The sequence below is a fragment of the Scyliorhinus torazame genome, unplaced genomic scaffold (assembly GCF_047496885.1).
Source record: "Scyliorhinus torazame isolate Kashiwa2021f unplaced genomic scaffold, sScyTor2.1 scaffold_1018, whole genome shotgun sequence".
Lineage (NCBI taxonomy): Eukaryota > Metazoa > Chordata > Chondrichthyes > Carcharhiniformes > Scyliorhinidae > Scyliorhinus > Scyliorhinus torazame.
The window spans coordinates 3,577-73,053 of NW_027308745.1; the positions used below are offsets into that span (position 1 = coordinate 3,577).

Consider the following 69,477-nt stretch of genomic DNA (forward strand, 5'->3'; position numbering starts at 1 on the left):
GGGCGCGGGCAAAGAGAGGGGGGCGCGGGCAAAGAGAGGGGGGGCGCGGGCAAAGAGAGGGGGGCGCGGGCAAAGAGAGGGGGGCGCGGGCAAAGAGAGGGGGGCGCGGGCAAAGAGAGGGGGGGCGCGGGCAAAGAGAGGGGGGCGCGGGCAAAGAGAGGGGGCGCGGGCAAAGAGAGGGGGGGCGCGGGCAAGAGAGGGGGGCGCGGGCAAAGAGAGGGGGGCGCGGGCAAAGAGAGGGGGCGCGGGCAAAGAGAGGGGGCGCGGGCAAAGAGAGGGGGGCGCGGGCAAAGAGAGGGGGGGCGCGGGCAAAGAGAGGGGGGCGCGGGCAAAGAGAGGGGGGCGCGGGCAAAGAGAGGGGGGCGCGGGCAAAGAGAGGGGGCGCGGGCAAAGAGAGGGGGGCGCGGGCAAAGAGAGGGGGGCGCGGGCAAAGAGAGGGGGGCGCGGGCAAGAGAGGGGGGCGCGGGCAAGAGAGGGGGGCGCGGGCAAAGAGAGGGGGGCGCGGGCAAAGAGAGGGGGGCGCGGGCAAAGAGAGGGGGGCGCGGGCAAAGAGAGGGGGGCGCGGGCAAAGAGAGGGGGGCGCGGGCAAAGAGAGGGGGGCGCGGGCAAAGAGAGGGGGGCGCGGGCAAAGAGAGGGGGGCGCGGGCAAAGAGAGGGGGGCGCGGGCAAAGAGAGGGGGGCGCGGGCAAAGAGAGGGGGGCGCGGGCAAAGAGAGGGGGGCGCGGGCAAAGAGAGGGGGGCGCGGGCAAAGAGAGGGGGGCGCGGGCAAAGAGAGGGGGGCGCGGGCAAAGAGAGGGGGGCGCGGGCAAAGAGAGGGGGGCGCGGGCAAAGAGAGGGGGGCGCGGGCAAAGAGAGGGGGGCGCGGGCAAAGAGAGGGGGGCGCGGGCAAAGAGAGGGGGGCGCGGGCAAAGAGAGGGGGGCGCGGGCAAAGAGAGGGGGGGCGCGGGCAAAGAGAGGGGGGCGCGGGCAAAGAGAGGGGGGCGCGGGCAAAGAGAGGGGGGCGCGGGGCAAAGAGAGGGGGGCGCGGGCAAAGAGAGGGGGGCGCGGGCAAAGAGAGGGGGGCGCGGGCAAAGAGAGGGGGGCGCGGGCAAAGAGAGGGGGGCGCGGGCAAAGAGAGGGGGGCGCGGGCAAAGAGAGGGGGGCGCGGGCAAAGAGAGGGGGGCGCGGGCAAAGAGAGGGGGGCGCGGGCAAAGAGAGGGGGGCGCGGGCAAAGAGAGGGGGGCGCGGGCAAAGAGAGGGGGGCGCGGGCAAAGAGAGGGGGGCGCGGGCAAAGAGAGGGGGGCGCGGGCAAAGAGAGGGGGGCGCGGGCAAAGAGAGGGGGGCGCGGGCAAAGAGAGGGGGGCGCGGGCAAAGAGAGGGGGGCGCGGGCAAAGAGAGGGGGGCGCGGGCAAAGAGAGGGGGGCGCGGGCAAAGAGAGGGGGGCGCGGGCAAAGAGAGGGGGGCGCGGGCAAAGAGAGGGGGGCGCGGGCAAAGAGAGGGGGGCGCGGGCAAAGAGAGGGGGGCGCGGGCAAAGAGAGGGGGGCGCGGGCAAAGAGAGGGGGGCGCGGGCAAAGAGAGGGGGGCGCGGGCAAAGAGAGGGGGGCGCGGGCAAAGAGAGGGGGGCGCGGGCAAAGAGAGGGGGGCGCGGGCAAAGAGAGGGGGGCGCGGGCAAAGAGAGGGGGGCGCGGGCAAAGAGAGGGGGGCGCGGGCAAAGAGAGGGGGGCGCGGGCAAAGAGAGGGGGGCGCGGGCAAAGAGAGGGGGGCGCGGGCAAAGAGAGGGGGGCGCGGGCAAAGAGAGGGGGGCGCGGGCAAAGAGAGGGGGGCGCGGGCAAAGAGAGGGGGGCGCGGGCAAAGAGAGGGGGGCGCGGGCAAAGAGAGGGGGGCGCGGGCAAAGAGAGGGGGGCGCGGGCAAAGAGAGGGGGGCGCGGGCAAAGAGAGGGGGGCGCGGGCAAAGAGAGGGGGGCGCGGGCAAAGAGAGGGGGGCGCGGGCAAAGAGAGGGGGGCGCGGGCAAAGAGAGGGGGGCGCGGGCAAAGAGAGGGGGGCGCGGGCAAAGAGAGGGGGGCGCGGGCAAAGAGAGGGGGGCGCGGGCAAAGAGAGGGGGGCGCGGGCAAAGAGAGGGGGGCGCGGGCAAAGAGAGGGGGGCGCGGGCAAAGAGAGGGGGGCGCGGGCAAAGAGAGGGGGGCGCGGGCAAAGAGAGGGGGGCGCGGGCAAAGAGAGGGGGGCGCGGGCAAAGAGAGGGGGGCGCGGGCAAAGAGAGGGGGGCGCGGGCAAAGAGAGGGGGGGCGCGGGCAAAGAGAGGGGGGCGCGGGCAAAGAGAGGGGGGCGCGGGCAAAGAGAGGGGGGCGCGGGCAAAGAGAGGGGGGCGCGGGCAAAGAGAGGGGGGCGCGGGCAAAGAGAGGGGGGCGCGGGCAAAGAGAGGGGGGCGCGGGCAAAGAGAGGGGGGCGCGGGCAAAGAGAGGGGGGCGCGGGCAAAGAGAGGGGGGCGCGGGCAAAGAGAGGGGGGCGCGGGCAAAGAGAGGGGGGCGCGGGCAAAGAGAGGGGGGCGCGGGCAAAGAGAGGGGGGCGCGGGCAAAGAGAGGGGGGCGCGGGCAAAGAGAGGGGGGCGCGGGCAAAGAGAGGGGGGCGCGGGCAAAGAGAGGGGGGCGCGGGCAAAGAGAGGGGGGCGCGGGCAAAGAGAGGGGGGCGCGGGCAAAGAGAGGGGGGCGCGGGCAAAGAGAGGGGGGCGCGGGCAAAGAGAGGGGGGCGCGGGCAAAGAGAGGGGGGTGCGGGCAAAGAGAGGGGGGTGCGGGCAAAGAGAGGGGGGTGCGGGCAAAGAGAGGGGGGCGGGCAAAGAGAGGGGGGGCGGGCAAAGAGAGGGGGGCGCGGGCAAAGAGAGGGGGGCGCGGGCAAAGAGAGGGGGGCGCGGGCAAAGAGAGGGGGGCGCGGGCAAAGAGAGGGGGGCGCGGGCAAAGAGAGGGGGGCGCGGGCAAAGAGAGGGGGGCGCGGGCAAAGAGAGGGGGGCGCGGGCAAAAAGAGGGGGGGCGGGGAAAGAGGGGGGGCGGGGAAAGAGGGGGGGCGGGGAAAGAGGGGGGGCGGGGAAAGAGGGGGGGCGGGGAAAGAGGGGGGGCGGGGAAAGAGGGGGGGCGGGGAAAGAGGGGGGCGGGGAAAGAGGGGGGCGGGGAAAGAGGGGGGCGGGGAAAGAGGGGGGCGGGGAAAGGGGGGGCGGGGAAAGAGGGGGGCGGGGAAAGAGGGGGGCGGGGAAAGAGGGGGCGGGGAAAGAGGGGGGCGGGGAAAGAGGGGGGCGGGGAAAGAGGGGGGCGGGGAAAGAGGGGGGCGGGGAAAGAGGGGGCGGGGAAAGAGGGGGCGGGGAAAGAGGGGGCGGGGAAAGAGGGGGGCAGGGAAAGAGGGGGGCGGGGAAAGAGGGTGGCGGGGAAAGAGGGGGGGCGGGGAAAGAGGGGGGCGGGGAAAGAGGGGGCGGGGAAAGAGGGGGCGGGGAAAGAGGGGGGGCGGGGAAAGAGGGGGGGGCGGGGAAAGAGGGGGGGGGGCGGGGAAAGAGGGGGGGGCGGGGAAAGAGGGGGGGGGCGGGGAAAGAGGGGGGGGGGGCGGGGAAAGAGAGCTGCGGGTGCTGTGTAGACTGTGTGAAGAATGGGGCGGGGGGGGGGGGGGTCGCTGTCCAGCTGCGGACACAACGCAGGACACGGGACAACTACCTCAGCCCGCGGGACGGTCCCGTGAAATCTGGGGCTTTTGGTCGCCTGGACGGAAGAAGCCACGGTTTAATGGCTCACCTGTAAAATGGCACCTCTGACATTGCAGCACTCCCTCAGCCTGCACTGGACAACAAGCTTGGAAAGTGTGCTCACGTCCCTGAGGTGCATCTTGAACCCACGACCGGCCGATTTGGAGGAGTGTGTGTCACCCGCTGACACCCAATAGAGAGAATATTGCACACATGAAATATGTTCTTTGCAGCTGTGTCACCTTACCCCAAATTACTTTTAAATAAAATATTTTGCGATATTACTAACAAAATTACATGTCATTAGGAGTCTGTCATTCAATCACGAGATTGAGTTTTGGCTTCTGTTGATATTTTTGGTCAAGCCACTCCACCCTTAGCCTTGCCCAAGCCGCCCTTATTATAGAGCTTTAGTTTAAAAAAAATTAAGATTGGTCATTGAGGAGATTTCTGAAGTAGTGTACAGCATTCCGTATTTTTCAGTTCATAGCCATTTCAACATTGCAGATGAGTTTTTACATGTTTTGCGCGGGACATAAAGGTACAGAAACAGGGCATTCGGCCCAACCAGTCTCTGCTGGTGTTCATGCTCCACTCAAGCCTCCTCCCATCTCTCTTCATCTAACGCTATCGTCATAACTGTTACAAGAGTAGCCGATGTTGCCACTGGACAGCTCAGGTCTCAGGGTAGAAGCTGGCTTGGTAGATCGTATCATTTGTTTTTTGCTCAGAAAAAGAAGGGTAGCTACTGAACAGAGTCACAAGAGCCAGCTGATGAACTTTTAACAAAACAATAAACATCTACTAAACAAGAAAAGAGGAACTATATTATACTACTCTTTCACCCAACCGTGTGCGCCTTGGCAAGGCGGCACAGTAGCACAGTGGTTAGCACTGTTGCTTCACAGCACCAGGGACCCAGGTTCGATTCCTGGCTTGGGTCACTGTCTGTGCGGAGTCTGCATGTTCTCCCAGTGTCTGCGTGGGTTTCCTCCGGGTGCTCCGGTTTCCTGCCACAAGTCCCGAAAGACGTGCTGTTAGGTGAATTAGGCAGTCTGAATTCTCCCTCCGTGTACCCGAACAGGCGCCGAAGTGTGGCGACTAGGGGCTTTTCACAGTAACTTCATTGCAGTGTTAATGTAAGTCTACTTGTGACAATCATAAAGATTGTTATCTAAGCCTGTCATAATCTTATACATCTCCTTCAAGTAACCCATCAATCTTCTTTGCTCCAAGGAGAACAATCTATATTGCCTCTCCCTACCTCTCCTGCCAAAATGTATCACTTCCTTGCATTATATTTCATCAGCCATTGCCTGCCTATTCTGCTGCTAGCTTATCGATGCCATGTCTGTAGTGATATCATGGTTGTGTTGTAACCGACTGACCAGTATACCAGTGAATGTTAGAGTCAGGTGATCCCAGACTGATTCGGGAGCTGGGAGAGAGGTTGCTTGTGCATGTTCATACTGCTATTCACCTGTTGTTTTGTATATATTTGACCCACAGTTAATGTTAATAAATCGTTTAAAGCTTTAGCTACAACTGTTCTTGTAATATAAATCAAGCCATCCGGCAAGAACATTACAATGGCCCGGGCAATTCATATCATCCTCACTGTTTTCCATTTCTCCGAATTTGTTATCATCGGCAAATTTTGAGATTTTGCTCAATATTCAATGATCCAAATCATTTAGAAATAAAAATAAAAGCAGTAGGCCCAACACTAATCCTTGGGAAGCACCACTGACTACCAAACTCCAGTCGGAAAATTTACTATTTACCACGACTAACTGTTGTCTATCCTTCAGCCAGTTTTTAACTATCCAATTTAGCACCGGCCCTCGAATTGCATAAACCTGATTTTGTTAATTGGCCTTTTCTGTGGTAATTTGCCACGGACATCATTAGAATCCAGACAAACAACATCCACCGCATTCCGCTCAGGGTACGAGGACTAGGCGGGCCGTGCAGGAATCTCCTATGATCATTCCCCTGCAAAACTGATACACCCCCTTTGGATATTCGAGGGAAATAGCTTCTCAGGTGATAGCAGCCACAGCCAAATTCATTGCAACCATGGGTGGCTCTGCTGCATAGGGGAGGAGTAAAAAGTGTGGGAATGCAATAGTTATGGGGGATTCAATTGCAAGGGGAATAGAGAGGCATTTCTGTGGCTGCAATCAAAACTCCATGTTGCCTCCCTGGCGCTCGGGTCAAGGACGTCTTGGAACAGTTACAGAACATTCCGGAGGGGGAGTGTGAACAGCCAGTGGTAAAAACAACATAGGTTAAAAAAAGGGATGAGGTCCCAAAAGCAGAATATAGGAAGTTAAGAAGTAAGTTGGAAAGTAGGCCTCAAAAGCAGTGACCTCAGGGTTACTACCAGCGCCAGGTGCCAGTCAGAGTAGAAACAACAGGATACGTCGGATCATAAGACCATAAGACTATAAGAGATAGGAGCAGAATTAGGCCACTCGGCCCATCGAGTCTGCTCCGCCATTCAATCATGGCTGATATTTTCTCATCCCCATTCTCCTGCCTTCTCCCCATAACCCCTGATCCCCTTATTAATCAAGAACCTATCTATCTCTGTCTTAGAGACACTCAGTGAATTGGCCTCCACAGCCTTCTGCGGCAAAGAGTTCCACAGATTCACCACCCTCTGGCTGAAGAAATTCCTCCTCATCTCAGTTTTAAAGGATCGTCCCTTTAATCTGAGATGGCGTCCTCTGGTTCTAGGTTTTCCTACAAGTGGAAACATCACGTCCACTCTATCCAGGCCTCGCAGTGTCTTGTACATTTCAATAAGATCCCCTCTCATCCTTCTAAACTCCAACGAGTACAGACGCAGAGTCCTCAAACGTTCCTCATACGGCAAGTTCTTCATTCCAGGGATCATTCTTGTGAACCTCCTCTGGACCCTTTCCAAGGCCAGCACATCCTTCCTTAGATACGGGGCCCAAAACTGCTCACAATACTCCAAATGGGGTCTGACCAGAGCCTTATACAGCCTCAGAAGTCCATCCCTGGGCTTGTACTCTAGCCCTCTTGACATGAATGCTAACATTGCATTTGCCGTCTTAACTGCCGACCGAACCTGCACATTAACCTTAAGAGAATCGTGAACAAGGACTCCCAAGTCCCTTTGTGCTTCTGATTTCCGAAGCATTTCCTCATTTAGAAAATAGTCTATGCCTAGATTCCCCCTTCCAAAGTGCATAACCTCACACCTTTCCACATTGTATTTCATTTGCCACTTCATTGCCCACTCTCCTAGCTTGTCCAAATCCTTCTGCAGCCCCCTTTGCTTCCTCAATAATACCAGTCCCTCTACAGATCTTTGTATCATCTGCAAACTTAGCAACAGTGCCTTCAGTACCTTCTTCCAGATCATTAATGTATATTGTAAAAAGTTGTGGTCCCAGCACAGACCCCTGAGGCACACCACTAGACACCGGCTGCCGTCCTGAAAAAGACCCCTTTATCCCCACTCTTTGCCTTCTGCCAGTCAGCCAATCCTCTATCCATGCCAGGATCTTACCCCTTAACACCATGGGCTTTTAACTTATTTAACAATCTCCTCTGCGGCACCTTGTCAAAGGCCTTCTGGAAATCTAAATAAATCACGTCCACTGATTCTCCTTTGTCTAACTTGCTTGTTACCTCCTCAAAGAACTCCAACAGATTTGTCAGACACGACCTCCCTTTGACAAAGCCGTGCTGACTCAGTCCTATTTTACCATGCACTTCCAAGTGCTTTGCAATCTCATCTTTAATAACAGACACTAAAATCTTACCAATGACCGAAGTCAGGCTAACCGGCCTATAATTTCCCGTCTTCTGTCTCCCTCCCTTGTTAAACAGTGGTGTTACATTAGCCACCTTCCAGTCCTCTGGGACCCTTCCTGCCTCCAGTGATTCCTGAAAGGTCATCACTAATTCCTCCACAATTTCCTCATCTATCTCGTTTAGGACCCTGGGGTGTAGTCCATCCGGTCCAGGTGACTTATCCACCTTCAGACCTTTCAGTTTCCCCAGAACCTTCTCCTTAGTAATGGTCACTGCACTCACCTCTGCCCCCTGGTTCTCCTGGAGCTCTGGCATCCCACTGGTGTCTTCCACCGTGAAGACTGATGCAAAGTAACTATTCAGTTCGCCTGCCATTTCTTTGTTTCCTATTATTACTTCTCCAGCCACATTTTCTAGTGGTCCAATGTCTATTTTTGCCTCTCTCTTACCTTTTAGATATTGAAAAAAATCTCTTCCTATCTTCTTTTATATTATGAGCTAGCTTGCACTCATACTTCATCTTCTCCCCCCTTATTGCTTTTTTAGTTATCCTCTGCTCGCTTTTAAAGGCTACCCAATCCTCTGGTTTCCCACTAATCCCTGCCACTTTGTATGCTTTTTCTTTAGCCTTTATGCTGTCCTTGACATCCCTCGTCAGCCATGGATGCCTTGTCCTCCCTCCCCTTAGCATGGTTCCTCCTCCTTGGGATGAATTTCTGTTGTGCCTCCCTAATAACCCCCAAAATCTCCTGCCATTGCTGTTCCACTGTCTTCCCTGCTTGGCTCCTTCTCCAATCAACTCTGGCCAGCTCCTCCCTCATGTCTTTGTAGTTACCCTTATTTAGTTGTAATAACGTTACACCTGATTGCAGCTTCTCCCTCTCAAACTGCAGGGTAAATTCTATCATATTATGGTCACTGCTCCCTCAGGGTTCCTTCACCTTAAGTTCCCTCATCAAGTCTGCCTCATTACACATCACCAAATCCAGAATTGCCTGTTCCCCAGTAGGCTCTGTCACAAGCTGTTCCAAAAAACCATCTCTTAGACATTCCACAAATTCCATTTCTTGGGATCCACTACCAATCTGATTTTCCCAGTTCACCTGCATATTGAAATCCCCCATGATTATTGTAATATTGCCTTTCTTTACGTGCCTTTTCTATCTCCTGATTTATTTTCTGCCCCACATCCCGACTACTGCTAGGGGGCCTGTACATCACTCTCATCAGGGTATTTTTACCGTTGCAATTTCTCAACTCTACCCACTGAGATTCGATGCCTTCTGATCCTATATCGCTCCTTGCCATCGATAAATAGATGGCTGAAGAGATGGTGCGAGGAGGAGGGTTTCAGATTCCGGGGATATCGGGACCGGCCCTGAGGGAGGTGGGACCAGTACAAACTGGACGGGTTACACCTGGGTAGGAGCGGAACTGAAGTCCGAGGGCAAGTATTTGCTAGTGTGGTTGGGGACGGCTTCAGTTCGAATGGCAGGGGGATGGGAGCCTAAGCAGGGTGACAAAGGAAAGAGAAACAAGGACAGCAATAAAAGAACAGCAAAATACATAAATGGTCGATGAGGTCATCGAGGGTGAGGGGCAAATAGGGCCACAGTACAAAGAAAATTTAGGATGATCAAAAATGGCAAAAAGACAATCCTAAATGCTTTGTATCTTAATGCATGAAGCATTCGGAAGAAGGTACTCGAACGGACGGCGAATTGAAGTAAATGGATATAATCTCATGGACATGATTGAAAGGAGACAAAACATAGAACATAGAACTTAGAACATACAGTGCAGAAGGAGGCTATTCGGCCCATCGAGTCTGCACCGACCCATTTAAATCCTCACTTCCACCCTATCCCCATAACCCAATAACCCCATCTAACCTTTTTTGGTCACTAAGGGCAATTTATCTTGGCCAATCCACCTAACCTGCACGTCTTTGGACTGTGGGAGGAAACCGGAGCACCCGGAGGAAACCCACGCAGACACAGGGAGAACGTGCAAACTCCGCACCGACAGTGACCCAGCGGGGAATCGAACCTGGGACCCGGACGCTGTGAAGCCACAGTGTTATCCACTTGTGCTACCGTGCTGTCTCTTTAAAGAAAGATATTATTTTAGTGAAGGTGGTTCAGAGAGGGTTCACTAGGATGATCCCCAGTGAGGAGGGATTGTCTTATGAGCAAAGGTTAAACAGGTTGAGATTCTAATCATTGAAATTTAGAAGCATTGAATCATACAGGATTCTTAAGGAGCTTAACCAGAGGGCAGAGTCTCAGAATAAAGGGGAGCTAATTTAAGATGAAATGAGGAGGAATTTCTTCTCTCAGAGGGTTGTGAGTCTTTGCAACCTCTTGCCACAGAGAGCTGTGGGAGCAAGGGAGGAAATTGCTGGGGCCTTGACTGACATCTTTGTATCCTCATTGGCTACAGGTGAGATCCCAGAGAACTGGAGAATAGCTAAGGCTGTTTAAGAAAGGTAGCAGGAATAATCCTGGAAATAATAGGCCGGTGAGCCTCACGTCAGTAGTTTGTAAATTATTGGAGAGAATTCTCAGGGACAGGATTTATACCCATTTGGAAACAAATGGGCTTATTAGCGATAGACAGCATGGTTTTGTGAAGGGGAGGTCGTGCCTCACTAACCTGATCGAGTTTTTTGAAGAGGTGACAAAGATGATTGATGAGGGGAGGGCAGTGGATGTTGTTTACATGGACTTCAGTAAAGCCTTTGACAAGGTGCCTCATGGCAGACTAATGCAAAAAATGATGTCACACGGGATCAGAGGTGAGGTGGTAAGATGGATACAGAACTGGCTCGGTCACCAAAGGCAAAGGGTAGCAGTAGAAGGGTGTTTTTCTGATTGGAAGGTTGTGATTAGTGGTGTTCCACAGGGATCTGTGCTGGGGCCTCTGCTGTTTGTAGTATACATAAACGATTTGGAGGGAAATGTAGCTGGTCTGATTAGTAACTTCACGGATGACACCAGGGTTGGTGGAGTGGCAGATCGTGTTGAGGATTGTTAGAGGATACAGCAGAACATAGATGAGTTGGAGACTTGGGCAGAAAAATGGTGAATGGAGTTTAATCCGGACAAATGTGAGGTCATGCATTTCGGTAGGTCAAACATGGAGGGGAAATATACCGTAAATGGCAAAACTCTTCGGAATATAGAAAGTCAGAGAGATCTCGGTGTGCAGGCCCACAGATCCTTGAAGGTGGCAACACAAGTGGACAAGTTAGTCAAGAAAGCATACGGAATGCTTGCCTTTATTGGACAGGGCAACGAGTATAAAAACTGGCAAGTCGTGCTACAGTTGTATTGAACCTTGGGAAGGCCGCACAATTCTGGTCGCAACACTACCAGAAGAATGTGGAGGCTTTGGAAAGGGTGCAGAGGAGGTTTACCAGGATGTTGCCTGGTCTGGAGGGTGTTAGCTATGCGGAGAGGCTGAATAGACTCGGACTGTTTTCATTAGAAAGATGGAGGTTGTGGGGTGACCTAATAGAGGTCTACAAGATAATGAGGGGCATGGATAGAGTGGATGGGCAGGCACTCTTTCCCAGGGTGGAGGGGTCAGTCATCAGGGGGCATAGGTTTAAGGTCCGTGGGGCAAAGCTTAGAGGAGATGTGCGAGGCAGGTTTTTTACGCAGAGGGTGGGGAGTGCCTGGAACGGGTTGCCAGGGGAGGTTGTGGAAGCAGATACATTAACGACGTTAAAAAGCATCTTGACAAACACATGGATAGGATTTCAGGTCATGGGCAGGCATGGGGGAGGGGAGGGGGAGAGACATAACCTGAAATTTGGATAGGTATGGAGGGATACGGCACAAGGAAGCGCTGAGGGTTTGGGCAAAAGTTGGTATCATGACTGGGACAGGCTTGGAGGGCCAAAGGGCCTGTTGCTGTACTGTAATGTTCTTTGGTAAAGACCGATGCAAAATAACTCATTTAGCCTTTGTCGTGCCTCGAAGCATACATCACGCTCTTTGACCCGAATAGGACTCGCTCCACCCAATCCCCCCAACAAAGAGTTAAATATAAATTACCCACGGTTTTTTTTTCAAACAGTAGAAAGTGTGTCTTCAATTCAAAAATCACAAACTCTCTTCAATGGAAGAATCAAACTTTTCCACGCACTTAAAAGAAAAACCCTTTTGTCAGTGAGTGAACTGAAAAGCTCAGAGGTTGCCTGCCCCTGAAAGATGTGACGTTTGGGCAAATGTCATTCAGCAGAAACAACATTAATTAATCAGTAGCCTGAGCTTCAAAACAAAGCATGCGGAAGAGAACAATGCATGCCTGAAATGCATTTCCCTTAGCTTTTGGTTAGTCATGGTCAAAAAACTCTTTTGTACTTCCCCAGTGACTCAATATTGCGCCACAGCAACTAGGTAAGCCCCAGGTTCAATAGCTGACTCAGGCTTTTATCCGATCCCATGGCTGCTGGCAGTGGGATTGGCTTCGCATATGGAAGAAAGGCAGTGGGTGAAATGGAAACTTGGATTAAGATTGGGTTGCCTGGCCCTGCAGTCGCTGGAATTTAGCAGAAAGGGAGGTGGATCTAATTGAAACGTATGCCGTTCTGACAAGGTCGGGCTGACTGGATGCAGGGATGTTGTTTCCCCTGGCTGGGGGGGGGGTCTAGAACAAGGGGTCACAGTCTTGGGATCTGGGTTAGGCCATGTAGGACTGAGATAAGGAGAAATCTCTTCACCCAAAAGGGTGGTGAAGTTCTGGAATTATCTACCGGAGCAGCCAACTTGCACATGGTCAAAATCTCACAGACAGCAATGAGGTTGTGGCCAGATAATCTGTTTCAAAGGCGATGATTGAGGGATGAATGGTGGCCAAGACACAAGGGGAGAACTCGTGACTGTAGCAAAGCCCTGGAATCTTTTACAAATAAAAGCGAGTAAAATCTTATTGCAACAGCAACAAGTCTGGTAGTATTTCACGCTCTCTGTACTACCCTGAAATGCCAGCCTGGATTATGTGCTCAAGTCGCTCCTTCAGTTTGAATGCCAGGACCGTCTTGACTTTCAGGTGATGGTGCTACCCATTGACCCAAGACTGAGAGCCACTGATCCAAGGCCGACACCCAAAGAGATCATAGGAACAGGAGTAGGCAATTGGCCCCCTCACCATGTTTCCTCACTCAAACAGATTAAGGTTGATTGGTCGCTTAACTCCATCTCAGTTTCTAAATTCCGGCACCTTATCTAATCATCATAAAACATCTCAGTTAGATCACCCATTAATCTTTGATACTCAATGGAAGACAAGCCTGGCCGGGCTCCCGGTCCAATCCCTGCTCCATGCAGGTCAAGGGCAGAGAAGGATGTATGTATGTGGGCATGCACTGTGCGCGCGGATGGTGTGTGAGGAGGTGGGCGTCTGCGGGCGCATGCCATTTGCGTTGGTGCATCTGCTGTGGGCGCGCGCACGTGACCGGTCCGTACGTGTTCACGCGTGTCACTGGACCGCTCCTCCAGAAGCCCGGGCTATCGACCTGGCAGCACAGGTTCACAATGCACCAGGGAGAATAAGAATTGAAATTCAATGAATAAATGTGGAATATAAAGCTAGCCTCAGTAATGGTGATCATGACAAATACCATCGATTGTTGCGAAAACACATCTGGTTCACTAATGCATTCAGAAAAGGAAATCTGCATATTTCGAAGGTGACTCCAGATCCGCAGCAATGTGGTTGACTCTGGGCTGCTCGCTGAAATGGCCCAGCAAGCCGCCCAGTTCAAGGGTAATTAAGGATGGGCTTTGCCAGTGACACCCAAACCCCATGAAAGAATATTTTTTAAAGGCTGACTATCCAGGCCAGTGTATGTAGGAGGTACTGGGCAGGTGAGAGATAGCACCTGTGGAGATGTACAGCAAAAAACATCAACAGCAACAGTGCAAGGAAGGGAACAAGCCAAGAATCATTTGGCATCCGTTAAAATGACAGTATTCGTAAGGAATGGGCAATTAATTGGCGCACTCTGTCATACTGACATATTATCTGCTTCTACTGGGATCAGCTTGAACTGGCTGGGCCTGTGGGTTAGTGTAAAACTCCATAATTATAGAATGGTTATAGCTCAAAACAAGGCCATTCAGTCCATCATGATATACCGGCCCTCCACAAGATGCACTTCAGTAACTCGCCAAGGTGACTTAGACAGCACCTTCCAAACCCATGCCTACTACCATCTAAAAGGACAAGAGCAGCAGATACATGGGAACCCCACCACCTAGAAGTTCCCCTCCAAGGCACTCACCACCCTGACTTAGAAATATATTGCTCTTCCTTCACTGTTGCTGGGTCAACATCCTGGAACTCCCTCCCGAATAACGCAGTAGATATACCTACACCTCAGGGACTACAGCGGTTCAAGAAGGCAGCTCACTACCAACCTCTGAAGGGCAACTAGGGATGGGCAATAAATGCTGGCCTAACCAGCGACACCTTCACCCCTTAAATGAATTACAGAAGAAACCACAGGAAAACTGGGAGCTCGTAAGAAGGGCAAGACAATATTCGTGGGGGATTTTAAAATGTATATAGTCGTGGGAAGCACGCGGCGCAGTGGGTTAGCACTGTTGCTTCACGGCACTGAGGACCCGGGTTCGATCCCAACCCCGGGTCACTGAATGTGTGGAGTTTGCACTTTCTCCCCGTGTCTGTGCGGGTCTCACCCCCACAACCCAAAGATGTGCCGGGTCGGTGGATTGGCCCGGAATAGGAAAAGAAAAAATTGGGTACTTCTTTATTTTTAAAAATATGCATACTGTCTGGTTTAATGAAATTGGCAACAGTAGCCTCAGGGGCGAGTTCTTGGAATGTATTAGAGACGGTTTCTTGCAACAATAGGTTACCAAACCAACCAGGGAACAGGCTGATTTGGATTTAGTATTTTGCAATGTGATGGAATCAATTAATGATCTTGTAGTAAAGGATCCTCTGGAGAAGAATAATCATAGAACAGAGAACATACAGTGCAGGAGGCCATTCAGCTCATCAAGTCTGCACTGACCCTCACTTCCACCCTATCCCACTAACCCAATAACCCCTCCTAACTTTTTTTGGTCACTAAGGGCAATTTAGCACGGCCAATCCACCTAATCCGCACATCTTTGGACTGTGGGAGGAAACCGGAGCACCCGGAGGAAACCCACGCAGACACGGGGAGAATGTGCAGATTCCGCACAGTGACCCAGCGGGGAATCGAACCTGGGGCCCTGGCGCTGTGAAGCCACAGTGCTATCCACTTGTGCTACCGTGCTGCCCAAATTGTCAGTGAATATTTGAATTTCAAATTCAGTTTGAGGGCAATAAATGTGAGTCCCACATTGATGTTCTGCCGTAAAACAAAGTTAATTACTTAGGCACGAGGACAGATTTGGCCCCAGTGGGCTGGGCAGGAAGACTAAAAGGTAGGACAGTTGACGAAGAGTGGCAGACCTTTAAGGAGATATCCAGTTCCTCCCAACTAAACTATATTCCAGAGAGGAAGAAAGATTTTGAGAGGGGGAAAATGCATCTGTGGCTAAGCAAGGAGGCAAAAAATGAAGGCATACCGTATTGAAAAGACCAGTGGCAGGCTGGAGGATTGTAAAAATTCAAAAGACCAACAAAGGGATACTAATAAAGTAATAAAAAGAGCAAAGGTAAATTATGAAAGAAATCTAGCGCAAAATATAAAAACGGATAGCAAAAGAACCTATTAATATATAAAAAGGCAGAGAGTAGCTAAAGTGAACACTACTTCTCACTGTTCCTTCGTTTTCCACCTGCATAACACCCCGCAAAACGGGGGAAAAGCACCAAAACAATCCAACCGTGGGCAGGAGCCACCTAATGTGCGACCGCTCACTCCATGGCCGCCAGCGAAATTAACGTCTGGCTTTGTTAATTGTGCCAATGCAAATCAGATGCAAAGCCCATGTGTGTTATATGTAGGGAAGTACTGGCAAATGAGAGTTTAAAACCCTCAAAAACTTCAAAGGCATTTGAACGCGATGCCGAGACATCGAAACAGTGAAAAAAAATCAAATAACCTGTACATCTTTGGACTGTGGGCGGAAACTGGAGCACCCGGAGGAAATCCACGCAGACATGGGGAAAATGTGCAAACTCCACACAGACAGTCACCCGAGGCTAGAATTGAACCTGGGACCCTAGAGCTGTGATGCAGCAGTGCTAACCACTGTGCCACCATGCCACATTTGAGGTAATACACAGGGTAAGATCCCACAGCTTTGGAGGCAATAGATTAGTTGAATCAAGGATTGACTAACCAACGGAAAGTAGAGAGTCGGGATAAATGGGTCTTTTTCTGGTTGGCAAGCTGAAACTAGTGTGTGCACAGGGTTCGGTCCTCAGGCCCCAACTATTTACAATCTATATTAGTGACTTGGATGCAGGGATAGAATGTACTATCGTCAATTCTGCAGATCACACTAAAATAGGTTGGAAAGCAAGTTGCAATGAGGAAATAAGAAATTTACAATAGGTTAGGTGAGTGGGCCAAAATTTGACAGACGGAATTTCATGTGGATAAGTATGAGGTTATCTATTTCAGTCAGAGGAATAAAAAGGAAAATGATCTAAATGGAGAGAATCTTCAGCGCAGAGGGATCTGCATGAATTGCAGAAAGTTAGTATGCAGGTGCAGCAGGTAATAAGGAAGGCAAATGGAATTTTGGCATTCATTGCTAATGGAATAGAGTATAAAAATAGGGAAGTGCTGTTGCAACTGTAGCAGGCATTGGTGAGACCACATCTGGAGCACTGCGCACAGTTTGGTCCTCTTACTTGAGGAAGGACATGAATGCATTAAAGGCAGTTCAGAGAAGGCTCACTAGATTGATGCTAGGGATGAAGGACTTGTCTTCTGAAGAGAGAATGATCAGTTTAGGCCGAGACTCGTTGGTGTTTCGACAAATAAGGGGAGATCTAATTGAGGTATATGATGCTAAAGGGTAGACGTAGAGTGCATACGTCCCCTTGTTGGAAAGTCTAAAATGGGAGACCACAGTTTCAGGCCAAAGGATGGCAGATTTAAAACAGAAATGAGGAGGAATTATTTCACTCAAAGGGTTGCAAATCTGTGGAATTCTCGACCCCGGAGTGCAGTGGACGCCAGAACCCTAAACAAATGTGTGGAGAAGATAGCTAGGTTTTTAATTAGGAGCGGGGTGAAGAATTGTGGGGAGTGGGGAGGAAGGTGGATTTGAGGCTGAGAAGAGACCATATTGAATGGTGGAGCAGGCGGGGGAGGGGCTGAATTGCCTAATCCTGCTCCTATTCCTTGGGCTGGATTCTCCGGTCACTGACGTCGAAATCGCGTTCGGCGTCGGGCCGGAGAATGCAAATTCCTGACAGATTCAGGGGCGGCGTCACTTCTGCGATGCTCCGCCCCCTTCAAAGCGGCGTACCCGGAGAGTACGCTGCGCCACGTATTCACGGCCTCAGGCCTGACGCCCCCCCCCCCCCCCCCCCCCCAAATGCTCCGCTGCCGACCGGCTCAGTTCCCGATGGCGTAGGTCTCTCATGGTCTCACTCGTCGGGAACTCGGCGTGGCGGCTACGGACTGAGTCCAGCGCCTGCACAGAGGGAGGAGGGCCGATCCGCAGGCAGGGGCGGACATATTCGGGGCTGGGGGGTGGGGCGGTATGGGGCCGAAGGGGCGGGGGGGGGGGGGGAGACTATTTTGCGGGCCGGGTCCGTGAGTGGCATCCGCCATGAAGCATGGCATGGCCGCTACAGGCCGCGCAGCCACGGACCCGACAATTCACCAGGCCGCATCTGCAGCTACAACCAGGTACTCCACGCTGCCGTCCAGTTAGCTCCCAGCGAAACGGGGAATCGGTGGCCGTTTTGCGCCAGCTTTCCTGCCACCGTTCTCACGCCGGCGTAGGGGCATAGTCCCCAAATCAGAGAATCCAGCCCCTTATGTCTGTATTGATGCAAAAATGGACAAAACAATTAAGAATTGTACAAGCCTCTCAGTGTACCATCTCCTCTAAAAGTGTCATCGGTCTAATCAGTATCATCGGTCCCCAAGAGCACATTCTTTGCCTTTTCCAGATGCAAACTGGTCAAACCTGTCGTAAAAACCTGTTTTGTATCTCCACCCCAGACCTCCGCAGCCCGCGGCCCAGTGGTATTGTCACTGGACTAGTAATCCAGAGACCCCAGCTCTGGGGACCCAGGTTCGAATCCTGCAGATGGTGAAATTTGAATTCAACAAAAATCTGGAATTAAAATGATGACCATGGAACCATTGCCGATTGTTGTAAAAACCCATCAGGTTCACTAATGTCCCTTTAGGGAAGGAAATCTGCCATCCTTACCTGGCCTACATGTGAATCTGCACAGCCAATCGTTGTCACCCCCAAAGCAGACCCCAGCAAAAATCCAAATAAATGAATATCAGACGAACAGCGTGACATTGCAACTCAATGAAACACTCGCATTTTCAGTGGACAGCTGCAACATGAGCCAGTTCAATGGCAACAGATGATTCATTGTATTACTGCAAAGGGTCAGGTGACTTTAGAGTGACAACATCCACAAGTGAATATGTGGCAAACGAGTATACAGGAGACAATGCTGGCAGTGTGCGAGAGCATGGCTGCCGAAAGGCATATTTCTCTGGCAAATATGACATAAATGGGAAGAAACAGTGCCCTCATTACAGACCAATGGGGTGTGATAAGAGCATGTGACGCAGCTCAAGGGATTACCATTCAGCCGTTTTCAATATTTAAGCAGATACTTAATTAGTGAGGAATGATACGCTGGAACCTATTCAATCAAGCACACAATGAACTGCTGGTCTTACTATTTGTTCAAAATAAAAACCCATTGATATCTTCACACTCCCTCGGTGAAATGACGTCAATTACTCAGAAAGGCCCAACAATTCATTGCAAATAAAACTGGCCCAATTAAGGAGAAGTTACCCAGATACCACGTCACAACTACCTGGAGTGGAATAGCCACTTGAACTCAGGCTCACAGAGGACGAGGGAAGCTAATGACAGACCAGTGACCCGGCCCAGCTGCAAGTTACTTTTGGATTTGGCGCAGCATTCAGTCCCAGGTTAGTGATCAGCCCTAACTCTTGTAAATTGATATACTTGCCGATTTTCTACTTGTCTAAACACAGTCAAAATGCATGTCAGGCTACAGCCGAAATGATGGGATGGCTGGCCTGCTGGGCGATTGGGTCCTCACCTTCCTTTTCATTGTAGATGATATTCTTGCACAGGAGGTCATTATGGCAAAGGACTGTGGGGGAGTTCAGCTCCGACAGGTAATCCTTCATCCAGGCTGTTTCCTTCTCCAGTGTCGCCAACGGTGGCACTTTCTGCTGAATCCTGAAGCAAAGCAAAAAGATCAGTTTAAAATAAAAGCAAATTACTGAGGGGAGGGGGGGGAAAATCAGTTTAAAATAAAAGCAAATTACTGCCGATGCTGGGGTGGGGGGGGGGGGGGGGGGGGGGGGAGATTGAGGTGCTGGGGGTGGTGGAGGAGTGGACATAGTTGGAATAGATGCGATGGAGTTGAAGGAACTGGGAGAATGGGATGGAGTCCTCACAGGATGGTGGGTGTGAAGAGCTGTCGTTGAGGTAGCTGCGGGAGTTGGTGGGCTTGGAATTGATACTAGCGGACAGTCTATCCCCAGAAATGGAGAAAGGGAAGGGAAGGGAAGTGTCGGAGATGGACCATGGGAAGGTGAGAGAGGGGTCAAAATTGGAAGTGAAATTGATACATTTTTCGAGGCCCAGGCGAGAACATGAAGCGGCACTGAGACAGTCATCAATGTGCCAACAGAAGAGTTGTGGACGGGGTCCAGAGTAGATTAACATAGAATTTACAGTGCAGGAGGAGGCCATTCGGCCCATCGAGACTGCACCGGCTCTTGGAAAGAGCACCCTACCCAAGGTCAACACCTCCACCCCATCCCCATAACCCAGTATCCCCACCCAACACTAAGGGCAATTATGGACACTAAGGGCAATTTATCATGGCCAATCCACCTAACCTGCACATCTTTGGACTGTGGGAGGAAACCGGAGCACCCGGAGGAAACCCACGCACACACGGGGAGAACGTGCAGACTCCGCACAGACAGTGACCCAAGCCGGAATCGAACCTGGGACCCTGGAGCTGTGAAGCAATTGTGCTATCCACAATGCTACCGTGCTGGAACAAAGAATGTTCCACATATGCCATAAAGATTGGGACCTATACAGATGCCCATAGCCAATCTAGATGTGCACTCCTCAAAAAACAGAGACTTCTTCAGGATCTTGTAAGACTGCAGCTTCCACTGCCCAGACCCAATCTCCTCTCTTCCATCCTTCCCTTGCTGTGGGTTCTTGGGCAATAGCCACTACTAGTGTGCCCCTCATACAGGATTTTGGCAGCTAAGTCCTATTATGTTGTGAAACCCTTGAGAAACCCTTTTTTTGTAGAAAATGTTGATTTTTAACGAGTACAATGTGGTGTTTTATTCAAGACAAACCTGTTCTCACTTCCCAGGTCAATGATTATCCTGAGCTAGCACTTTACATGTCAGGGATTCCATTGCACGCATTTCCACATTAACAGTGGCTTAGTGGGTAAGTGCAGCACGTGATCTGAGTCATATTGACACGAGAGATCCCAAGTTCAATGCCAGCAGTGAATTAATCCATGGGGACAAGTAATCACCTCAGTTGGCCTCACTTGTTCTTGGGCTACAGATTAGGGAGGGAGAAATGAGAGATATGCCCCTCACGGTAGTATTGGGAATAAGGTAAATGAGTTGATGGCGCAAATCATCGTGAATGACTATGATTTAGAGGCCATTACTGAAACATGGTTAAAGGATGGTCACGACTGGGAGTTATATCTCCGAGGGTATCAAACTTTTCGGAAGGACAGAGTGGATGGTAAGGGAGGTGGTGTAGCTCTGTTATTTAAGGATGACATCCAGGCAACAGTAAGGGATAACATCGGTGCTATGGAGGATAAGGTTGAATCCATTTGGGTGGAAATCAGGAATAGTAAGGTGAAAAAGTCACTGATAGGAGTAATCTATAGGCCACCAAATAGTAACATTATGGTGGGGCAGGCAATAAACAAAGAAATAACAGATGTATGTAGAAGTGGTACAGCAGTTATCATGGGGGATTTTAATCTACATGTTGATTGGTTTAACCAGGTCGGTCAAGGCAGCCTTGAGGAGGAGTTTATAGAATGTATCCGCGATAGTTTCCTAGAACAGTATGTAATGGAACCTACGAGGGAACAAGCAGTCCTAGATCTGGTCCTGTGTAATGAGACAGGATTGATTCAGGATCTCATAGTTAGGGATCCTATCGGAAGGAGCGATCACAATATGGTGGAATTTAAAATACAGATGGAGGGTGAGAAGGTAAAATCAAGCACTAGTGTTTTGTGCTTAAACAAAGGAGATTACAATGGGATGAGAGAAGAACTAGCTAAGGTAGTCTGGGAGCAAAGACTTTATAGTGAAACAGTTGAGGAACAGTGGAGAACCTTCCAAGTGATTTTTCACAGTGCCCAGCAAAGGTTTATACCAACAAAAAGGAAGGACGGTAAAAAGAGGGAAAATTGACCGTGGATAAACGTACCTATAGCAAAGATCAGTGGGAGACTAGAGGACTGGGAAATCTTTAGGGGGCAACAGAAAGCTACTAAAAAAGCTATAAAGAAGAGTAAGATAGATTATGAGAGTAAACTTGCTCAGAATATAAAAACAGATAGTAAAAGTTTCTACAAATACATAATACAAAAAAGAGTGGCTAAGGTAAATATTGGTCCTTTAGAGGATGAGAAGGGAGATTTAATAATGGGAGATGAGGAAATGGCTGAGGAACTGAACAGGTTTTTTGGGTCGGTCTTCAGAGTGGAAGACACAAATAACATGCCAGTGACTGATGGAAATGAGGCTATGACAGGTGAGGACCTTGAGAGGATTGTTATCACCAAGGAGGTAGTGATGGGCAAGCTAATGGGGCTAAAGGTAGACAAGTCTCCTGGACCTGATGGAATGCATCCCAGAGTGCTAAAAGAGATGGCTAGGGAAATTGCAAATGCACTAGTGATAATTTACCAAAATTCACTAGACTCTGGGGTGGTCCCGGCGGATTGGAAATTAGCAAACGTGACACCACGGTTTAAAAAAGGAGGTAGGCAGAAAGCGGGTAATTATAGGCCAGTGAGCTTAACTTCGGTAGTAGGGAAGATGCTGGAATCTATCATCAAGGAAGAAATAGCGAGGCATCTGGATGGAAATTGTCCCATTGGGCAGACGCAGCATGGGTTCATAAAGGGCAGGTCATGCCTAACTAATTTGGTGGAATATTTTGAGGACATTAACAGTGCGGTAGATAACGGGGAGCCAATGGATGTGGTATATCTAGATTTCCAGAAAGCCTTTGACAAGGTGCCACACAAAAGGTTGCTGCATAAGATAAAGATGCATGGCATTAAGGGGAAAGTAGTAGCATGGATAGAGGATTGGTTAATTAATAGAAAGCAAAGAGTGGGGATTAATGGGTGTTTCTTTGGTTGGCAATCAGTAGCTAGTGGTGTCCCTCAGGGATCAGTGTTGGGCCCATAACTGTTCACAATTTACGTGGATGATTTGGAGTTGGGGACCAAGGGCAATGTGTCCAAGTTTGCAGACGACACTAAGATAAGTGGTAAAGCAAAAAGTGCAGAGGATACTGGAAGTCTGCAGAGGGATTTGGATAGGCTAAGTGAATGGGCTAGGGTCTGGCAGATGGAATACAATGTTGACAAATGTGAGGTTATCCATTTTGGTAGGAATAACAGCAAAAGGGATTATTATTTAAAAAATAAAATATTAAAACATGCTGCTGTGCAGAGAGACCTGGGTGTGCTAGTGCATGAGTCACAAAAAGTTGGTTTTCAGGTGCAACAGGTGATTAAGAAGGCAAATGGAATTTTGTCCTTCATTGCTAGAGGGATGGAGTTTAAGACTAGGGAGGTTATGCTGCAATTGTATAAGGTGTTAGTGAGGCCACACCTGGAGTATTGTGTTCAGTTTTGGTCTCCTTACTTGAGAAAGGACGTACTGGCACTGGAGGGTGTGCAGAGGAGATTCACTAGGTTAATCCCAGAGCTGAAGGGGTTGGAGTATGAGGAGAGGTTGAGTAGACTGGCACTGTACTCGTTGGAATTTAGACGGATGAGGGGGGATCTTATAGAAACATATAAGATTATGAAGGGAATAGATAGGATAGATGCGGGCAGGTTGTTTCCACTGGCGGGTGAAAGCAGAACTAGGGGGCATAGCCTCAAAATAAGGGGAAGTAGATTTAGGACTGAGTTTAGGAGGAACTTCTTCACCCAAAGGGTTGTGAATCTATGGAATTCCTTGCCCAGTGAAGCAGTAGAGGCGCCTTCATTAAATGTTTTTAAGATAAAGATAGATAGTTTTTTGAAGAATAAAGGGATTAAGAGTTATGGTGTTCGGGCTGGAAAGTGGAGCTGAGTCCACAAAAGATCAGCCATGATCTCATTGAATGGTGGAGCAGGCTCGAGGGGCCAGATGGCCTACTCCTGGTTCTTATGTTCTTATGGCTATCCCTCAACACTTTCGACTGCACCCAGCTGAATGAACATGATTCAATGGTCTTAATTGTCAAGGAAGTAACATTTCTCAAAAATCGCGAAAGACTGCAGGAGACTAGCTGGTATAAAAGGTGAAGTCACACGGGATCAGAGGTGAGGTGGCAAGATCTTTGCAGCAAGATGGATACAGAACTGGCTTGGTCACAGAAGGCAAAGGGTAGCAGTAGAAGGGTGTTTATTTGAATGGAAAGTTGTGACTAGTGGTGTTCCACAAGGATCGGTGCTGGGCCTCTATTTTGAAAATGTAGCTGGTCTAATTAGTAAGTTCCCGGATGACACCAAGGTTGGTGGAGTGGCAGGTAGTGTTGAGGATTGTCAGAGGATACAGCAGGACATAGATAGGTTGGAAGACTTGGGCAGAGAAATGGCAAATGGAGCTTAATCCAGCCAAATGTGAGGTAATGCATTTTGGGCGGTCTAATGGAGGGGAAATATACCGTAAATGGCAAAACTCTTCGGAAGAAAGAAAGTCAGAGAGACCTGGGCATGCAGGTCCACAGATCTTAAAAAATGGCAACACAAGTGGACAATGTAGTCAGGAAAGCATACGGAATGCTTGCCTTCATTAGACGGGGCATCGAGTATAAAAACTGGCAAGTCGTGCTACAGTTGTACAGAATCTTGGCACGGCTGCACTTGGAATATTGCGCACAATTCTGGTCACCACACTACCAGAAGGATGTGGAGGCTTTTGAGTGGGTATAGAGGAGGTTTACCAGGATGTTGCCTGGTCTGGAGGATGGTAGCTATGCGGAGAGGCTGAATAGACTCGGACTGTTTTCATTAGAAAGACGGAGGTTGAGGGGTGGCCTGATGGAGGTCTACAAGATTATGAGGGGCATGGATAGAGTGGATGGGCAGGCACTCTTTCCCAGGGTGGAGGGGTCAGTCACCAGGGGGCATAGGTTAAAGGTCCATGGCGCAAGGTTTAGAGGAGATGGGCGAGGCGGGTTTTTTTTTTTTACATAGAGGGTGGTGAGTGTAGATACATTATCGGAGGTCAAAAGTCATCTTGACAAACACATGAATAGGGTGGGTATAGAGGGATATGGCACAAGGAAGTGAAGGTTCGACTTCCGCTTATGACCATGGAGTTTGGTCACATAAAGGGCTGTTCCTGTTCAAAGTCACAGAAAAGGGCTTTTTACCCAGATCCGGGTGGGATTTTGATGAAAAGGCGTAGGTGAATGTTAGAGGGGTAGTTTACCCCTGGAATGGTATGTCTTCTGATCACCGGACCCGGCAGAAAACAGGGAGCGGTTTGGCTGGAAAGTTGAAACAGTCTTGTGCTTCACAGACAGTCTCTTCCAGCATGCAGGCGGGGGAGGGCAAGCTGTAAGGCCCCAGATACAGGAACTGATGACTTTTATCAAGGAGGAATTCCATAAACAGAGGAAAGAAATGTATGAGGATCATGCAAAGGTCATTGCAGAAGCCGTGGCACCCCTGAAGAGTACTTTGGAGCGGATGGAGAGGTGTTTGGAGGTGCAGGGGTCACAGATTGGGGAGATTGAAGGAGTGATCTCGGACCACAGCGATCGTGTGGTGGCTCTGGAGGCGGAGGTGGGGCTCCTAGGAGACCTTTGTAAATCGCCGAGGGCAAAGGTGGAGGAGCAGGAGAATGCCTCGAGAAGGCAGAACCTGCGAATAGTGGGCCTGCCTGAAGGAGTAGAAGGTGTGAGTGCCACGAGGTACGTCTCGAGGATGCTGGCGAGACTGGTGGCAGAAGGGGTGCTAGATAAGGCACCTGAAGTGGACCGAGCGCATAGGTCTCCGAGGCAAAAGCCTAGAGCTGGGGAGCCGCCGCGGGCGGTGATCGTGAGACTCCATAAATTTGTGGAGAAAGAGAAAATTCTACGGTGGGCCAGGGAGAAGCGTAGCTGCGACTGGGAGGGAAATAACGTCTGGATTTATCAGGACATCGGAGCAGAGTTGGCGAAGCAACGTGCAGGTTTCAACAAGGCCAAGGCGGTGCTGTACCGGCGGCAGATCAGGTTTGGAGTGCTCTGCCCGGCGAAATTATGGGTGACGTTCGGAGGCCGGAGTATTATTTTGCGACCCCAGAAGCGGCCGAAGACTTCATTAAGCAGCATAAACTGGGGGAGAACGGAGTGGACAATGCTTGGGAACCGTGGGTGCTGGCACTATGTAATGGGTGGGAGCATGTTTGAAGTGGGTGTAGGGGTTGGGGGATTTTCACCATTTTTTGGTGGGGGGGGGGGGTTCTGTTCAATGTTGAGATTGTAAGGAGTTGTAGGGGTGAAAAGTTTATGTGGGGATGGATGTTCCCATCCCCCCCGCCTGTTTTATGGGACTGTTTGTGTTTAACATCTGTTTGTTTGCTTTTGGAGAAGGCTACCTGGAGTTCAGGAGAAGTCTTTGTTTGGGTGGGGGAGGGTAAGGCCAGCAGGATGCCTTCCTCTTGGAGCTGAGGAGTGGGGGGAGAGGGAGGGGGAGGTCATTAGGATGTGCCTTTGGGCAGGGGCTGCCGCGCTGGCAGGTTATGCTGGTGAACGGAAGTGAGGTGGTGGGGGAGAAGGCCAAGAGGGATGGCTGGGGCGGAGGGGGGAAAAGGGGAAGTGGGGGAGGGGGGGTTCTGCGATGTGGCAGGGGGTGAGAGATGACATGGTCAAGGGCGAAGAAAGGGGCCATCTGGGATGGGCTAGGTACAGAGTGGAATTAAAGGGGCAGGAGTTAAGTGGGGAAGATGACGGACGGTAGAGGGGATTGGAGGCGCAAGCCTCCGGTAAGGTTGGTAACGTGGAATGTCCGGGGACTGAATGGGCCGGTTAAACGGTCGCGGGTGTTCGCGCACATCAGGAGCTTGAAAGCGGGGGTTGTCTTCTTGTAGGAGATACACCTCCGTGTGAAGGACCAGGTTAGGTTAAGGAAGGGGTGGGTCGGGCAGGTTTTTCACTCGGGATTGGATTTGAAATCGAGGGGTGTGGCGATTTTAATGAGCACAAAAATAGGATTCGTGAGTGTGAAGGAGGTAAGGGATCCAGGTGGGAGATATGTGATTGTGAGTGGGGTATTGGAAGGGGCACCGGTAGTATTGGTAAATGTGTATGCCCCAAATTGGGATGATGTGGGTTTTATGAGGGGGTTGCTGGCAGCAATCCCGGATTTGGCCACGTACCAGTTGATCATGGGAGGAGATTTTAACTGTGTCCTGGAGCCGAGGGTGGATAGATCGAGCCCCAGGTCGATGGGTAGGGTACGAATGGCAAGGGAGCTGGGGGGGTTTATGGAGAGGATGGGTATGGTGGATCCATGGTGCTTTCAGAACCCAGGGGGAAGGGAGTATTCCTTCTTTTCACACGTCTATAAGGTGTATTCGAGGATTGATTACTTTGTAGTGAGTCGGGAGATTTTGGTTGGGGTGGAGGGGGCAGAGTATGCGGGGATAGTTATCTCGGACCATGCACCCCACCGGCTGGATATTTCGTTCAGTACGGGACGAGAGCAGAGGCCGGGGTGAAGGGTTGACTCGGGGTTGTTGGTGGATGGAGGTTTTTGTGATAAGGTGCGGTTGGCGATTAGGGATTATGTGGAGTTCAATCAGAATGGGGAGGTGTCGGCGGGCATTTTTTGGGAAGCACGAAGGCAGTGGTCCAGGGAAAAATTATCTAATTTACGGTTCGTGCGAATAAGGAAAGGAGGGCGGAACATGACCGTCTAGTGAGCGAGATAGTGGAGGTGGACAGGGAATATTCGAGGGTGCCGACCGTGGAGGGGGGCGAGGAGGAAAATGTTGCAGGGGCAATTTGACAGGCTGACAACGGGGAGGGCGGTAGGGCAACTGCGTCGGGCAAGAGGGGTGCAATACGAGTATGGGGAGAAGGTGAGACGCATGCTGGCGCACCAGCTGCGGAGGCAGGTTGCGTCCAGGGAAATATTGAAGATCCGGACTGGGGCTGGGGATGTGGTGTCAGAGCCAGGGAAGATAAATGAGGCATTTAGAGAGTATTACCAGGGACTTTATGAGGTAGACCCAGGAGGAGAGGAGGGGGACATGGGGTCGTTTCTGGATGAGCTGGAATTTCCCCAGGTGGAGGAAGCAAAGAGGCAGGTGTTGGAGGAGCCCCTGGGGCTGGGGGAGGTGCTGGATAGTATCAGGGGTATGAAGTCGGGGAAGGCCCCTGGGCCGGATGGGTACCCGGCAGAATTTTATGAGGAATTTGCGTCGGACCAGGCACCACATCTGTTGGGGGCGTTTAATGAAGTGCTGGAGAAGGGGGAGTTGCCGGAGACGATGAAGCAGGCAGTAATCACACTAATCCCCAAAAAGGGAAGGATCCGGTGGAATGTGGGTCGTATAGACCCAAATCACTACTGAACACGGATGTGAAAGTATTGGTTAAGTTGTTGGCGGGGAGGAAGGAGGATTGTGTCCCGGGGGTGGTTGCAGAAGATCAAACAGGCTTCGTGAAGGGCAGGCAGCTCGCGAGTAATATAAGACGGCTGTTGAATGTGGTGATGAATCCGTCGAGAGCTCTGGTACCGGAGGTGGTGGTGTCCATGGACGTGGAGAAAGCATTTGATCGGGTGGAGTGGCGGTACTTGTTCGATTTGTTTGGAAGGTTTGGGTTTGGGCTGAGATTTGTGGCATGGGTGCAGTTGCTGTATGTGGCGCCAAGAGCGAGGGTGAGGACGAATTATATGAGCTTACAAAGCTTTGACTTACACAGGGGTACGAGGCAGGGGTGCCCGCTGTCACCGCTGCTTTTTGCGCTGGCCATAGAGCCATTGGCGATGGCTCTCAGGGGGTCGGCAGAGTGGCAGGGGATAATGAGAGGACAGAGGGAGCATCGGGTGTCGCTCTATGCCGATGACCTCTTGCTGTATGTTTCGGATCCGTTGGAGAGTATGGGAAGGATTATGGGCCTGTTGAGGTGGTTTGGAGGGTTCTCGGGATACAAGCTGAATGTAGGGAAAAATGAGGTATTCCCGGTGAATGAGCTGGCACAGCAGGTTAATTTAGGGGGAATGCCATTTACGGTAGCGAGGGATAGGTTTAGGTACTTGGGGATTCAGGTAGCGAGGGAATGGACGGGACTCCATAAGAACTTAACGAAGCTGGTGGAGGAGACCAGGGAGGATCTTAAGAGGAGGAATACTCTGCACTTAACGTTTGCGGGGAGGGTCCAAGTGGTGAAAATGAATATTCTGCCGAGGTTCTTGTTTATCTTTCAGGCTCTCCCAATCTTTATACCAAAGGCCTTTTTTCGGAAAGTGGACACAATCATCTCTGACTTTCTATGGGCGGGGAAGGTGCCGAGGGTGGGGAGGACCCTGCTACAAGAGGCAGAGGCAGCAGGGGGGGGTTGGCGTTGCCAAACTTGCTTCATTATCATTGGGCGGCGAATGTGGACAGGTGGTGGTGGGAAGGAGAAGGGGTAGAGTGGGTTAGGATGGAGGAGGAATCTTGTAAGGGGTCTAGTTTGAGGGCTATGGGGACGGCAGCATTGCCAATGGCTCCGAGTAGGTATTCAGGGAGCCCAGTGGTGCAGTCCATGGTGAAGATATGGAATCAGCTGAGGAGGCATTTTAGGGTGGAAGGGATGTCGGTGCTAACGCCGCTGTGCGAGAATCATGGGTTTGAGCCGGGGGGGATGGATAATGTATACAGGAGGTGGAGGGAAGTGGGGCTGGTGAGGGATTTGTATTTGGAGGAAGGGTTTGCCAGTCTGGAGGAGCTAAGGGAGAGGGTAGAGCTGCCGAGGGGTAGTGAGTTCAGGTATCTGCAGGTTTGGGACTTTGCACAAAAGGTCTGGAAGGGGTTCCCTAGATTGCCGGGATACACCCTGCTGGAGCGACTGCTGCTTCCGGATGTGGAAGGGGAGGGAAGAATTGGGGATTTATATAAGTGGCTGGGGGAGCAGGAAGGCGAGCGGGTGGTGAAGATCAAGGAGAAATGGGAAGCGGAGTTGGGAATGGAGATCAATTGGGGAGTATGGAGTGAGGCACTGCGAACGGTAAACAGGACCTCCTCTTGTGCAAGGATGAGCCTGATACAGTTTAAGGTGGTGCACAGGGTGCATATGACTCGGGCGAGAATGAGTGGGTTCTTTCAGGGGGTAGCAGATGAGCATGAGAGGTGTGGGCGGGGGGCAGCGAATCATGCGCACATGTTTTGGGGTTGTGAAAAATTGAGAAGATTCTTGCCGGGAGCCTTCACGGTCTTAGCCAGGACAGTGGAGGAGGGAGTGGACCCGGACCCTTTGGTGGCGATATTTGGGGTTTCAGAGAAGCCGGAGCTCATGGAGAGGAGGAAGGCCGATGTCTTGGCCTTCGCCTCTCTGATTGCACAAATTTTGCTGGAGTGGCGGTCGGCATCGCCACCGGGGGTAGCAGCATGGTTGGGTGACCTGTGTGATTGCCTGAAGTTAGAGAAGATAAAGTATGAGTTAAGGGGCTCAGCAGGGGAGTTTGAGGAAAGGTGGGGGATGTTTGTGACTGTGTTTGAGGAGCTATTCGTCGTGGGGGGGGGGGGGGGGGGGGGGGGGAGATAGGGAGTGGGGGGGGGGGGGGTGAAAAAGGACAAAAATCTGTACAAACTGTATAGTTGATTGTTTGGAAGAATGTTTCCCGGGGTGTTTATTTGCTGTAACCTACTTTGATACAAGTTTGAATAAAATGCGCTTTAAAAAAAAGGAAGTGCTAAAGGTTTTGGCCAATGTTGGGATCATGACCGATACAAGCTTGGAGGGCCGAAGGGCCTGTTCCTGTGCTGTATCGTTCTTTGTTCTTTGATACTGGCCAGCAGATTGGACAGTGAGGTGGCAGCTGACATTCGACATAGCTAATAGTGGATATAAAAGCAAGTTAGTAACAAATTAATTTGACAAAGAGCCTAATACAGCCACGTTTGGCAGTTTTGTGTACAATCTGGCCACCCCAATAAATGAAGAATATAACTACCATAGTGAAGTTGGAGTCGAGATTGATTAGGATGTTACGTGGGAAGAGGGTTTATAGATATGATGAGAGACTTCGAGAAATATATAAAAGCAAATAACTGCGGATGCTGGAATTTGAAACCAAAGAGGAAATGTTGGAAAATCTCAGCAGGTCTGGCACCCTTTGACAAAGGGTCACCTGGACTCAAAACATGAACTCTTTTCTCTCCCTAGAGAAATATACATATTGATTCTCAGGATATGGGCATCATTGGAAAGGCCAGCATTGATTGTCCATCCCTAACTGCCCGTGAAAAAGTGGTGACGTTTTTTTGATTCCCACAGTTCTGTTACGTAGGGAATTCCTGGATTTTGACGCAGCAACAATGAAGGAATTTCCAAGTCAGGATGGTGTGGGACTTGGAGGAGAGACTTGGGAGTTGGTGGCAATCCCATGCACCATCCACCCTCATCTTTGTAGGCCTGGTGGAAGTTGTGTATTTGGGACATGCGGTCAGAGCAGCCTTGAGGTGTCATTCCTTCATTTATGTTAGTGACTTGGTTGAGGGAGGTGAATGTACTATTACCAAGTTTGCGAATTACACTAGAATAGGTGGGAAAACAAGTGGTGAGGGTGACACAAAGAGGGATATAGACAGGTTAAGCGAGTGGGCAAAAACTTGGCAGATAGAAAATAATGTCGGTAAATGTGAAGTTAAGCAAATTGGTAGGAACTATAAAAGGAGCGGAATATTGTTTAAATGGAGAAAGACTGTAGAAAGCTGCGGCACAAAGGGATGGGGGGTTCCTCATGTATACATTACACAAAGTTAGCATTGCAAGTTCAGCAGGTAATTGGAAAGGGAAATGGAATGTTGGCCTTTATTTTTTTTAAAAAAAAATCTTTCCAATGAAGGGACAAAATTAGCGCGGCCAATCCACCCATCCTGCACATCTTTGGGTTGTGGGGGTGAGACCCACGCAGACACGGGGAGAATGTGCAAACTCCACACGGACAGTGACCCAGGGCCGGGATCAAACCCAGATCCTCAGCACCGTGAGGCAGCAGTGCTAACCACTGCGCCACCCTTACGTTCCGCATTTCTAAAGAGTTCAGCTTGGAAGATGCAGCCAGAAAGGCGGAGACACATTAGAGCATTAAAAGATTTGAGCACGGTGGCAATTCAATGATATAAAAAAATAAATTTAGAGTACCCAATTATTTTTTTTTCCAATTAAGGAGCAATTTAGCGTGGCCAATCCACCTACCCTGCACATCTTGTGGGGGCGAAACCCACACAGACACGGGAGTGTGTGCAAACTCCACACGGACAGTGATCCAGAGTCGGGATCGAAAATGGGTCCTCGATGCAATGAGGCAGCAGTGCTAACCACTGCACCACCGTGCCGCCCCCAATGATGATTGTTGCTTTGTGGAAGATCCAGGTCATGTATACATAGCACTGTATACACAATATACAATTTATTGGAAAGAGTACTGTCTAATATACAAATACAGCAAATGATCTACATCAAATATGGCTGTACTTCATTACATGAGTAGGGTTCTTCACTCAATTCATATTTCCTGAATGGATTTAAAATCACAATTGTCTAATCCCGTTTAAGGTCATCAGAACCTAAAAACACTATTAATCCATTAAATCGCTTCACCCAGCTGTTGGAAATGTTCACCTTAGTTTGTAGCCTAAACAGACTCGAGTCAGAGAATGGTACGGCACCAACTCTGAAGCGACGACTCGCACAAATCCACAGATTGATGCAAAACTAAGAGCAGGAGATGGTACGGGCGGCACGGTAGCACATGTGCTTAGCACTGTTGCTTCACTGCCCCAGGGTCCTGGGTTCGATTCCCAGCTTGGGTCGCTATCAGTGCGAAGTCTGCACGTTCTCCCTGTGTTTGCGTGTTTCGGTTTGCGTGTGGCGACTAGGGGATTTTCACAGTAACTTCTCTGCAGTGTTAATGTAAGTCTACTTGTGACAACAATAAAGGTTATTATTATTATAGTGCTATTACTGAAGGCATGCGCTCAAATAGACCTGCTGGTTAAGACATTTTTGAGGCCGTATCAATCAGCAGTCTTTCATGTTTGAAAATGATCCAAATTCTTTTCACATTGGTAAATGCATACATAGGATTTGAAAACATTGAAAGATTTTCATTCACATTTTTAAAGCGTTCAAACAGATTTCATGACTGATCGATCGTTCTTATCCTCATCCTCCACTCTTGCATTTCTTATTCATTTCATTCCACTAATGACTGTGGAGTCACTGTTAAATCATCAGTGCAAGGGTTTCTCTCTATTTAACCAGAGATGCGACTTATAAACATACAAACAAGGAGTAGGAATCGGCCATTTTGCCCCTCGAAACTGTTCTGCCATTTAATAAGATCTGACACTAACCACAAATCTGCATACCGCCCACTCCCGATAACCTTTCACCCCCTTGCTTACCAAGAATATATCCACCTCTGCCTTATGTCATGATATTCAGATAAACATCATGGTGCAAACACACATACACACTGATGGACAGATCAACGGACCAATCAATACACACACAACATCACAGCCAATTACAGGCAAGAGCATACACACTATAAAACGGGGAACACAACACTTCCCGCTCATTCCAGCAGGAGACAGCTCAGGGCACAGAGCTCACAGCAAGCCACTTAGACATTCACCATGTGCTGAGTGCCACTCCAAGATAGTGTTAGGGCTAGGTCCACAGGTTAGAGGGTAATGAACGAACCACAGTAACCGGTTTACAGATGTTGTTATTGTTAGTAATAAAACTGAGTTGAACCATCCGCAACCGTATATGTTCGTCTGTGTAGCAGAGCACTCAACATGACACCTTAAAAATATTCAAAGACTCTGCTTCCACTGCCTTTTCAGGAAGAGAGTTCCAGAGAGTCACGACCCTGAGAGAAAACACTTTTCTTCATCTCCATTTTAAATAGGCAACCCCGTATTTTTATACAGTGACTCCTAGTTCTAGATTCGAGAAGCATCTTCTCCACACTCACTCTGTCCAGAACCATCTGGATCTTATACATTTCAATCAAGTTGCACCTCACTCTTCGAAACTTCAGTGGGTACAAACATAGCCTGTCAAACCGGTTCTCAATTGTTTCACCAGCGTAAGGATTTTGCACTCTGTGACGTATGAAGCTATTTAATATTAGGCGGGATAAAGATTTTTTTATTGTTGTCTTATTTTTACACCAAATATTTTAATTATTTAAAAAATAACATCCTCCAAAAAAATCCAAGTATGCTATTACTTTACTTTATTCGTAGTTACACAGGTGAGACTGCATCTGGAGTACTGGGCACAGCTTTGATCCCCCTGCATCAAAGATGTAAATGCATTAGAGGCGGTTCGGAGAAGGTTCACCAGACTGATTCCAGGGATGAAGAATTGTCTTATGAAGGGAGATTGAGCTGGAGAGGCCGATATTCGCTGGAGTTTAGAAGAATGAGAGATCATCTAATTGAGATGTGTAAGGTGCTAAAGGGTGTGGACAGGGCAGACATGGAATGGATGTTTCCACTTGTTGGACATTCTAGAAGGAGAAACCACGGGCTGGATTCTCCGCCGGCGGGAGTCTCCGTTTTACCGGCAGCCCGGGGGTTTCCCGACGGCGTGGGGCTGCCCCACAATGGGAAACCCCATTGACCAGCCGGCGGAACGGAGCATCCCGCCAGCGTGCTGACACAGAAATGTGACGCGGCGGGACGGACAATCCAGTCCCAGAGTTTTAGGCTAAGGGGTGGCAGATTTAAAACGGAAATGAGGAGTAATTATTTCACTCAAAGGGTGGTGAATCTGTGGAATTCTCTAACCCGAGAGTGCAGTGGATGCCGGAACACTAAACAAATTTGAGAAGATAGATATTTTTAAAATTAATTAATTTATTTTTAAAACGCATTTTATTCAAACTTGTATCAAAGTAGGTTACAGCAAATAAACACCCCAGGAAACATTCATCCCAACAATCAACTATACAGTTTGTACAGATTTTTCTCCTTTTTCACCGCCCCCCCACCCCCCCCCTCCACCCTCCCGGCGACGAACAGCTCCTCAAACACGGTCACAAACATCCCCCACCTTTTCTCAAACTCTCCCGCTGAGCCCCTTAACTCATACTTTATCTTCTGTAACCGCAGGAAGTCATACAGGTCACCCAACCATGCTGCTACCCCCGGTGGCGATGCCGACCGCCACTCCAGCAAAATTCGTCGCCGTGCAATCAGAGAGGTGAAGATCAAAACATCAGCCTTCCTCCTGTCCATGAGCTCCGGCTTCTCTGAAACCCCAAATATCCACTCCCTCCTCCACTCTCCTGGCTAAGACCGCGAACACTCCCGCCCAGAACCTTCCCAATTTTTCACAACCCCAAAACATGTGCGCATGATTCGCTGGCCCCCGCCCACACCTCTCACACTCATCTGCTACCCCCTGAAAGAAACCACTCATTCTCGCCCGAGTCATATGCACCCTGTGCACCACCTTTAACTGTATCAGGCTCATCCTTGTGTCATGTTATTCACCCAGGGGTAACACGGACTGCAACAGGATGCAGATGAACGGTAAAGCATACACCAAACGTAGGCATTGGTTCAATATGATTTATTGAACTTCTGTAACAATGCACACAGCTGGCTGTGGGTTGACACTCGACTTCTCCAAGTGTACTAACTCTACTTACTAGACCAGACTAGCTCTGATTCACGATATAGACCCCTTTTTCGACCTTCCCGTTAGGTTGCGGGTAATGCGGGCTCGAGGTAATGTGCTTGAACTCGTATAGTTTCGCGAAGTTGGATCCCTCTTGGCTGTAGAAGCAGGGACCGTTGTCGCTCATGACCGTGAGCGGAATACCATGCCTGGCAAATGTCTCCTTGTAGGCCTTGATGACAGTCCTTGATGTGAGGTCGGACAGTTTCACCACTTCAGGGTAACTCAGGAAGTAGTCAATTATGAGCACGTAGTCACGTCCATTGGAGTGAAAAAGGTTGATTCCCACCTTAGACCACGGAGAGGTCATGATCTTGTGTTGCTGGAGTGTTTCTTTGGGCTGAGCAGGCTGGAAACACTGGCAAGTCGCACAATTGAGAACCATGTTGGCTATGTCCTCGTTGATGCCAGGCCAATAGACAGCCTGCTGGGCCCTGCGCCTGCATTTCTCGATACCGAGGTGTCCCTCGTGGATCTGTTTGAGCACTAAGCTCTGGAGGCTGCGAGGAATAACTAAACGATCCAGCTTGAGGAGGATCCCCTCGACAACTGTTAGGTCATCGTTGACATTAAAGAACTGGGGCACTGCCCTTTCTGCCAACCGTTTGCAAGGTGATGTATGACCCGCTGCCAAAGAGGGTACTTGGCGACAAGACCCTAACGCAGTGATGGCATTGCCATTATAATCAAGCAGCTGGCAGGCCGGCGGAAGAATTTGTGGCTGCCTTTGGGGATGCGAGCAAGATCTGCTTGAGGTATGAGATTGGCTGAAGCACCAGTGTCCAGCTTGAACCAGACGCTGCATTGGTTGACTTGTACAACAGCACGCCATTCGTCCGCAGAATCCACGTTGAGGATGGGTAGGCGTGTTGCTGAATTTGAGGAGGCCTTGTCATACGTGGTAATGATGCCCACACGATATGGGGACTCCAGGCAGTCGTCCTCTGGATCCGTGGTGTTACTAGGTTCCAAATCCAGCAGCTCTTGCTGCACACTTCAAACTCGTTTGCGTTGCAACTGGGATCGGTGGCCCACGATCGGAGGTGCAGACCTGCACAAGGCTGCATAATGGCCAGGCTTCCCACAATTTAAACATCGCCCGCCTCTTGCAGGGCATTGCCACTTTAAGTGAGTGGTGCCGCAGTTCAGGCACGTCATGGCATTGACGTCGTAACGCTCAGTGCGTCATCGCACATGCTCAGTGCAGTCAGCCGCCGCTCGCACCTGCGCAGTGTGGTCTTCAGCCGCTTTGTTCTCCCGTCCATGGTGCGCATGTGTGGGACCCTGGGAAAAGCACGCGAAATGGCCGCCTTCATCGATGCTAAGGCGCTGCATTCGGGCGATGGGCTGTACACTCTCTGCCTCGTGGGAGGCAAGTTGGTCCTGTTCAGCCGATTTAAGGCGGGAGTAGCGACTTTTCGCCTGTTCACTTTACACGTCTCGATGGCTACTGGCAGGATCATGTTTTTTATTTTTAGGAGCTGCTCCCGCAGGGCGTCGAAGTGGACCCCAAACACGATCTGATCCCTGGGAATCAGCGGTGTCCCCGTAGTTGCAGGATTGCGCTAATATGCGGAGATGAGTTAGAAAGGATTGGAAAGGCTCATCCTTACCCTGAAGGCGTTGCTGGAAGACGGAGCGCTCAAAGCTCTTGTTCGTTTCGACTTCACAGTGACTGTCGAATTTGGCTAACACGGTCTGGAACTTGGTCTTGTCCTCGCCGTCGGCAAAAGTGAGCGAATTGAAGATTTGGATGGCCGGGTCCCCCGCAGTCGATAGGAGCAGTGTGATTTTTCTGGCATCGGACGCATCCTCCAGGCCCGAGGCCTCGATGTGTAGACTGAATTTCTGCTTGAAGACCCGCCAGTTGGCGCCGAGATTTCCGGAGATCCGGAGCGGTCGAGGGGCCTGGATCTTCTCCATGCCGCTGGAAGGCACTTGCTGGTCGTCACTGAATTATTCACGGTAAATTACTTAGATGAAGTAGATTCCTGGTATCATGTCGTGTTTTTCACCCTGGGTAACACGGACTGCAACAGGATGCAGATGAACGATAAAGCATACACCAAACGTAGGCGTTGGTTCAATACGATTTATTGAACTTCTGTAACAGTGCACACAGCTGGCTGTGGGTTGACACTCGACTACTCTAAGTGTACTAACTCAAACTTACTAGACCAGACGAGCTCTGATCCACGTGTAGAAGGTGCTGACTGATGTATACACCCTGACTGTCACTACAGTTGTCACCAGTGGAAAGAGGCGGAGTGCTGATGCCTCGTGTGTTTTATAGTTGGAAGCCCCCCTCTGGTATTCTCTCTGGTGGTTGGTTGTGTTCTGTCCTGTATGTTGATTGGCTAACCTTGGTGTCTGTCACTGCCTGTTTTTACCTCATTATGTGCATGGGTGCATATTATGACAACTTGCACAAGAGCAGGTCCCGTTTACCCTTCGCAGTGCCTCACTCCATACTCCCCAATTGATCTCCATTCCCAACTCCGCTTCCCATTTCTCCTTGATCTTCACCACCCGCTCGCCTCCCTGCTCCCCCAGCCACTTATATATATCCCCAATTCTTCCCTCCCCTTCCACATCCGGAAGCAGCAGTCGCTCCAGCAGGGTGTATCCCGGCAATCTAGGGAACCCCTTCCAGACCTTTCGTGCAAAGTCCCTAACCTGTAGATACCTGAACTCACTGCCCCTCAGCAGCTCTACCCTCTCCCTTAGCTCCTCCAGACTGGCAAACCCTTCCTCCAAATACAAATCCCTCACCTTGACCAGCCCCACTTCCCTCCACCTCCTGTATACACTAACTGTCCCCCCCGGATCAAACCCATGATTCTCGCACAGCGCCGTTAGCACCGACATCCCTTCCACCCTAAAATGCCTCCTCAGCTGATTCCATATCTTCACCATGGACTGTACCACTGGGCTCCCTGAATACCTACTCGGAGCCATTGGCAATGCTGCCGTCACCATAGCCCTCTAACTAGACCGCTTACAAGATTCCTCCTCCATTCTAACCCACTCTACCCCTTCTCCTTCCCACCACCGCCGCACCTTGTCCACAATCGCCGCCCAATAATAATGAAGCAAGTTTGGCAATGCCAACCCCCCCTGCTGCCTCTGCCTCCTCCCCACCCTCGGCACCTTCCCCGCCCATACAAAGTCAGAGATGATTGTGTCCCACTTTCCAAAAAAAGGCCTTTGGTATAAAGATCGGGAGAGCCTGAAAGATAAACAAGAAACTCGGCAGAATATTCATTTTCACCACTTGGACCCTCCCCGCCAACGTTAAGTGCAGTGTATCCCTCCTCTTTAGATCCTCCCTAGCCTCTTCCACCAGCTTTGTTAAGTTCCACTTACGGAGTCCCGTCCATTCCCTCGCTACCTTCTATCAAGTACCGCCACTCCATCCGATCAAATGCTTTCTCCGCGTCCATGGACCCCACCACCTCTGGTACCAGAGCTCTCGACGGATTCATCACCACATTCAACAACCGTCTTATATTACTCGCGAGCTGCCTGCCCTTCACGAAGCCAGTTTGATCTTCTGTAACCACCCCCGGGACACAATCCTCCATCCCCACTGCCAACAACTTAGCCAATACTTTCACATCCGTGTTCAATAGTGATTTGGGTCTATACGACCCACATTCCACCGGATCCTTCCCTTTTTTGGGGGATTAGTGTGATTACTGCCTGCTTCATCGTCTCCGGCAACTCCCCCTTCTCCAGCGCTTCATTAAACGCCCCCAACAGATGTGGTGCCTGGTCCGACGCAAATTCCTAATAAAATTCTGCCGGGTACCCATCCGGCCCAGAGGCCTTCCCCGACTTCATACCCCTGATACTATCCAGCACATCACTCAGCCCCAGGGGCTCCTCCAATGCCTGCCTCTTTGCTTCCTCCACCTGGGGAAATTCCAGCTCGTCCAGAAACCATCCCATGTCCCCCTCCTCTCCTCCTGGGTCTGTCTCATAAAGTCCCTGGTAATACTCTCTAAATGCCTCATTTATCTTCCCTGGCTCTGACACCACATCCCCTGCCCCAGTCCGGATCTTCAATATTTCCCTGGACGCAGCATGCCTCCGCAGCTGGTGCGCCAGCATGCAGCTCGCCTTCTCCCCATACTCGTACTGCACCCCTCTTGCCCTACGCAGTTGCCCTACCGCCCTCCCCGTTGTCAGCCTGTCAAATTGCCCCTGCAACTTTTTCCTCCTCGCCCCCCTCCACGGTGGGCACCCTCGACTATTCCCTGTCCACCTCCACTATCTCGCTCACTAGACGGTCATGTTCCGCCCTCCTTTCCTTATTCGCACGAACCGTAAATGAGATAATTTCTCCCTAGACCACTGCCTTCAGTACTTCCCAAAAAATGCCCGCCGACACCTCCCCATTCTGATTGAACTCCACATAATCCCTAATCGCCAACCCCTCCTTATCAGAAAAACCTCCATCCGCCAACAACCCCGAGTCAAACCTCCACCCCAGCCTCTGCTCTCGTCCCGTACTGAACCAAATATCCAGCCAGTGGGGTGCATGGTCTGAGATAACTATCCCCGCATACTCTGCCCCCTCCACCCCAACCAAAATCTCCCGACTCACTACAAAGTAATCAATCCTCGAATACACCTTATAGACGTGTGAAAAGAAGGAATACTCCCTTCCCCCTTGGTTCTGAAAGTGCCATGGATCCACCATACCCATCCTCTCCATAAACCCCCCCCAGCTCCCTTGCCATTCGTACCCTGCCCATCGACCTGGGGCTCGATCTATCCACCCTCGGCTCCAGGACAGTTAAAATCTCCTCCCATGATCAACTGGTACGTGGCCAAATCCGGGATTGCTGCCAGCAACCCCCTCATAAAACCCACATCTTCCCAATTTGGGGCATACACATTTACCAACACTACCGGTGCCCCTTCCAATACCCCACTCACAATCACATATAGATCGTTTTTTAATTAGTCGCGGGATGAAGGGTTATGGAGAACAGGCTGGAAGGCGGAGATGAGGCCTAGGTGAGATCAGCCATGATTGTGTTGTTTGGCGGAGTGTGCTCGAGTGGCTGAATTGTTTACTCCTGCTCCTCTTTTACTTAAAAAGCTCACAGCCTTCTCAAGGTGAACAGATATTAATACACAAAGTCACATCGAAACAGCGAATAGCTGTCTTTTTCAATTTTGGAAAAGAACTCGGTATCCAAAAAAGCCACTCCTGCAAACATGCAAGGTAACACGGATGTTGTACAAGTTTGAGGCCTGAAGCTGCTGAAAACTAATTCACGGCCAGCTTTTCACGGAGCCAGTTTTGTATTCAGCAGAGTAACGGTCTCTCACTGCATAACTAGTCCAGCTGATCTCGATAAAGAGCAATTGTTGAGTACATACCGAGTATTTTTAGCTTCTGGTGTGAACTCCGAGGAGATGAGAGCCATGTACTTCCGCATTTTCATCCAGAGGTTGGGTTTAGGAATGCATCCGTTGTGGGCGTGTATGGAATGAATTCTTGCCAGCTCTGTCGCTATGAGCCTGCGGAGAGGTGGAAAAGGACGCACGTTATTCAAACAACCTGACCCCTGAAAGAGATGACACAGTCACTTCCCGAGTTATCACAGTACGGGTGAATTCAGGGCATACCAATCTGAGGAATGGCCGTCTTGTCAATTCCATACTTAGTGCTGCCACAGGAAAGGTCTTGCATTGATATAGCACCTTTCACAACCGCTCAAAGCACTGCACAGATAATCAGTTCTAATGAAAGGTCATTGACCTGAAACATTGGACTGGCATTTCTCGGCGGACATCATTCGCTGACGCCCGAATTCTCTCTTCCCGCTGCTTGTCAATGGATTTCCCGTTTAAGCCACCCATGCCGCCTGGAAAAAAACACAGTGGGGGGGGGGCTGGCACTGTGGCGGAAATAGAGAATCCCAACAGCCAGAGAATTCCGGCCAATATCTCAGTTCCTCTCCCTCGGTGCTCCCCACCATGCTGCAGTTATTATTTCCCATTTCCAGCATCTGCTGGGTTTGTTTTTTTTTGCGAGGGTTTTGAAGTGTCCCGCCTGTTGAAATGAAGGAGGCATGGCAGCCACTCTTCACACAGCAAGGCCACACATCGCCAAGGTAATAAGCAGGTAATCCACTGTCGACTCAACAAATGGGTTGAGCTCCAGATACAGCAAAAGGAGATGAGAGAGATGCAAGACAGACAATGGACACCACGCAGAAGCAGGAGATTGGGAAAGCGTTGTCAGAGGTGGATTTTAAGATGGGTCTGGATAGGAAGGCAAAGAGTAGTGGGGTGGGGGGGGGGGGGGGGGAGGAATTCCAGAGCATGCGGTCCCTATGACTACTGGCATGACCACCATCAGTGAAGCAAAGGGTTGTACGAGTGGTAGGGTGGCCACCCCCCAGAATGGGCCAGGAGTGTGCAGGGATTGAAGCTCAATCTCCTGGCATGGCTGTGTGAAACCTAGAGAAGAATCAGCGGAAGGTTTTGTCTCATTTATCATTTTCTTTGCACTTTTTTTTTTAAACCATATATAGCAATATTGAAAATGGGGGAAAATAATAATAATCTCTATTGTCACAAGTAGGCTTACACTGCAATGAAGTTACTGTGAAAAGCCCCTAGTTGCCACATTCTGGCACCTGTTTGGGTACTCTGAGGGAGAATTCAGAATGTCCAATTCACCAAACAGCGATAAGAAGGCTGTGAGACTGATAGTCAACTATCGGCCAATTGGGTAATGAGTCCTTTTGCTTTCCAATTGGAATAGAGGGAAAGGCACTATGTCACAACAATGGACGTTTTGGCCAACTAATGGCTGGAGTGTGGGGTTAGGTCATGTGATGAAACCTCCAGGAATATATTTAATAATAATAATCACTTATTGTCACAAGTAGGCTTCAATGAAGTTACTGCGAAAAGCCTCTAGTCGCCACCTGTTCGGGGAGGCTGGTACAGGAATTGAACCCCCGCTGCTGGCCTTGTTCTGCATTACAAGCCAGCTATTTAGCCCACTGTGCTAAACCACAGTTGGCAACCCCAACAAGCGGCCGTAGAAACAGGGATTGGGTGAGATAGACCACAGAGGGCTCTTGACCACAGAAACCATCATGGAGTCGATTGCGGTACAGGTTTCCGTCCCTTGAGCAGATCCGGCAGGGAGTTTAGATCCACACTACTCATCGATCCGCGACTGGAGGTGCCAAGTGGCAGATCCCGACGCACGTCCGGGTCCCGTTGCTCCTCAGCCCCAGATCTGAGCCACATAATAGCAAGGAAGTGCTGAATGGAGGGTGTGGCTTCTGCCCATCAGGACAAACACAAAAGAGAGATAAATTCTGTGGAAATAATGACAGCTAGATGGGGGATGCGTGAAACACTGGACCAAGAAGTGACTGATTTAAGATTAACAGACTAAAAAAAGGGTGAACCGTCACCAAAATGGAGTGCCAAAGACACCTGGGCCTAAACAATTCATGCAAAAAATATATTGTACAGTTTGAAGGAAAAACGAGGAGTTTTATGGAAAGTCCTGAAGGAGGAACAACGAGGAAAATAAATGGAGGACTAACAAGAGGGATTAAAACATGGTTCACAATGAACAAAACAGTGGAAGAACATTGCGCGCTATTAAAGGTAAGAGAGATGAGAGAACATGACTGCAGTATTCTTAAACCATAGAGAAAAAAAGTGGTGGTCGGTGAGGTGGAAGAAAATGGAACCAGTTCTTCTGGGAGATTACGGTTGAATATTTTCACAGCTCGTGAAATAACAGAAGGCTGGAAAATAGCTCATCCTAGTTCAGTTAATTTTCCATTGTGCCCGAGGGAATCATGGGTTTGGTCAGCTGATCACTAGAGAGGAGAGGGGAAAAAAACTTTATAAAACAAGCAGATGTGAGAGTTTTGTAACAGAAGAGATGATAAGTCTAAGATGGCAGTGGTTTACAAATGGCGATCGGTCCCTGTCTGGTATGTACTGAAACTCTTGTGCAAAAGTGGTGGAGAGTTCTTTTTTAAAAATCATTCTTGGAGATATGGGTGTTGCACCAATTTATCTCACATCCTCGATCCCCTCATGAAGGTGATGATGAACCTGCTGAAGGTGCCCCCATGGTCTTGTCGAGTTTAGACCCGGCAATGATGAAGGAACAGTGACAACAGAGTGTTTCGTTGTTATTCTGTATCTTTTTTAAAATCACGCAGCTCGACTTTAGCGAGTCATTTGAAAAGGTCCTAGTCAAAATGACAAATAAATAAAAAGACAATTTAAAAAAAAAAAAAATCAACAGCACGGTAGCACAGTGGTTAGCACTGTTGCTTCACAGCGCCAGGGTCCCAGGTTCGATTCCTGGCTTGGGTCACTGTCTGTGCGGAGTCTGCATGTTCTCCCCGGGTCTGCGTGGGTTTCCTCCGGGCGATCCGGTTTCCTCCCACAGTCCCGAAAGACGTGCTTGCTAGGTGATTTGGGCATTCTGAATTCTCCCTCAATGTACCCAAACAGGTGCTGTAGTGTAGCGACTAGGGGATTTTCACAGTAACTTCATTGCAGTGTTAATGTCAGCCTACTTGTGACAATAAAGATTATTAAAAATGAATTTGGCAGCTGTTTTTGGTTATGCAGCACGAGGTTGGTTCAGGAAGGCACAGACATTCATGAAGCAATCCCAAAGGGGCACCTAGCTTTTCAAAGTGGTTGAGAAGCAGGATATTAGGAGCAACGGGATGATGTTTTGAGATGTCTACAGAGCTTTGGAAACTAGGTAGATCACAGGTTTATTCGGTGAAATGCTTTTTTTAGTATCTTCCGCATCCTCAAGATATCACACTGGTCCTCACACCCAATAAGATACTTTTGAAATGTTATTTTGTCAACAAACACCATACCCAGTTTGCAAACATCTGGCCCCACACGCTCCAACAAGGTAAATAAGCAATTGATCTGTTTTAGCAATATCGGTAGCAGGGTAAATGTTGGTCAGGATACTAGCAAAACTCCCCTGCTCTTTATTCAAAGAGCAGGGATGGATTGCGTGCATTCTCTGGAGCGGGTCAACAGGGTTCTGTTTGTGATGTCTCATCTGAAGGATGAGCGATAGATCCAGTCTTTCCACAATCCTTCGGGTGCTGCATTCGAATAGCAGCCTATATTATGGGCTCCAGCGCCTGGAGTGGAGCTCGAACCCACCGCCTTCCGCATCAGAGGTGAATGCACTACCCCATTGTACAGAGACTACGTAGCCAGAAGAGCAAAGTTCAACAGTTGAAATGAAATGAAATGAAATGAAAATCGCTTATTGTCACAAGTAGGCTTCAAATGAAGTTACTGTGAAAAGCCCCTAGTCGCCACATTCCGGCGCCTGTTCGGGGAGGCTGTTACGGGAAATATGGTTGATCAAATATGGACCATCGCTAAATAAACAAAAGGTAAAATTAATGGTTACCTAATAAAAACAATAAACAAGAAATAAAAATTCTGACAGGGAACGTTTTTATAACGTGCAGCAGGCTGCGAGTGTTCGGAGTTCTGTTACCTGCCTATCTGGTAGAAGAGGATTCAATACTAACTTTCAAAAGGGAGGCAAAAGTAAACATTTAAAAATCGCAAGGCTATGGGGAAGGAGCAGAGGAGTGGAACTATCCAAAGAGCGGGAACACACAAAACTGACCCCAATGGCCGCCTACCGAGTGGCATTATTCCACAAAATTGTGTCACGGTTTTAAGGTGTCACCTTTTATTCCCTGTGATCATTTATATGTTTGCGAGTGTGCGTATTACTAACTCTTGGAGTGAGTGAGTTTGTTTTAAATAACAGGGCAGCACGGTAGCACAAGTGATTAACACTGTGGCTTCACAGCGCCAGGGTCCCAGGTTCGATTCCCCGCTGGGTCACTGTCTGTGCGGAGTCTGCACGTTCTCCCCGTGTGGGCGTGGGTTTCCTCCGGGTGCTCCGGTTTCCTCCCACACTCCAAAGACGTGCAGGTTAGGTGGATTGGCCATGCTAAATTGCCCTTAGTGACTAATAAAGGATAGGAGGGGTTATTGGGTTATGGGGATAGGGTGGAAGTGAGGGCTTAAGTGGGTCGGTGCAGACTCGATGGGCCGAATGGCCTCCTTCTGCACTGTATGTTCTAACACAGCAGATTCTTTAACCCTTTCCCAGGAGGTTACTGAAGAAAACAATGTCACTTTCACTCTCTCACACACAAAACTAGGTACAGTGGAACCTAAAGTGGAACGTATCTTGGTCTCCATTTTGTTGCAGGTTTGTTCCTTCATAGTTGGCTGAAATGAAGGCTTAGGAAGCTGCAGAAACGCCTCTGCAGTTGCGACGGCTCCTGCAGTCGATCTGCAGGAGGTTGGTTTTCTCAAGTGAGCATGAAGATAGAACCAGGTACAGGAAAGGAGAGGGGGTTTCTTAATCTCTCTGTGGTGTGGCCCTTTTTTCAGCCTGGTCGATTACGGCAGTTTGATGGCTGTGCTTGTTGGTCTGTCTCTCCCTGTGTGATAAAGTTCTGCCCTCAGGCTCTGTCTCCGAAAGCAGCTTGGATTTGCTTTGCTGTAACTTTAGCAGAGTACCGAGCTGGCTGCTATAATCAGGTGACCCCTGTAACAAATGCCAAGTCATCCTCCAAATAAGGCGTAATGATAGCTTTGATTACAGTCAGAATACTAATCCCACCTGCTGTCGTGGCTTTTATGGCTTCTACTTGTACCTGTGAGACGTCTTTTGAATTCTGAAGTGCCTGTCACGTCCATTTGTCTCCCTGGGTTTAGTGGTCACATCCAAAAGAGACAGTGAGCTCGTCAAAGTCCATTTTGAATCAGTCCACTTTTCCCCAAAAGCTTTTAAAGTACATTTTCACAATTTATTACAGTGTCGTGATACGCTTGTCGTGTGACCCAGGCTATAAAATGCACAAGATGGGCTTGGGGGCTTTGGCTAGTTTACTGAAAGCAACAGCACAGTACGAGGTGGCAGTGAGGGAATCCAACAGGGCCTAAAGATGCACAGTCAGTGCACGAGGGTGCATCGCCCAGGAATATGCCCAGTTGCAGAGGACAGTGTGCAATCTTGGCCCCTGTACCACAGCAAGGACGTCCAGAATTGGATGCTGCGCAAGAGGGGTAATTAAACTAATAGGTATCTGAATTAAGGAGTTGAGGAACCTAGAATTGCCTGTTCTTAAGATAAGGCACAACGCCAATTCCCTAAATTGAGGGAATTGTTAGAATTCATAGAATTTACAATGCAGTAGGAGGGCATTCGGCCCATCGAGTCTGCACCGGCCCTTGGAAAGAGCGCCCTACTTAAGCCCGCACCTCCATCCTATCCCCGTAACCCTACCCAACCACTTTGGAGACTAAGGGCAATTTAGCACGGCCAATCCACCTAACTTGCACATCTTTGGACTGTGGGTGGAAACCGGAGCACCCGGAGGAAACCCACGCACACACAGGGAGAACGTGCAGACTCCGCACAGACAGTGACCCAAGCTGGGATTCGAACCTGGGACCCTGGAGCTGTGAAGCAACAGTGACAACTACTGTGCCACCGTACCGGTGAACCCTAGTTAGACAAGACTGCCACAATCTCCACATCGGGGCACAGCCTCCAGATTAAGAGGGCACTGTTAATTGCTTTATGCACGGGAACAAAACGCAGATAGCACAAGAAAGTTTAAGAAGGAGAATTGGCTAGATAAATGAAGGCACAGTTGTGGGAACACAAGATTATGCACAAGGTGTGTTAAAAATAATTTCCCCTGCTTACCCATCAATACAAGACCAAAGAAATAATACTGATACAGGCCTTCTAGCTAAGGCTCCAGTGGCTAAAAGGCAGACCATGATATAATATTAGGCCATACAGGCAGAATCCCCCACAGTTCATTGTCTGATCTCAGCCCTCATCTATTCTCCTCTCTCAAAGCTTTCCACAGATACCCGCTGAATATTGTGCACAGGCCGTGAAGGAAAAAGAAGTCTGGAACTGGCCATGCCTCAGGCATGAAGAACAATGGCCACCGGGACAAGTTGGGCGGAATTCTCTGATCCTGAGGCTAAGTGTTGAGGCCGTCGGAAATGCCGTCGTGTTTCTCGACGGCGTCAACATGGCCTCAGGATCAGTAATTCTGGCCCCTACAGGGGGCCAGCACGGGACTGTAGCGGCGGGGTCTGCGCATGCGCAGTGGCTCCCTTCTCCACACCGGACCCGACACAACATGGCGTAGGGCAAAAGGGGCCGGCACGGATGAAAGGAGGCACCCAGCCCGAGAGGCCGGCCCGCCCCCCGATCGCGGGCCAGGCCACAACGGAGCCCCCTCCCGGGGTTGGAGCCCCCCTCCCACAGGCCGCCCCTGGACCCTTCCACGCTGAGGTCCCGCCAGCTGACAGCAGGTTAGAACGGCGCCAGCCGGACTAGGGTTTTTTGCGACGGCCGCTCGGCCCACCCGTCCACGGCGTCGGGGCGTGATTCGCGCCGGTCGCAGGGATTCTCCGGCCCGGCCCCGGGCTGAGAGAATCCCGCCAGGTGTTTCAGTCGCTGTTGGCCATATGTCCGAGCGATAGTTAATGCCTTAAGGAGAAGCAAAATAAAGAGAGGGGGGGTGATGCATGAATATGTTAATGAGACTGCAGCTGGAGTGTTCTCACTCAACGTTCTTTGGGAAATTAAGACGCCTGTCACTTTGGCCAACGCCAGGTAACGAATCGAAACTTTGTGGAGACGGAGTTTGGAGGCAATGCATATGTAGAATCTGTATTTGTGGCAATCAAACTGTAAAACTGAACGGAAACTGTTGACGCAGCAATACAAAAAATAGTAAAGTAATGACAGAAAAGCTCGAGCAATGATCATCACAATAGAAAGGTTCACACCCTGTACTGGGTGTATTACACATCACTCATTGGACTTTCTGTAGCAACATAAACTTTGTGACGGATGCAGGATTGTGGATATATTGAATTATAAACATTTGGCAATTTAAGGGTTAAAAGCCGGGGTTAGTGTGTTAGACTGCAGTAGCCATGTTTTTAAGATAATCTTGTTTTGCGAGAGCAGAAAGCTTTTAGGAGCCAGAGGTGAAATTGACCATCGTAAAAGCCTGGGCTTTTGACAAGGGGGACTCCTTGGGGAGTTCATTTGTTTTCAGCTTGGGGGAGATGATGTCATTGCTGGGTGGAGCTAAGGTATTTGGGTATTTTGAGAAAGCAGATATGTGACCATCAGCTGTGCATCATTCACATCTATACCCAGTACCCGGGCAGTATGCATGACCCTTTCATTCTGGCACAGGACGATTCCTGACATGTTCAAGATGCCCCCACCCCTGGCTGAGGGGTTGGCTCCTGGGAGATAGGGGTTACCTGCTGCGGTCGTGGCTGCTGACGCCTATCCAGAGGCCAGAGACCGACGCAGCGACCCGCTACAACAAAGCCCATGCAGTGACCATGGACGCGATCGAGCGGTGCTTCGGCCTCCTGAAGATGCGGTTCAGGTACCTGGACCACTCTGGTGGGGCCCTCCAGTATGGCGCTGAGAGGGTCGCCTGCATCATGGTGGCCTGCCGCGTCCTCCACAACATCACGCAGCAGAGATGCGACGTGCTGGAGAAGGAGGAGGATGGAGGGCAAGCCTCATCTGACGAGGAGGATGCGGGGGGTGGGGGAGGAAGGGGAGGACATGGGGCCCAGGCAGGCACAGGAGGCCGCACAATGCGTGCGCCAGGGCTAATGCTCATGGGACACTCTGATCACCTCCAGGTTCACCGACTAGGGGGTACTGACCAGGGGCATCCCAATCCCACACACCCTCACTTATACCCTCCTCCCCTGGCCACTCCTGAACTGTAACCCCCTCCGTGATACATGCCTGCTGCACTATGGGGTGGGGGCCCTGGGTAGCAGTAACAGTGGGCGGGTCTGGTCCATGGGATGAAGGACGATGACAACCTGCTCGGCAATGAACTCGGATGCTCAGCATCAACAACGTTGGACTCTTGCCCACGGTAGCACGTTCCACCATCCACCTGGGTGATCACTGCGTGTGAGCTGGCCATTCCATCACACGGTCCCATCGGATCTCTGGGGTGGTGTCGGCAGAGCTGTCGGTCGGTGGGGGGTTGGGGGGGGGGGGGCACCGTTTCCCATCAGAATCGATTGTGTTCCACGTGGTGTAGTAGCGGAATCGGTCCAGGTGTGGCGCCAGTGTTTCTGTTGTGAAAGTCCACGAATTCTGCGTTGGCGTCAACACACAGTCTCAGAAACGGAGAATCCCGCCCAGGGTTATAAGCTAGCTGAAGAAGGAATAAATTCAGCTGAACAAAAAGAGCTTTCAATTGAGGAATTCCAAAGGAGAGCAGGCTGCCTTGCACCCGGTAAAAACCCAGCTGCAGGATTCAAAAGAAAATGGATCAATTTCCCAATTCACCGAGGGAACGAAAGGGATATGGACAAAAATAACTAGTATTGCGGGGAGGGGATTTGGGTCCGGTGAGATGATCAAATGCAAACCATCTCAAACTGGAGCTTCACCCGCCCACTTCCACTTCTATTCGGGTTGGTAAGGGGTAAGGGTGAGGCATGGAGCAGACCCACCCACTCCCAGGACACAGGCTGCTCGTTTATCTCTCAGGCTGTGAAGGCCAGATTTACGCTCTTTCCCAGCCTTAACACTGGGCCTGGCGGCCAGATTTTCTTTCTGGGGTAGTTAAAGAGAGGTGAGGACTGCTGTGTGGAAGAACTACTCTTTCCAGCACTGCTTGCGGGTCAGGAGGAGCAGAATCTCTTCCTCCCACCTCCCCAATGATCAGCCCCCACGGTATCCGTTCTCCACCCTCTTTAAGGAAACTCAGATTTCCAGGTGGCCCGCGCAGAAATCCGCCCAATCTCACTCAACCTGAAACTCTGCCACAGAAACATAAGATTCTGAAGGAGCTCCACGGAATCGACACTGAGCGGTAATATCCCCCTGGCTGGGAAACGCAGAGGTGCAGCCTCAGGAGAATTTTCTAATTATTATTTAAGACAGAGATGAGAAATGTCTTAACTCAGGGTGATGAAGCTTTGGAACTCTCGTCCCTGGATGCTCCAGCGTTGAATATATTCAAGGCTGGGATCGAGAGATTTTTGTGATATGGGGAGTGGGTGGGAAAAGTGGAGTTGGAACAGAAGATTAGCCATGATCATATTGAAGGGCGGAGCTGGTTCCAAAGGCCAAATGAATCGATCTTGCTCCTATGAGGGATGGGGTGAGATTTGCACTCCCGCTTTCTGGGGGTGGTAGGGGAGGAACAATCCCGTGGGAGTCCCGAACCAGGCTGATGGGATATCTCGTTGCGATTGTCCCTGCCCTGCCAATGATGTAATGGGTATCCCGACTTTGAACGTTGGGATCCCCAATTTGAGTATATTTCAATATGAGCAGGCCTTCACACCCAATAGTTGCCGCCCCAATTAAATTATCCATTCAAATCGGCATGCTCTCGCACCGACGTGAATCACAGCATGTCATTGTGAAAAGGGGGGGTGGGGCGTGGTCAGCGTGATGAATGTAGGAATGTCATATGGATTGTATTATAGGTATGTGGTGCAGTAAGGGCCTGGGATAGTGTGTTCGACTGCTGCAGTCACGTTTTAAAAGAAATCCTAGTTTGGCATGTTGGGAGCCGGGGTGCAATTAGACCATCGTAAAAAGGTTGGGCTAATGGGATTTTGTTTCGACTGAGGGGATTCCTTGTGGAGTTAATTCAGTTTCAGCTTGGTGAGATAAGGCCATTGCTGGTTGGAGCCAAGGCATCAGGAATTTTGCAGAAAGGTCAGTTCTGATCTGAATTAAGCTGTGTCCAGAAGTGAAGCAGTTTGCTCTCTCTGCAGTTCAGTTAAAAAACATTAACAGTCTTTAAAGCAGTGCAGACTTGTCTTGAGAATGAGGGGGAGCTGGAACAAGCTGGGAAACAGCTAGAGTTTCTGCATGGATCTGACAGGAGTCAAATCTTGAGTGAACTTCTCCGTTTGGGAGGAACGCCCAGCGGGCAGTCTAACTGCTACTGCGGAGTTAGCACCAAAGAGCTTGGCAAGTGTTTCATTTACCACACATTTACTGCAGCCACCAAGGTGGCTCAGAGAAGACCCTCCCCCCTCCCCCCTCACCCCACCCCAGAGATCGGGAGTCTGACATGGACCCACAGTTCCATGCCAGTGAGGAGCGGATGGACATCCTTTTCCCTGAGATAGGCCGCAGACTCAAGCCTGCCCTCCTGAACGCTGCCTAGGAGGTGGTGGCGGAGGCAGTCAGCATTGCCAGTCTCACCAGGGGGAGACAGCTGCCGATCCTGAGGGGTGAGGGGATCACTGGCGAGTCCTCTTCCCTGAGAGGGGCAGAGAACCAGGGAGGGTTCCGAAGGCTGCGGTGCCAGTGCCCTCTGGTTGGGGTGAGCTCTGCTGATCCGCTGCTTCCTTTGCAATGGGGCGGTGCGATCCAAGGAGTGGCAACACCTGGTGGGCTGACCTTGGCCCTTGGTGATACAGCTGGGGTATGAGGGTGTCTTGACGGCTGGCCTGGGTGGGTTCCCAGATGACCAGAATCCTTCTGAGCATTTAAAGGACACAGGCATCACTCGGCAGAGTGAGCAGCCAGGATCCTGGAAGTAGCACTAAAGGGGTGAGTTTCAAACACATGCTGCAGCAACGGTCAGTCTGAGGCAGGTCACCCCGATCCTGAGGGGGACACCCCACGTCCAAGGGCTGGGCACTAAGTTACTCCCAGCTACTGCCCCCCCACCTGCACAGACCAGGCAGCCATCCCATAGGAAGCTCGACTGTTTTCAACGGTTTTTCAGTGTTTTCTTAGCATCCCACTCTCACTCCGCAGCCATGGGGCCCAGTCCACATTTGTAAATACTTGCGGTAATTCTTGCCTGTTTCGCATGCCACCATCGGCGCGGGGCCAAAGCCTAGTTAGCGCCACCAGCGAGGGAGCGGAGCATGGCACATGAATCGGCGCCGGGCGCGGACCTCGACTTTGGCCAAATGCCCGACTCTCCGCCCGATCACTGCCAATTTCTTCAGCGTCGCGAGGTGGAGAATTCCGCCCTCGTCTTAAATCAATGTCAAAAGACCTCTCTTTCTCAAAGAACATGTGTGTAAAGCAAGTATTCCCCTGTGTCATTGGTATTTAAGGTGGGCTGCGAGCTGGGTTTTGTTCCTGTTGTTTATGTGGGAATAAAGATAGCAATTAAGGGCATTGTATTCACCGTATTGCGTAATATTGTTTAAGGGGTAATTGGCAGCTATTTTTGGGTGTGATGTTAAAGATATTCTAATACTAGTTAATAATAAATTAGTTAGTGTTAGTAATAAAGTTTGTTTTAATATACCACATCACTATTTCTTCGCGAAATCTCTCCTGGCGCGAGATATCCTTTCGTCACAGTCTGACAAAATTAAAATAAAATATTGGGGTATCTGTCCTGTATCCTGGCCACTGTTGGGGTCTGTTCTGTGATCCTAATATTGGGCAATACCCTGGCACTGCCCAGGCAGGGCCCCCTGGCACTTTCCCCAGTACTGACGAGGGTAGTTTTCCGTGGTGGGGATATTGCGTGGACTGGGTGTTCTGTTGGGGGGAGGGGGGGGGGGGGGGTTGCTCGCTGGTCTTTGGAGGGAGGTGGGGAGGGAGGGAGAGGAGGGGTGTGTGTCATGGGGTTTTCTATTTTTTCTTAAAAATCGGGTGCCCATCACGGTAGCAGGATTGGCCACACTAAATATGCCCCTTGATTGGAAAGAAAATGAATTGGGTACTCCGAATTTATTCCCAAAACTCCTGTCACACGCACTGTGGAAATGTAAATTATTTTTCCACCTCAAAGTACAAAGCACCTCCCTCCAGCTCCAGAGCAATCAATTATCCTCTGTAGGAGGGAGACCTTTAGTCTAAATACCGCCACCAAATCAGGAATTTAATCCTTTAAAATGCGCAAAAAGTGGCTGAGCTTTGAGCTGTGCAAACCCCAAGCCCTGCAAAAAATCCCTGTTAGTTCTCTCTATGGTGTGGGTCAGGTTAGATCACAGTCACATGGGTAGAGTGGTGAGCTTGCATAACCATGACCACTGCTAATACGGAGAAACATCCTCAGGCCCTGGCACAAAACACAGATAAAAGACAAGAGCAAATTAAGGGTGGCAACAATATTAGTCAGGCATGGCTTTCAACCTAATGTCTTAAAAAAGATCAAATGGTTAAGGTTAGCTCTTGAGCAATGCTGTATAAAATAGCACATTCTTTCTGTGGAATGGGCTGGCACAGCAGTTAGCACTGCTGCCTCACAGCGCCAGGGACCCAGGTTCGATTCCAGCCTCGGGTGACTGTCTGTGTGGAGTCTGCACATTCTCCCCGTGTCTGCGTGGGTTTCCTCCGGGTGCTCCGGTTTCCTCCCACAGTCCAAAGATGGCAGGTTAGGTGGATTGGCCACGATAAAATTAACCCGCAGGTTAGGTGAGGCTACGGGGTCATTGCGGGCAATGAGATGAGGTTAAGATGCTCTTTCAGCGAGTCGCTGCATACTCGATGGGCCGAATGGCCTCCTTCTCCACTGTAGGGATTCTATGAATGTTAGCAATGGCAGTAAAGAACATTTTCAATATAGCTCTTTGCACCGGATTGATCTCAAGACTTTATTGTTAAGGCAGGTGATTTGGTAATAGGCGACACCTCTTCATATTCCATCCAGTTTCTGGAGGTTACTCATTCACTGCAGTCAATCCCTCCGAAAACTGCTAAATAGGAGCAGCCTCGGCAGACAAGTGTCCAGCACCGAAACCAAGATTGGAGTTTGTTGCTTCGTCTGTCTGCCTGCATGACAACAATTATTAATATCAAGTGCTGTGAGAAAGCAAGCGACCAAACCAGTCAGCTCAGAGCATTCACATTCCTTCACCAGAAGCAACTAAAACCTTTCAATCAGTTAAAAGGCCCTTAATGATATGGCTGATAAGGAGGAGGGCTTTCCGTCACCTGAAAGCATGTCAGGCTATTTTAAACAATTGTAAAAGTGAGGCAGTATTTTGGAGCAAAGGAGCGGGATTGGGAAATGTGCTCAGCACCACCTCTCTGAATAGCACCCAGCACTGTTCAGAACTTCCGTAAAGTAATGGGGGAGCGCTGCATGGAGAGAGGTGGCATCATTTGATTGAGTCGTTAAGGCAACATAGAACATAGAGTGCAGAAGAAGGCCATTCGGCCCATCGAGTCTGCACCGACCCACTTAAGCCCTCACTTCCATCCTATCTCCGTAACCCAATAACCCCTCCTAACCTTTTTGGGTCACTAAGGACAATTTATCTTGGCCAATCCACCTAACCTGCACGTCTTTGGACTGTGGGAGGAAACCGGAGCAGCCGGAGGAAACCCACGCAGACACTGGGAGTACATGCAGACTCTGCACAGACAGTGACCCAGCGGGGAATCGAACCTGGGACCCTGGCGCTGTGAAGCCACAGTGCTAGCCACTGTGCTACCATTGCTGCAACAGCAACTGGTCAATGCCCGAGGTCATACCCACCTGCCCAAGGAGGTTATGTAGAAGCCAATTATCATCTCCAATCCACACAATGTGGAAGGGAAAAACTCATCTCATCGAAGGTTACTGGAATATAGTTCCTCAGCCAAGGGGGCAGTAAAAGACGACCTGTTTTCCCTGCCACTTTGCCAAACCTGTAAATATATCGGAAGTGGAGGAAAAAAGACTTTGGCTGCACAGGCCAATTTTTAAAAACATCCTTGGCATGAGATGTGAGAATCGCAGGCTAGGCCAGCATTTGCTGTCCATCCCCAAATACCCATCGCCTCCTTGAACCCCTGCAGTCCATGTGGAGTAGGTACACCCAGCATGCAGTTAGGGAGGGAATTCCAGGATATGAACCTATGACAGTGAAGGCAAGGTGATAGGTTTTCAAGTCAGGGTGGTGTGTGGCTTGGAGGGAAACTTGCAGGTGGTGGTGTTCCCATGTGTCTGCTGCCATTGTCCTTCTAGATGGTAGATGTCACGGGTTTGGATGGTGCTATCAGAGGAGAGTTGGTCCAGTGCATCTTGTAGATGGTCCACTCTGCTTCCACTGTGTATCACGGGAGAAGGGAGTGAATGTTTAAGATGATGGATGGGGTGCCGACCAAGCGGGCTGCTTTGTCCTGGATGGTGTTGAGCTTGTTGAGTGTTGTCGGAGCTGCACTCATCCAGGCAAGTGGTGGGTATTCCATCACACCCTTGGCTTGTGCCTTGTAAATGGTGACAGGTTTTCGGGCAGCACAAGTGGATAGCGCTGTGGCTTTACAGCGCCAGGGTCCCAGGTTCGATTCCCTGCTGGATCACTGTCTGTGCGGAGTCAGCACGTTCTCCCCGTGTCTGCGTGGGTTTCCTCTGGGTGCTCCGGTTTCCTCCCACAGTCCAAAGATGTGCAGGTTAGGTGGATTGGCCATGATAAATTGCCCTTAGTGACCAAAAAAGGATAGGAGGGGTTATTGGGTTATGGAGATGGGTGGAAGTGAGGGCTTAAGTGGGTCAGTGCAGACTCGATGGACCGAATAGCCTCCTTCTGCACCGTATATTCTATGTTTTGGGGACGAAGTCGATGAGTTACCTGCCATATAATTCCCAGCCTCTGACCTGCCCTTGTTCCCACAGAGTTTAGAAGGCTGGTCCAGTTCAGTTCTGCTCAATGGGAAGCTCCAGGATGTTGATGTTGGGAGGCGAACTTCAGTTATGGTATTGCCATTGAAACGCCAAGCGGAGATGGTTAGATGCTCTCTCATCAGAGATAGTCAATGCCTGGCACTTGGGTGCCATGAATATTACTTGCCACTTATCAGTCCAAGACTGAATATTATCCAGGTCTTGTTGTATACTGGCACGGATTGTTTCAGTATTGGGGGAGTTGCAAATGGTACTGAACACTGTGCAATCGTCAACCAACATCCCACATCTAACCATGTGAAAGTCATTGATGACACAGTCACGCACTTCACCTCTCGAGTTCAACTCCTTTGTCCATGTTTGGACCAACATTGTAATCAGGTCAGGAGTCAAGTGGCCTTGGTGGAACCCAAACTTCACGAGTGAGTAACTCTGAAGTGCTCTAACTGCAATATTTATAAACATCAAGCATTGATACATTATAAACATTGACAGCTCCTGGACCACTTCAAACAGAATTAAGTGCTTTCCAATCACCTCCCTTCACGGTTGAGTAACGTTTTAGTGGTCAACCAGAAATTGCTGCCAATGGAACAATGCTGACAGCTGGGTATGTGTGTGTGGCCTAGTAAAATCAATATCAAAGAGAAATGAATGAATTTCCTGCAAATCAAAGATCTGAGGGGGTTTAAACACAGCTGACTGGTTTTCTCTTTCCCAGAATTGGCAGGTGCTGCTTTCTATGTCTAAGGCAGCAAATTATATCCTGCTGACTACAAAAAAAAAGCGATGGTAAAATCATTGAATAAATAAGAATTGGAGACAGTCCATGGGCGGGATTCTCCGGGAATCGGCGGGGCGGGCAGAAACGGTGCAGTGGAGTGGCGGGAACCACTCTGGCGTCGGGCCGCCCCAAAGGTGCGGAATCCTCCGCACCCGAGGGGCTAGGCCGGCGCCGGAATGGTTCGCGCCCCGCCGGCCGGTGTGGAAGGCCTTTGGCGCCGCGCCAGCCTGGGCCGAAGGAACTCCGCCGGCCGGCACGGGTCCACGCATGTGCGGGAGCGTCAACATCTGCTGACGTCATCCCCGCGCATGCGCACATGGAGTCACATCCGCACCGGGAATGGCGGATGACCACGGCCTCCGGTGCGGAAGGAATAGAGTGCCCCCACGGCACAGGCCCGCCCACGGCTCGGTGGGCCCCGACCGCGGGCCAGGCCACCGTGGGGGCACATCCCAGGGCCAGATCCCCCTGCGACCCCCCAATAACCCCGGAGGCCGCCCGCGCCACCAGGTTCCGCCGGTAAGGGACCAACGCCAATTTACGCCGGCAGGACCCGCTACAGGCGGGCGGGACTTCGGCCCATCGCGGGCCGGAGAATTCAGGCGGCCCTGGGGCCCATTGAGTCGCGCCGGACCCCGCCATTCTCCGAAGGCGGGCGGCGCGTCTCACACCACGCCGGTTTTTGGGGGGTGGGAGAATTCGGAGGCCGGCAGGGGCAGGATTCACGCCGACCCCCGGCAATTCTCTGACCCAGCGAGGAGTCGGAGAATCCTGCCCCAGATGTTTCCCTTCTCTGCAGAACAGTCCAATGTTTCTTTTTACAAATTGAAAGTACCCAATTCATTTTTTTCAATTAAGGGGCAATTTAGCATGACCAATCCACTACCCTGCACATCTTTGGGTTGTGGGGACGAAATCCACGCGAACAAGGGAAGAATGTGCAAACGTCACATGTACAGTGACCCAGAGCTGGGATCGAACCTGGGACCCCGGTGCCGTGAGGCAGCAGTGCTAACCACTGCGCCACTTTGCTGCCTGAATAGTCCAATGTTAACGATACCCAGTGCCCCCACAAGAATATCACACACATGTATGTGCACGCAAACACCTCTCTCCACTCGAATGGGGTTGTTACCAGGCAAGCGGAAACACATGCTTACATGTACCCTACAATCCAAGGAATTACTATTCCATTTATCCAAGGGAACCATTGCCTCGGGAGTTTCCCTGCAGCTTCCCATCACCACCGCCACCATCTACTCCCAACAAAACTGTCCGTCCACAAAATGATGAGTCTCTAAACATGTCTCTAAATGTGTCCATGCAAAAAAGAGAAAGTGCTATTGTGCACAGAGGTGTGTGAAACCAGGCAAAGAGTTGTGGTAACTCAGATTGATAACAGCCGGTGGGGCTGCCCCATGTGTTAGTGTCCCAACAACGTTTGATAGAAATCATAAATACATAAATCTAGAGAGGAAACTGTCATGGCTGCATCAACCTCTTGTCAATGATTTGCACTATAAATCCTAGGCCTACAATTACAATGTAAACTGTCTATGTAAACAGTCACACTGTAATTACACACTCCACCCAGGGTGGTGCCCTCGTGAATTTTGTGGTTTATCAGCTCCTCAGCCCAGAATGCAGAGTGTCACCAATGCAGCAGCTAGTTTAACTGCTTCCCAAGTTGCCATGTGTGTTATTACTCAAATGTAAATAATGTAAAATTATGTAAAAGGTCAGAATGTACGTTTTCAAAATGGCAATTGCATTATTTTTTGTGTGTCCTGGTCCTTTAATCCTATCTCATAGATTTAGTCTGGATTCCCTGGGTGCAAATGGACTGGTATAAAAAAAAAACAAGACCTGTAAACGTGTTTACTGATGATAAATTGGGAATCACCAAGACTATAGGAGTTTAACAGGCTTGTAAAATAAACAGACACATCAGCATAGAAATATGAGCTCACACATTTTAGGAATGAAACAGAGAAGTGGAACATTCATTAAAAATGGGACATTTGATGACTCTGTGCTTTCAATGGGGAAGTTAATGGTCTGATATGCAGTATGGTGAGCAAGGTGTCCAAACCGACGTACACAGTTGGGAAAAAAATGTGTTAAAAAACAAAATCACCCCTTTATTGATTTTCTAATCCAATTCCATTGGGTGGCCACTAGCTCTGAAACCTTGTAAGGCCACGGCCTCCAAAAGGAAGAAAAGATCCCCCACATCTTTGTGGTTTTGAAGTTGAAAGAGACAGTTTGGGAATAAATAGTTTTACCCCAGAATGACACCTGACTCATCTAAGGTTTCTAGACGAAGGACTTGGTCAGAATGACCCCTGGCTTGCCTCACAGAAAAAGCTGACAGTTCCTTCTTCTCATCTCCTCCCAGCCTGTCCAGTTTCCCAACACAGAATAAGTGGCGATTACAGTCATACGCAATTTGGTCTTTTTTGTGAGTCTCTATCGAGCCTGTCCAAGCGCATCCCGACATTCTCACCACGCAGCTCCTCACTAAAAGACAGAGGAGCTGGTCATACTGTATGGTCGGGATCAGACACACAGGGGGGCAGCTTTGCATAGTTCACACAGTATCGAGGCAACACATGGAGTAAATGCTGGTACCTGGACAGAGTTGTTTCTCTTACATGCTGTGGACCAAGTGCCATCCCATGCATGAACTCATAACAGAGACCATTCTGAAATGTACAATAGAGCTTCGGAGCACAGCCATTGGCGTGGAGGACCTGGAAGCTTTTCAGTTCATTGTCCCGATCCACAAACAGCTCAGTCTTGTTGCCATAAACTCTCACCAAGACGACATCTTCCATAGTGTTCTCCAAATAGCAGCCAACCAGCTTGTTTGTGATTCCATCTGTAAATAACTGGAAGAAACAGAGTTTGCCGTTAGCCATGCATCTGGTGAAACATTGGGGCAGCTTTATATCTCAGTAAGTACCTCAATCAAATGGCAATCCCCAGTCTAGTCCCACATCAGAGTCAGGCGATTTTAACTTCGCTCCCTTTGCCGCATTTCTTTCCGCATTGTTTGCAGGAAAAACCTATCACCAGGTGGACACACACTGTTTTGAGTGGCAAAGAGCTAAGAAGTCAACCTTTCACTTCTCCAACATCCCCACCTCACTGACGCTCACCTGGGTGAAGTCTCACTCCTAACCTTTCTTTCCTGTCTTTGCAGGTTCACTGTGTGGACACCAACCTGCCTTACCTAGATTCCCAATCACAAACTGGGCCACCAAGGCGGTTCTGCTTGAGTAGATTTATAATGGGGGGGGGGGGGGGGGGGGGGGAGGAGCTGCGAGATTTGCGATGCTCGGGATGCCTCGCGGGATCCCCTTGGACGTCGTGGACCGCGCCCTCACGGAATACGACACAGATTTACATATTTAAATGAGCAGGTAGGCTCTTTAAATATGTCAGCGCCTGATTCTCCCGAGACCCGGGATCGATGCCCACGCCCGGGAGGCCTCGCCATGGCCTTGTGGTCCACACAAACGTGGACCAGGTGCAATGGCATCGGGGGGGGGAGGGTCTTCAAGGCCATCGGAGGCCCCCCCAGTGGTCGGGCTCGGAGCAGGGTGATACCCTGGGACTCCCGCTACCACCAGAGCACCCTGGCAGTGACACCCGGGGTCCCAGGGTGACACTGCCAGGCTGGCAGTACCCAGGTGGCAGATTGCCATGCCAGAAATCGGGTCCAGTGTGCCCTGCCCATATGAGGTGCGATATGAAGGGGGCTCGAGGACCCCCGAACAGGTAGGTTAGGGCATTGGTGGGGGGGGGGTTCAGAGGCCACGGTGGGGGAGGGGGGGGGGTCGAGAGATCCGGGCAGAATTCAAAAATAGCACCCCGATCTCGTCTTGCACGGACGAGCTCAGGAAATGGAGGTAAATGTGGCCTCAGCTGAACGTTCCTCGCCCAAGGCCAAAAGAAAACGTTCTGATTTGATTTGATTTATTATTGTCACATGTATTAGTGTACAGTGAAAAGTATTGTTTCTTGCATGCTGTACAAACAATGCATACCGTACATAGGGAAGGAAGGAGAGACTGCAGAATATAATGTTACAGTTATAGCAAGGTGTAGAGAAAAGATCAACTTAATACGAGGTAGGTCCATTCAAATGTCTGCTGGCAGTAGGGAAGAAGCTGTTCTTGAGTCGGTTGGTACGTGACCTCAAACTTTGGTATCTTTTTCCTGACGGAAGAAGGTGGAAGAGAGTATGTCCGGGGTGCGTGGGGTCCTTAATTATTCTGGCTGCCTTTCCGAGGCAGCGGGAATTATAGACAGAGTCGATGGATGGGAGGCTGGTTTGCGCGATGGACTGGGCTACATTCACGATCTTTTGTAGTTTCCTGCGGTCTTGGGCAGAGCAGGCTCCATACCAAGCTGCGATACAACCAGAAAGAATGCTTTCTATGGCGCATCTGTAGAAGTTGGCGAGGGTCGTAGCTGACATGCCAAATTTCCTGAGCCTTCTGAGACAAAACGTTTGATAGCGGGACCATTCTCTGTGCTGCTGGTGCCAGGAGACACCTTGCTTCACACGGTCAAAATGGGACTGTTTTCCCCACCGTTATATCGCGTCCTGGATTGTTATTATTTTACAGACAGAATTACAAGACATCCTTGGCACATTCACATCCACTCCATTCATAAACACAGTCCTTGAAATAACTTCATGCCAGAATTAGTGGCTGAGGGCATAACACATTTTTGAAAAGAAAAACAAGTTTATTCTTCGGGTAAAGTAGCTGATAAGAGGATTTTCCGACAACCAGTTGTGTATGTACGCTTAAGATTTTGTTTTGGGGAACCTTTGGATCACTGTGACAAAAGAGAGATAGGCGGAACGAGGAACAAAAATCAAATATGCGACCATGAAATGCAGTAAAACAAACTAAAAGTGGTTCACCTTCAAGAGAAGGCGTTATCCCCACTTGGTACAGCCCACATTGCGCTGTGGTTTGCTCTTATGCCCTCCAGCAAGCTCACTCAGTTGTGTGTTTTTAACTAACAAATTAAAGCCACATCACTTTCCCACAGCAATCAGCTGGGATGAAAAACATAGAAAATAGGAGGAGGCCCTTCAGCCCCTCGAGCCAGCTGTGCCATTCATGATGATCATGGCTGTTCCTCAGTCTCAAAGCCATACTCCCGTGCTCTCCCCACACCCAGAGTGTTGTAATCTATCTATCTCCTTCTTAAATCATAGAATCTACAGTGCAAAAGGAGGCCACTCGGCCCATCGAGTCTGCACCGGCACCCAGAAAGAGCGCCCCACCCAAGCCCACGCCTCCACCCCCACCCTATCCCCGTAACCCCATCCAACCTTTTTGGACACTAACGGCAATTTAGCCTAGCCAATTCACCTAACCTGCACATCTTTGGACCATGGGAGGAAACCGGAGCACCCGGAGGAAACCCACGCAGACACGGGGTGAACGTGCAGACTCCGCACAGACAGTGACCCAAGCCAGGAGTGGAACCTGGGACCCTGGAGCTGTGAAGCAACAGTGGTAACCACTGTGCTACACTAAATATATTCAGTGCCACCCGTGAAGGGGATCATATGATGCAGGCGCAGGAATTGCAGCGTTTCCGTGAGCTCTGGCGTTGGTCATCCTTCATCCTCACATTTATCCTGTTTATACGGTCCATATTTACCTCATGCGGGAGTGAATACTCCGTAGTGTGTCCCTGGAAGATTTCTGGCTGAGCGTTGATGACAAAATGCAGAGGAATCCGATGAAAATTGTCAAAGAAAGACAACCGAGGTGGAGTTGACACCTCAACGTGACAACTCGATCCCTCCACCAGGTCTTGATCCGGCGCTTATGAAAGCACTGCAGATGGCGACTGCAAACATTGTTAAAGTCATTGACGATAAACTTGGCTGGTTAGCAGAAATTATTAATTCTCACGAGACCGACCTGCAGGATACTAGTAAGAGGCTCGATGGAACGGAGAGAATCCCAACTCTCGAACATGCAACTTGCCTCCGCTGAAGCCGGCTTGGCAATCCTTGGAAAACCATCGAGGTGGTCTGCCAGAAATCTGGGGGGATCTGGGGAACCGAAGCCGGAAGAAAATTGCCCGGGTCGTCGGTCTGCCAGAAGGAGTGGAGCATAAGCTCCCTGTTAACTTGTTTGAGAGCTGGCTGCCATGTTTTCTTTAGCTGGATGTATTAAGTTGGAAAGGGCACATCTTACGCTGTCTTTGAGGCAGAGGGACAGTGAGCGTCCCATAATGATCCATTTTCATAACTTCGGAGATTGCCAAAGAGGTGCCGAGGCGTGGTGGGACCTGGCTCGGAGGGGCATAGGGTCCGTTTCCTCTGAGATTTCTCGGCGACGACGCAACAGAAAGGCAGAGGCTTCGATGAAGTTAGAAAAGTACTCAAGGTTGTTGGAGTGAATGATGCTCTGCTTTATCCTGTTATATCGAGGGTGATGTCTGACTATTCCGTAAAGTAATTCAACAATCCGGCTAAGGCCTTGGCTTTGCGAACTCCTTGGAAGGCAATAACTTGGGTGCAACAGTCTGCAGATCATTGTAAAATCTGGCCTCTATCTCTCTTATAATGCTTCCTGCCTGATCTTATGTTGCTATTTATCATGTTAGCAGGGAGGTGTTGGCAATCGAGCACCATACTGAATGTTTCATCCTCAAGCGTCTCAGGGACTTCCACTTATCTTGAATGGAAAACGCCCTTTAGCTTCCTGCGTGCTTTTTCTAGCTAAGGGGCGTGCTGTGTAAGTGGTCTGGTAATAGGACTGTGTGCTAGATATCCACCTTTTTTTCTTATTATCTGTACTTTTATGATGGTAATCTGTGCTTCAATCATGATAAATAGGAGTAGTACCACTGTCGGGAGGAGGGCGCGTGCTTTCGAGTCTTCCTGGGTAGAGTCAATGTGGGGGTGGGGCACTTGGCATCCATTTTCATTCTGGCTAATCTTGCCACCTTCTGAGGAGTATGTCTCCCGCATGTAATGATGGAAAACTTTGTCGGAATAGCTAGCCACACAGGTCCTCACATGCGCTGAGGAACATCTTCTTGGAATGAATGTCATCATGATTTATTTGGGTTGTTTTTTTATTTTGGGGTTAAAGAATTATTAACTGGATCCTACAATGGTACAGGCAGTCTCTTATCCGAGAAAAATAAGTTATATTGTGTCTACGGTGCCTCTGGTGTGACTGGAGGTGGGGGAGGTGTTTTGGTGCATGCTGGAACGTGGCGTGAAAGTCTTATCCGATATTTTCTCTGTCTGATTGGGCAATGACGGGAGCTGCATTGAAAATCTGCTCTTGGAATGCGCGGGGAGTACATCATTCTGTTAAGAGAAATAACATCTTGCCTTTCCTCAAAAAGGAGAACGTCGACATTCATTTAGATGACACGAGGGGCACTTAAAGTTAAGGTGGGGCAGGATTTTCTTTTGCCTCGTTCTCGACCAGTAGTCAGGGCGTAGCATTATTAATCAACAAAAATCTGCCTTTCAAAGTAGAGAACTGTGTGAAGGACAAAGGGGGAGGAGGATACGTGATTGCCAAAGGACTTTATATGGTATGGGGAATTGTCATGGTAATGAGTGAGTGTGCCCCACCAAATTATTTCCCCAATTTTGTTACTAATGTCTTAATGGATTTTTACTAATTTGGTGTTGGCTAATCCCTTTATCGGGGGGAATTCAATTGTAACCTTAACCCCCTTGGGTGGAAAAACTCCCAGTAACCAGATACACCCCTACCCAACAGGCAAGGGCTCGAGCATCGGTTTGTAAGGAGGTGGGGCCACTTTTTAAAAAAATGTATTTTATTACAAGCATGCAGCAAAACAGGTTACAGCAGATAAACACCCCGGGTAACATACTTCCCAACAATCAACTATAGTCTATGCAGATTTTTCCCCTTTTTCACGCTCCCCCTCCCTCCCCTCTCCCTCCTCATTCCACCCACCCCCCCGGTGACGAACAGCTCCTCAAACACGGTCACAAACATCCCCCACCTTTTCTCAAACCTGTCTGAAGAGCCCCTTAACTCATACTTTATCTTCTCTAACCGCAGGAAGTCATACAGGTCACCCAACCATGCCACTACCCCCTGTGGCGATGCCGACCGCCACTCCAGCAAAATTTGTCGCCGTGCAATCAGAGAGGCGAAGGCCAAGACATCGGCCTTCCTCCTCTCCATGAGCTCCGGCTTCTCTGAAACCCCAAATAGCACCACCAAAGGGTCCGGCTCCACTCCCTCCTCCACTATCCTGGCTAAGACTGCGAACACTCCCGTCCAGAATCTTCCAATTCTTCACACTGGTGCCCGCCCACACCTCTCGCACTCATCTGCTACCCCCTGAAGGAAGTCATATGCACCCTGTGCACCACCTTAAACTGTATCAGTCTCATCCTTGCACAAGAGGAAGTCCCGAGGAGGTGGGGGACTTAATGTGTGGAGAAAACTGCATCCTCAGGATTCACTTTTTCCCCCCCCTACTCCTCATCAATGTCATATTTGTTCATGCCAAGAGCTATCCTCCACTTGGTAGCCTCCTGCTGAAAGGCAATATTGTGATCTCCGACCATGCTGCGGTGTTTCTAGAGCTTTTGCTTGTTATACGAGGTCATAAGCTTGGAAACAAATCCAGTAGATACCTGGCCTCTGCGAGTAGAAAGAAGGCTGACTCCACGTCCATTCCCACTGTGCTAGACTCGAAGGGCAATAGAATGATATAACAGAGGATATCAACACAGCATTTAAGGGTTTTCATACTGATTTATGTAAAACAAGAGCATGCTGGGGATGCACTGATACTCATGGGAGTGCTTCTTCTCTTGAGCTCCCAGCAATTTCCAAAGGACCAAAAGGTTGGTCCTGAATGCTCCTATTTCTAAAGAGAAGGCGGTTCTTGCCTTGAAGGAGCTTCAATCTGGTAAGGCCCCAGAGCCTGATGGTTTGGGATGTGAGTTTTCCCAAAGAATTTAGACTCACAAATGGATCGTTGATTGGCATGGGTCACTCATTGAAGCAGGTATGCTGTTGCAGATGCTCCGAAAAGCGAATCTTTCCATAACACTTAAAGGCAAGCATGAATCCTGAAGAGTGTGCATCCTGTGGCCAATTTCACTCCTGAACGTAGATTCAAAATGTCATCGGACGTGTTTCATAGATTTACAGTGCAGAAGGAGGCCATTCGGCCAATCGAGTCTACACCGGCCCCTGAAAAAGCACCCTACCCAACCCCACGCCTCCACTCTATCCCCAGCAAGGCCCACCTAACTTTTTGGACACTACAGAGCAATTTAGCTTGGTCAATCCACCCAACCCCCACATTTTTGGGCTGTGGGAGGAAACTGGAGCACCCGGAGGGAAACCCACACAGGACAGGGGGAGAACGTGCAGACTCCACACAGACAGTGACCCAATCTGGCAATCGGACCTGGATCCCTGGCACTGTGAAGCACCAGTGCTAACCACTGTGCTACCGTGCTCTTAATGGGGTGCCTGGAGGAAACACTCCCTTTGATCATGCAGAGCAATCAAACTGGGTTCATAAAAGGCCAGAATTCATGTAACAATGTCAGGAGATTATTGAACATGATTCAGGGCGAACTTCTCCGGAAGCGGCGCGATGTCTGCCGACTGGCGTCCAAAACGGCACAAATCAGTCGGGCATCGCGCCGCCCAACGGTGCGGAATGCTCCGCATCTTGGGGGGTCGAGCCCCAACGTTAAGGGGCTAGGTCGGCGCTGGACGAATTTCCACTCCGCCAGCTGGCGGAAAAAGCCTATGGTGCCCTGCCAGCTGGCGCGAAACTGACATTGCCAGCGGCACATGCGCGGGAGCGTTAGCGGCCGCTGACGGCATTCCCGCGCATTGCGCTGTGGAGGGAGTCTCTTCCGCCCTCCTCCATGGTGGAGACCGTGGCGAAGGCGGAAGGAAAAGAATGCCCCCACGGCACAGGCCCGGCCCGTGGATCGGTGGGCCCCGATCGCGGCCAGGCCTACCTTGGGGGCACCCCCCGGGGCCAGATCGCCCCGCGCCCCCCCCCCCCCCCCCCCCCCCCAGGGACCCCTGAGCCCCGCCCGCGCCCACCTTGTCCTGCCGGTAAGGTAGGTGGTTTAATCTCCGCCGACAGGACAGGCATTTTAGCGGCGGGACTTTAGGGGCAGCACGGTAGCCTTGTGGATAGCACAATTGCTTCACAGCTCCAGGGTCCCAGGTTCGATTCTGGCTTGGGTCACTGTCTGTGCGGAGTCTGCACATCCTACCTCCCCGTGTGTGCGTGGGTTTCCTCCGGGTGCTCCGGTTTCCTCCCACAGTCCAAAGATGTGCGTGTAGGTGGATTGCCATGATAAATTGCCCTTAGTGTCCAAAATTGCCCTTAGTGTTGGGTGGGGTTACTGGGTTATGGGGATAGGGTGGCGGTATTGACCTTGGGTGGGGTGCTCTTTCCAAGAGCGGTGCAGACTCGATGGGCTGAATGGCCTCCTTCTGCTCTGTAAATTCTATGATGACTTCGGCCCAACCAGGCCGGAGAATTGCGCGGGGGGGCCCGCCAACCGGCGCGGCTCGATTCCCGCCCCCGCTGAATCTCCGGTGCCGGAGACCTTCGGCAACCGGCGGGGGGCGGGATTCACGCCAGCCCCCGGCGATTCTCCGACCCGGCGGGGGGTTGGAGAATCTCGCCCCAGGTCTTCAAAAACACCACATTGGATGAGATTGTGATCTCCTTAGATGCAGAGAAAGCTTTTTGACCGTGTGGAATGGATTATGTATTTTGTGCGTTGCAGAGGTTTGGGTGGGGAGGGGAGTCTGGTAAGTGGATACAGGCGCTGACGGACATTTGTGGGTCTGAGAATTTCTGTCTCAGCGAGGGACTTGGCAGGGGTGCCCATTACTGTTTGGAGCCATAGAGCCCCTGGCGGAGGCAATGAGACAGGATCTTTAGGCTTTTGGGTTACACAGTGGAGGGAAAACAGCACAAGATCACACTTGATGCGGATGACTTGATGTTGCTATGTGTGGCTGAGCTGGACGTTTCTGTTCCTGCTATTATTGATGTGGTGGATAGAGTTAGGATAGGTTTCCCATTGACTGCACTCCTCATCTCCGTGAAACCCGTGCTCCGGCGTGGACTGGAATATCCAGCCAGTAAATCCCGCCCTTAGTCTTTTTTTTCCCGGGCTCCAAAATTAATTTTACAAAGCCGGAGACTATGCCGTTGGATGGGCTCAGAGTGAGATCTCGCCCCTTACCTAATTTTCCTTAACTGGTCCTCTTCGTAGTTTATTTATCTGGGGATTGCCATTACTCCCTCCTTCAAACATTTGTATGGGGCAAACTCCCCCTGTTATTTGCATCCATGAAGCTTTGTTAGTCTCCCTTGCCGGTTGGGCAGGATAGCGCTGATTAAATATGAATGTGTTGCCTAGGTGATTGTACGCTTTACAGATGCTGCTAATCTTGTTGTCTGTTAGGGTCCCAAAGGAAATCAATGGGATGTTCAGTTCATTTGTATGGAACAAAAAGCTTTGCTTGAAAAGAGTGGGGGGGGGGGGGGGGGGGGGGGGGGGGGGGGGGGGGGGGGGGGGGGGGTGGAATATAGGGGTGCCGAATATTAAAATGATTCAATTAGCCTCTCATCTTAGTTTATAGGGGACTGGGTCAGAGAGCAGGCCTCCTCCATTTGGCTCAACATTCAAGCAGGCCAGTTTGTATACGCCTTACAATCTCTGCTACTTTACAGGGATTCCAAGGCGGGGGTCTGCCAAGTGTGAATATCCTATGATTTTCAGAACTCTGAAGAGCTTGGAGGATGGTCCAACATCTGGAAGGGAGTTCAAAATTAATTTCTGCTCTCTTACCCATTCAGGAAACCCGGATTTCTTACCAGGTCTTCTGGACCATGGGTTCGATATCTCGAGAGGTATTTCTAGGCTGGGAAAACGTGTTCAGTGGTGCTTCCTTGTCATCTTGTGAGCAACTATGCCAACAATGTGGCACCCCCGAGATATTCCTTTTTAAAATAATAGCTACAACCTACGGTAGCATAGTGGTTAGCACAGTTGCTTCCCAGCTCCAGGGTCCCAGGCTCTCAGGTTCGATTCCCGGTTTGGGTCACTGTCTGTGCGGTGTCTGCACGTTCTCCCCGTGTCTGCGTGGGTTTCCTCCGGGTGCTCCGGTTTCCTCCCACAAGTCCAAAGATGTGGAGGTTAGGTGGATTGGCTATGCTAAATTGCCCTTAGTGTCCAAAAAAGTTGGGGTGGGGTTACTGGGTTACAGGGATAGGGTGGAGGCGTGGGCTTAAGTGGGGTGCTCTTTCCAAGGTCCGGTGCTGACTTGATGGGCCGAATGGCCTCCTTCTGCACTGTAAACTGTATGAAAAAAAAAACCCGAGAGACTTTATCCTTAATAAGACAGCAATGCATCTTGACACTTCAGTCTCCCCGGTGCAAATAGTCCAGATTTCTGTGGAACCTAAGCAATTAATCAGCAGGTTTTAAGATACTTTGTGTTCTAGATCCTCTGTGAGCATTAGATTAGATTTAGATTTGTCACGTGTACTGAGGTACAGTGAAAAGTATTGTCCTGCATCAAGTCCAGGCAGATCACTCCATACATAAAAACATTAATATATGAGGATACAAAATGAAAATACATAAGCATAGACAGTGGTTGAAGTTGACGGTATAATAGTGCTACAACTGTAGAGAAGATGTGTAGAACAATTAGTTTAGTCCATAAGATCAGTTCAGTCCATAAGAGGGCCAGTCGGGAGTCTGGCAACAGTAGGAAAAAGATGTTTTTGAATCTATTGGTGCGTGTTCTCAAACATTTGTATCTTCTGCCGATGGAGGAGGTTGGAAGAGAGAATAGCCTGGGTGGGAGGGGTCTTTGATCATGCTTCCCGCTTTCCCATTGCAGCTGGAGGTGTAGACAGAGTCAATGGATGGGAGGCGGACTCGCGTGATGAGTATATTGGAAACAGTAGGGTCTTGGGAAAAAGAGTTGCGGTCAATATTGACAGGTCAGTGACTTGGCCTCCACAGCCTTCTGTGGGAGAGAATTTCAGTGGGTCACCACCCCCAGAGGTAG

At 50.2% G+C, this 69,477-nt stretch overlaps 1 protein-coding gene across 1 annotated transcript; it reads right to left on the minus strand.

Moving 5' to 3' along the window:
* Positions 1-18,746: 18,746 nt before the first annotated feature.
* On the minus strand, positions 18,747-59,271 carry LOC140406919 (ethanolamine kinase 1-like; the record flags this gene model as incomplete). The annotated part of the gene is made up of 3 exons (XM_072494774.1): positions 58,982-59,271; positions 40,253-40,393; positions 18,747-18,889 (listed from the first exon to the last, which is right to left on the minus strand). Coding segments are annotated over exons 1-3 (574 nt in total), but the record flags the coding sequence as incomplete, so codon positions are not given.
* Between the last annotated feature and the right edge of the window lie 10,206 nt (positions 59,272-69,477).